At 46.7% G+C, this 72,089-nt stretch overlaps 1 protein-coding gene across 1 annotated transcript; it reads right to left on the reverse strand.

Moving 5' to 3' along the window:
• Positions 1-42,268: 42,268 nt before the first annotated feature.
• Positions 42,269-52,750, reverse strand: LOC311149721 (alpha-1,3-mannosyl-glycoprotein 4-beta-N-acetylglucosaminyltransferase C-like; the record flags this gene model as incomplete). Its single annotated transcript, XM_084186931.1, has 5 exons — positions 42,269-42,669; positions 42,844-43,344; positions 43,458-43,712; positions 51,992-52,112; positions 52,655-52,750. 5 exons carry the CDS (start codon positions 52,748-52,750, stop codon positions 42,269-42,271), a joined length of 1,374 nt encoding a protein of 457 aa, XP_084043057.1.
• Positions 52,751-72,089: the final 19,339 nt, after the last annotated feature.

Below are 72,089 nucleotides of genomic sequence, written 5' to 3' on the forward strand. Positions count from 1 at the left end.
ACTTCTTTCTCCCCTCTCTCTCTAGATAAAATCTTGCGACTTGTGACGGCCGGCCGCCCAACAACCTGCCCGCTTGACCCTATCCCCTCCTCTCTTCTCCAGACCATCTCCGGTGACCTTCTCCCTTACCTCACCTCGCTGATCAACTCATCCTTGACCGCTGGCTATGTCCCTTCCGTCTTCAAGAGAGTGAGAGTTGCACCCCTTCTCAAAAAAACAACACTCGATCCCTCTGATGTCAACAACTACAGACCAGTATCCCTTCTTTCTTTTCTCTCCAAAACTATTGAGCGTGCCGTCTTTAGCCAACTCTCTTGCTATCTCTCTCAGAATTACCTTCTTGATTCAAACCAGTCAGGTTTCAAGACTGGTCATTCAACTGAGACTGCTCTTTGTGTCACGGAGGCTCTCCGCACTGCTAAAGCTAACTCTCTCTCCTCTGCTCTTGTCCTTCTAGACCTGTCTGCTGCCTTTGATACTGTGAACCATCAGATCCTCCTCTCCACCCTCTCCGAGCTGGGCATCTCCGGCGTGGCTCACTCTTGGATCGCGTCCTACCTGACCGGTCGCTCCTACCAAGTGGCGTGGCGAGAAGCTGTCTCCGCACCACGTGCTCTCACCACTGGTGTCCCCCAGGGCTCAGTTCTAGGCCCTCTCCTATTCTCGCTATACACCAAGTCACTTGGCTCTGTCATATCCTCACATGGCCTCTCCTATCATTGCTACGCAGATGACACACAACTAATCTTCTCCTTTCCCCCTTCTGATAACCAGGTGGCGAATCGCATCTCTGCATGTCTGGCAGACATATCAGTATGGATGACGGATCACCACCTCAAGCTGAACCTCGGCAAGACGGAGCTGCTCTTCCTCCCGGGGAAGGACTGCCCATTCCATGATCTCGCCATCACGGTTGACAACTCCGTTGTGTCCTCCTCCCAGAGTGCGAAGAGCCTTGGCGTGACCCTGGACAACACCCTGTCGTTCTCTGCTAACATCAAGGCGGTGACCCGATCCTGTAGGTTCATGCTCTACAACATTCGGAGAGTACGACCCTGCCTTACACAGGAAGCGGCACAGGTCCTAATCCAGGCACTTGTCATCTCCCGTCTGGATTACTGCAACTTGCTGTTGGCTGGGCTCCCTGCCTGTGCCATTAAACCCCTACAACTCATCCAGAATGCCGCAGCCCGTCTGGTGTTCAACCTTCCCAAGTTCTCTCACGTCACCCCGCTCCTCCGCACACTACACTGGCTTCCAGTTGAAGCTCGCATCTGCTACAAGACCATGGTGCTTGCCTACGGAGCTGTGAGGGGAACGGCACCTCCGTACCTTCAGGCTCTGATCAGTCCCTACACCCAAACGAGGGCATTGCGTTCATCCACCTCTGGCCTGCTGGCTCCCCTACCTCTGCTGAAGCACAGTTCCCGCTCAGCCCAGTCAAAACTGTTCGCTGCTCTGGCACCCCAATGGTGGAACAAGCTCCCTCACGACGCCAGGACAGCGGAGTCACTCACCACCTTCCGGAGACATTTGAAACCCCACCTCTTTAAGGAACACCTGGGATAGGATAAAGTAATCCTTCTAACCCCACCCCACCAAAAAAAAAAAAAAAAAAATGGTTAAGTGGTTATATATATTAAAGTGGTTATCCCACTGGCTATAGGGTGAATGCACTAATTTGTAAGTCGCTCTGGATAAGAGCGTCATCTAAATGACGTAAATGTAAATGTAAAGCAGTCACCAGAGAGAAGACCTCTGCCAGAGAGAGAGCAGCAACTAGAGAGAACAGCCACCAGAGAGAAGACCTCTGCCAGAGAGAGAGCAGCAACTAGAGAGAACAGCCACCAGAGAGAAGACCTCTGCCAGAGAGAGAGCAGCCACATGAGAGAACAGCCACCAGAGAGAAGACCTCTGCCAGAGAGAGAGCAGCCACATGAGAGAACAGCCACCAGAGAGAAGACCTCTGCCAGAGAGAGAGCAGCCACTAGAGAGAACAGCCACTAGAGAGAACAGACATTTACATTTACATTTACGTCATTTAGCAGACGCTCTTATCCAGAGCGACTTACAAATTGGTGCATTCAACTTATGATAGCCAGTGGGATCACCACTTTACAATGTATTTATTTTGGGTGGGGGGGTGGGGGGGGTTAAGGGGGGGTAGAAGGATTACTTTATCCTATCCCAGGTATTCCTTAAAGAGGTGAGGTTTCAAGTGTCTCCGGAAGGTGGTGAGTGACTCCGCTGTCCTGGCGTCGTGAGGAGCTTGTTCCACCATTGGGGTGCCAGAGCAGCGAACAGTTTTGACTGGGCTGAGCGGGAACTGTGCTTCAGCAGAGGTAGGGGGGCCAGCAGGCCAGAGGTGGCCTGCCAGCAGGCCAGAGGTGGCCACTAGAGAGAACACCTCTGCCAGAGGTGTTCTGTGTGTGTGTGTGTGTGTGTGTGTGTGTGTGTGTGTGTGTGTGTGTGTGTGTGTGTGTAAGGGACGGTTGTGGTTGAGGAAAACAGTGAATGTATTTGCATAGATTTTATTTTAATAAATACAAATTTGACTTGAGGCAGACAGACAGACAGATACCAGATGATTTTCCCTGATGTCTTGAGATCCCTGAACGTAATGGGAACAAATCACACATTAATACATCAAACACTCCGCATGTTCACAATGTATACAATAGTATTAAAAGATGAGAAATTAAATAATATAAAAGTAGTATTAGAAACGTTATAATGTCAAAGTTGAAAAAGAGCTCCACCATGTGCCGGTTTAAATATATTGGTCCAACTGTTGTAGTGATGGGGTTGTAATTATAGTGAGATAAGGTCCACTATATACTGTAGGTCAGTAAATCAAATGTTTGACCTATTGCCTCACCGGTTACAATTGAGCTGAGTGCCGGGAAGAGGTGGTGGGAAAGGGGTCAGCAGCCACCTCCTCTGGGGGTACCCCTTGTCAACAACATTGCACTCAAACAGCATGTTGAGGCACCTCTCACTGAGCACTCTGGAGTCATGTGTAGATCCAACATCATCATCATCATCATCATCATCATCAGTACTTTCTGAAGGCACTGTATATTTATATTCCAGACTCTGACATTTCTCGTTCAGATATTTTTTTCCTTTTGTGCGTATTGTTTAGTATAGTTTTCTAGGTAGTATTACTGCTCTGTTGGAGTATTACTGCTCTGTTGGAGTATTACTGCACTGTGGGAGTATTACTGCACTGTTGGAGTATTACTGCACTGTTGGAGTATTACTGCACTGTTGGAGTATTACTGCACTGTTGGAGTATTACTGCACTGTGGGAGTATTACTGCACTATTGGAGTATTAATGCACTGTGGGAGTATTACTGCAATGTTGGAGTATTACTACACTGTTGGAGTATTACTGCACTGTTGGAGTATTACTGCACTGTGGGAGTATTACTGCACTGTGGGAGTATTACTGCACTGTTGGAGTATTACTGCACTGTGGAGTATTACTGCACTGTGGGAGTATTACTGCACTGTTGGAGTATTACTGCACTGTTGGAGTATTACTGCACTGTTGGAGTATTACTGCACTGTTGGAGTATTACTGCACTGTTGGAGTATTACTGCACTGTGGGAGTATTACTGCACTGTTGGAGTATTACTGCACTGTTGGAGTATTACTGCACTGTTGGAGTATTACTGCACTGTTGGAGTATTACTGCACTGTTGGAGTATTACTGCACTGTTGGAGTATTACTGTACTGTGGGAGTATTACTGCACTGTGGGAGTATTACTGCACTGTTGGAGTATTACTGCACTGTGGGAGTATTACTGCACTGTTGGAGTATTACTGCACTGTTGGAGTATTACTGCACTGTTGGAGTATTACTGCACTGTTGGAGTATTACTGCACTGTTGGAGTATTACTGCACTGTTGGAGTATTACTGCACTGTTGGAATATTACTGCACTGTGGGAGTATTACTGTACTGTTGGAGTATTACTGCACTGTGGGAGTATTACTGCAATGTTGGAGTATTACTGCACTGTTGGAGTATTACTGCACTGTTGGAGTATTACTGCACTGTTGGAGTATTACTGTACTGTTGGAGTATTACTGCACTGTGGGAGTATTACTGCACTGTTGGAGTATTACTGCACTGTTGGAGTATTACTGCACTGTTGGAGTATTACTGCACTGTTGGAGTATTACTTCACTGTTGGAGTATTACTTCACTGTGGGAGTATTACTGCACTGTTGGAGTATTACTGCACTGTTGGAGTATTACTGCACTGTTGGAGTATTACTGCACTGTTGGAGTATTACTGCACTGTTGGAGTATTACTGCACTGTTGGAGTATTACTGCACTGTGGGAGTATTACTGCACTGTTGGAGTATTACTGCACTGTTGGAGTATTACTGCACTGTGGGAGTATTACTGCACTGTGGGAGTATTACTGCGCTGTTGGAGTATTACTGCACTGTTGGAGTATTACTGCACTGTTGGAGTATTACTGCACTGTTGGAGTATTACTGCACTGTTGGAGTATTACTGCACTGTGGGAGTATTACTGCACTGTGGGAGTATTACTGCGCTGTTGGAGTATTACTGCACTGTTGGAGTATTACTGCACTGTTGGAGTATTACTGCACTGTTGGAGTAGTTTCAATAGCAGGGAAAAGGCTGGTTCAACTGCACCTCCAGCATACACACAAGGGGGACACTACCCTCAGGACACAGGACTAGTTTCAATAGCTGGGAAAAGGCTGGTTCAACTGCACCTCCAGCATACACACAAGGGGGACACTACCCTCAGGACACAGGACTAGTTTCAATAGCAGGGAAAAGGCTGGTTCAACTGCACCTCCAGCATACACACAAGAGGGATACTACCCTCAGGACACAGGACTAGTTTCAATAGCAGGGAATGTAGAGTTAAAAGGAGGAAAAGGAGGCCACAGGCTTCCACCCCAAAGAAAGGAAAGGAATCACACTTAGACATGGACGGCTATGGGGGACTGAGGGGCATAATAGCAGACCTAGGAAATGATAAGGGAACAAAGTGATGATGGGCGAAGTGAGTGGGACGATACAAGTAATGAGGGAAGTGAAGAACTAAGACAGTGTGCTGACTCTGACCAAGAGTCACAGCAAGGGGCTACGGGAGGCAAATCAAAAAGAGAATTGAGAAAGAAACACAATTAAAAAGCCTGATATATACAAAGCTCAGTGTCCAACCTTTGGAAAAAGGGGACATGGGTTCACTATGTGTCCCGGGGATCTCAGGACCTGGAAGGCCTGGTGACTAGACTGGCTAACCTGCACGAAGGAGCAGACTGGCTAACCTGCACGAAGGAGCAGACTGCCTAACCTGTATGAAGGAGCAGACTGGCTAACCTGCACGAAGGAGCAGACTGGCTAACCTGCACGAAGGAGCAGACTGGCTAACCTGCACGAAGGAGCAGACTGGCTAACCTGCACGAAGGAGCAAACTGGCTAACCTGCACGAAGGAGCAGACTGGCTAACCTGCACGAAGGAGCAGACTGGCTAACCTGCACGAAGGAGCAGACTGGCTAACCTGTATGAAGGAGCAGACTGCCTAACCTGTATGAAGGAGCAGACTGGCTAACCTGCACGAAGGAGCAGTCTGGCTAACCTGCACGAAGGAGCAGACTGGCTAACCTGCACGAAGGAGCAGACTGGCTAACCTGCACGAAGGAGCAAACTGGCTAACCTGCACGAAGGAGCAGGATTTAGATTTAAACAAACGATTAATGATTTGAGAGAGTACAGTGGAATTATCTTCATCAGGTTTTGTTTGTAATTACATGTTTTCTTGCTAATTAAGAGTGAATGTTAACAACATTGATACTTTTTCTTCCAGGACTGATGAAAGTACCCTATCGTATGTATGTTAAGGGAGATGTAGGAGACCACATCTCAAACAACTTTTCAACAGATGCTTGGGATCAAATATTACTGATTCTTTACGCTGAGAAATGGACTATATTTGCTACAGGAAAAAGCATTGAATTTAGTGGGGTTGGAGAATCCTTGCGAGAGTCAAAGACAGTGGATTTCTAAAAGGTGCAGTATGTATGGGCGACAGCACGAATGATGGTTACAAATAGTCAAACGTCGTATCACGCTGCATTTAAACAATCGCTGAAGGGGAGAATGAGCAGGAGAATCTGAGCATTGTCTGCACACTGGAGACTATGTGGTGGTAAAAGACTACAGAAGAAAGAGCTGGAAAGACCCTAGGTGGAGTGGCCCGTACCAGGTTGCTGACTACCTCGATGACGGTAAAAGTGGCAGAGACAGATACCTGGATCCATGTGTCCCACTGTAGGAGAGTTCAAACCACAGAAGGGGAAGAGGGCCCCGCCATTGGGTAGCATTGTTTTTTATTTTGTGTCTGTCTGTGTCTGTGTAGCAGTGACTCTTAGCTTCCCTGAAGAGGAGCAACGAAGGCGTAGAAGACGTTCCTGTCAAGCACCACTTCTACCAAGAGACATGAATCAGAACCAGCATCCAATCGAAGCTATCAACTGCCTTCTCTCTCATGCCTTTTCTCTAAGGAGTGTGACAGGAGTCCATGTGGAGTGGGCATGAAGAGAGATCTGTTCAAATACATCATCTCTCATGGTGCTGGTATACTGGTTGGCAAATGGACAAAACATAATGGGGGTAGAGGTGGTGGCGGCTCAGGTGAGACATTGAAATTGGGACATTGTCATGGACAATCCAAGTTGAACTATGAAGCTATCTGAAGAACATAATGAAGAGACGCCAGAAGATTGAGTGCCAGGGAAGGACAGGGTTGTGATTTGGGGTATCAGGTTGATTGTGGAGGTCTACACACTGCTACATTTATAGTAATTTAGACTAAGAATTCAATGAGATACTGATCTGTAGTTATTCTCCTTATGAGGAAGCTAATGGTAGAACTATAGATCATTAACTGTATGTTAATATAAATATAAATTCTGCCAGTGTCAATGGGTGCTAAAGTGAGGGTTTTAACTTGAAAGCCACTTTTGCTCTCTCTGTGTGTTCGTGCCGTGAAAGGAGGGGTTTCTTCTTTGTCTGAAAGCAATGGCTAGCTAGTATGCTAACTATTCTAGCTAACTAACTGGCTGAATAAGTTGACGACGGACTCGCTCAAGCTGTCGGGACTAACCCACAACGTTAGACACGGACACGAACGATCTGCTTGGCGTGTTGACACACTGGTGGTTTGTTGTGGCCGAGTATTGGTGCTAAACCGTGTTGTTGGAGTCCGGCATGCTAGCTGGCTGTGGCGTCTTATGACTAGGTGCCCTGGACGATTTTCACCAAAGAATACTGTACCTAGTTAGCTAGCTGAATAAACTAAGTTAGTCTATTCCTAGAAAACATTGAACCGCTGTAGTTTACAACAATTATAGTTTCTGAGGTGGAAGTTGGGAGAGTTATATTTGGGTATTGTGGTGAGGGAGGCACTGCTCTCTCCTTTCCCAGATGTTTAGTTCATTTCATTCCGATCTCCTTTGCATTATTGTAGCCATTTTCTGCAGCCTGTCAACTATGCCTCTGTCTATCCCTGTTCTCTCCTCTCCGCACAGGCTATACAAACGCCTCACACCGCGTGGCTGCTGCCTCTCTAACCTGGTGGTCCCTCTGGAACTGCCGTTCTGCTGCCAACAAGGCAGAGTTCATCTCAGCCTATGCTACCCTCCAGTCCCTCGACTTCTTGGCGCTGACGGAAACATGGATTACCACTGAAAACACTGCTACTCCTACTGCTCTCTCCTCGTCTGACCATGTGTTCTCGCATACCCCGAGAGCATCTGGTCAGCGGGGTGGTGGCACAGGAATCCTCATCTCTCCCAAGTGGACATTCTCAATTTTTCCCCTGACCCCTCTGTTTATCTCCTCATTTGAATTCCATGCTGTCACAGTCACTAGCCCATTTAAGCTTAACATCCTTGTCATTTATCGCCCTCCAGGTTCCCTTGGAGAGTTCATCAATGAGCTTGACGCCTTGATAAGTTCCTTTCCTGAGGATGGCTCACCCCTCACAGTTCTGGGGGACTTCAACCTCCCTACGTCTACCTTTGACTCATTTCTCTCTGCCTCCTTCTTTCCACTCCTCTCTTTTGACCTCACCCTCTCACCATCCCCCCTACTCACAAGGCAGGCAATACGCTTGACCTCATCTTTACTAGATGCTGTTCTTCTACTAATCTCACTGCAACTCCCCTCCATGTCTCCGACCACTACTTTGTATCCTTTTCTCTCTCGCTCTCCTCCAACACTACTCACTCTGCCCCTACTCAGATGGTAATGCGCCGTCGCAACCTTCGCTCTCTCTCCCGCTCCTCTCTCCTCTTCCATCCTATCATCTCTTCCCTCTGCTCAATCCTTCTCCCTCCAATCTCCTGATTCTGCCTCCTCAACCCTCCTCTCCTCCCTTTCTGCATCCTTTGACTCTCTATGTCCCCTATTCTCCCGGCCGGCTCGGTCCTCCCCTCCAGCTCCGTGGCTTGATGACTCATTGTGACCTCACAGAACAGGGCTCCGGGCAGCCGAGCGGAAATTGAGGAAAACTAGACTCCCTGCGGACCTGGCATCTTTTCACTCCCTCCTCTCTACATTTTCTTCATCTGTTTCTGCTGCTAAGGCCACTTTCTACCACTCTAAATTCCAAGCATCTGCCTCTAACCCTAGGAAGCTCTTTGCCACCTTCTCCTCCCTGCTGAACCTCCTCCCCGTTCAGATATTTTTTTCCTTTTGTGAGAAATTGTTTAGTATAGTTTTCTAGGTAGTATTACTGCTCTGTTGGAGTATTACTGCTCTGTTGGAGTATTACTGCTCTGTTGGAGTATTACTGCACTGTTGGAGTATTACTGCACTGTTGGAGTATTACTGCACTGTTGGAGTATTACTGCACTGTGGGAGTATTACTGCACTGTTGGAGTATTACTGCACTGTGGGAGTATTACTGCACTGTGGGAGTATTACTGCACTGTTGGAGTATTACTGCACTGTGGGAGTATTACTGCAATGTTGGAGTATTACTACACTGTTGGAGTATTACTGCACTGTTGGAGTATTACTGCACTGTTGGAGTATTACTGCAATGTGGGAGTATTACTGCACTGTTGGAGTATTACTGCACTGTTGGAGTATTACTGCACTGTTGGAGTATTACTGCACTCTTGGAGTATTACTGCACTATTGGAGTATTACTGCACTCTTGGAGTATTACTGCACTCTTGGAGTATTACTGTACTGTTGGAGTATTACTGCACTGTTGGAGTATTACTGCACTGTTGGAGTATTACTGCACTGTGGGAGTATTACTGCACTGTTGGAGTATTACTGCACTTTTGGAGTATTACTGCACTGTTGGAGTATTACTGCACTGTTGGAGTATTACTGCACTGTTGGAGTATTACTGCACTGTTGGAGTATTACTGTACTGTGGGAGTATTACTGCACTGTGGGAGTAGTACTGCACTGTTGGAGTATTACTGCACTGTTGGAGTATTACTGCACTGTGGGAGTATTACTGTACTGTTGGAGTATTACTGCACTGTGGGAGTATTACTGCACTGTTGGAGTATTACTGCACTGTTGGAGTATTACTGCACTGTCGGAGTATTACTGCACTGTTGGAGTATTACTGCACTGTGGGAGTATTACTGCACTGTGGGAGTATTACTGCACTGTTGGAGTATTACTGCACTGTTGGAGTATTACTGCACTCTTGGAGTATTACTGCACTCTTGGAGTATTACTGCACTGTTGGAGTATTACTGCACTGTGGGAGTATTACTGTACTGTTGGAGTATTACTGCACTGTTGGAGTATTACTGCACTGTGGGAGTATTACTACACTGTTGGAGTTTTACTGCACTGTTGGAGTATTACTGCACTGTTGGAGTATTACTGCACTGTTGGAGTATTACTGCTCTGTGGGAGTATTACTGCACTGTTGGAGTATTACTGCACTGTTGGAGTATTACTGCACTGTTGGAGTATTACTGCACTGTTGGAGTATTACTGTACCGTTGGAGTATTACTGTACTGTTGGAGTATTACTGTACTGTTGGAGTATTACTGTACTGTTGGAGTATTACTGCACTGTTGGAGTATTACTGCACTGTGGGAGTATTACTGCACTGTTGGAGTATTACTGCACTGTGGGAGTATTACTGTACTGTTGGAGTATTACTGTACTGTTGGAGTATTACTGCACTGTTGGAGTATTACTGCACTGTTGGAGTATTACTGCACTGTTGGAGTATTACTGCACTGTGGGAGTATTACTGCACTGTTGGAGTATTACTGCAATGTCCCTCGACTTCTTGGCGCTGACGGAAACATGGATTTACACTGAAAACACTGCTACTCCTACTGCTCTCTCCTCGTCTGACCATGTGTTCTCGCATACCCCGAGAGCATCTGGTCAGCGGGGTGGTGGCACAGGAATCCTCATCTCTCCCAAGTGGACATTCTCTATTTTTCCCCTGACCCCTCTGTTTATCTCCTCATTTGAATTCCATGCTGTCACAGTCACTAGCCCATTTAAGCTTAACATCCTTGTCATTTATCGCCCTCCAGGTTCCCTTGGAGAGTTCATCAATGAGCTTGACGCCTTGATAAGTTCCTTTCCTGAGGATGGCTCACCCCTCACAGTTCTGGGGGACTTCAACCTCCCTACGTCTACCTTTGACTCATTTCTCTCTGCCTCCTTCTTTCCACTCCTCTCTTTTGACCTCACCCTCTCACCATCCCCCCTACTCACAAGGCAGGCAATACGCTTGACCTCATCTTTACTAGATGCTGTTCTTCTACTAATCTCACTGCAACTCCCCTCCATGTCTCCGACCACTACTTTGTATCCTTTTCTCTCTCGCTCTCCTCCAACACTACTCACTCTGCCCCTACTCAGATGGTAATGCGCCGTCGCAACCTTCGCTCTCTCTCCCGCTCCTCTCTCCTCTTCCATCCTATCATCTCTTCCCTCTGCTCAATCCTTCTCCCTCCAATCTCCTGATTCTGCCTCCTCAACCCTCCTCTCCTCCCTTTCTGCATCCTTTGACTCTCTATGTCCCCTATTCTCCCGGCCGGCTCGGTCCTCCCCTCCAGCTCCGTGGCTTGATGACTCATTGTGACCTCACAGAACAGGGCTCCGGGCAGCCGAGCGGAAATTGAGGAAAACTAGACTCCCTGCGGACCTGGCATCTTTTCACTCCCTCCTCTCTACATTTTCTTCATCTGTTTCTGCTGCTAAGGCCACTTTCTACCACTCTAAATTCCAAGCATCTGCCTCTAACCCTAGGAAGATCTTTGCCACCTTCTCCTCCCTGCTGAACCTCCTCCCCCTCCCCCCTCCTCCCTCTCTGTGGATGACTTCGTCAACCATTTTGAAAAGGAAGGTTGACGACATCCGATCCTCGTTTGTTAAGTCAAATGACACTGCTGGTCCTGCTCACACTGCCCTACCCTATGCTTTGACTTCTTTCTCCCCTCTCTCTCTAGATAAAATCTTGCGACTTGTGACGGCCGGCCGCCCAACAACCTGCCCGCTTGACCCTATCCCCTCCTCTCTTCTCCAGACCATCTCCGGTGACCTTCTCCCTTACCTCACCTCGCTGATCAACTCATCCTTGACCGCTGGCTATGTCCCTTCCGTCTTCAAGAGAGTGAGAGTTGCACCCCTTCTCAAAAAAACAACACTCGATCCCTCTGATGTCAACAACTACAGACCAGTATCCCTTCTTTCTTTTCTCTCCAAAACTATTGAGCGTGCCGTCTTTAGCCAACTCTCTTGCTATCTCTCTCAGAATTACCTTCTTGATTCAAACCAGTCAGGTTTCAAGACTGGTCATTCAACTGAGACTGCTCTTTGTGTCACGGAGGCTCTCCGCACTGCTAAAGCTAACTCTCTCTCCTCTGCTCTTGTCCTTCTAGACCTGTCTGCTGCCTTTGATACTGTGAACCATCAGATCCTCCTCTCCACCCTCTCCGAGCTGGGCATCTCCGGCGTGGCTCACTCTTGGATCGCGTCCTACCTGACCGGTCGCTCCTACCAAGTGGCGTGGCGAGAAGCTGTCTCCGCACCACGTGCTCTCACCACTGGTGTCCCCCAGGGCTCAGTTCTAGGCCCTCTCCTATTCTCGCTATACACCAAGTCACTTGGCTCTGTCATATCCTCACATGGCCTCTCCTATCATTGCTACGCAGATGACACACAACTAATCTTCTCCTTTCCCCCTTCTGATAACCAGGTGGCGAATCGCATCTCTGCATGTCTGGCAGACATATCAGTATGGATGACGGATCACCACCTCAAGCTGAACCTCGGCAAGACGGAGCTGCTCTTCCTCCCGGGGAAGGACTGCCCATTCCATGATCTCGCCATCACGGTTGACAACTCCGTTGTGTCCTCCTCCCAGAGTGCGAAGAGCCTTGGCGTGACCCTGGACAACACCCTGTCGTTCTCTGCTAACATCAAGGCGGTGACCCGATCCTGTAGGTTCATGCTCTACAACATTCGGAGAGTACGACCCTGCCTTACACAGGAAGCGGCACAGGTCCTAATCCAGGCACTTGTCATCTCCCGTCTGGATTACTGCAACTTGCTGTTGGCTGGGCTCCCTGCCTGTGCCATTAAACCCCTACAACTCATCCAGAATGCCGCAGCCCGTCTGGTGTTCAACCTTCCCAAGTTCTCTCACGTCACCCCGCTCCTCCGCACACTACACTGGCTTCCAGTTGAAGCTCGCATCTGCTACAAGACCATGGTGCTTGCCTACGGAGCTGTGAGGGGAACGGCACCTCCGTACCTTCAGGCTCTGATCAGTCCCTACACCCAAACGAGGGCATTGCGTTCATCCACCTCTGGCCTGCTGGCTCCCCTACCTCTGCTGAAGCACAGTTCCCGCTCAGCCCAGTCAAAACTGTTCGCTGCTCTGGCACCCCAATGGTGGAACAAGCTCCCTCACGACGCCAGGACAGCGGAGTCACTCACCACCTTCCGGAGACATTTGAAACCCCACCTCTTTAAGGAACACCTGGGATAGGATAAAGTAATCCTTCTAACCCCACCCCACCAAAAAAAAAAAAAAAAAAATGGTTAAGTGGTTATATATATTAAAGTGGTTATCCCACTGGCTATAGGGTGAATGCACTAATTTGTAAGTCGCTCTGGATAAGAGCGTCATCTAAATGACGTAAATGTAAATGTAAAGCAGTCACCAGAGAGAAGACCTCTGCCAGAGAGAGAGCAGCAACTAGAGAGAACAGCCACCAGAGAGAAGACCTCTGCCAGAGAGAGAGCAGCAACTAGAGAGAACAGCCACCAGAGAGAAGACCTCTGCCAGAGAGAGAGCAGCCACATGAGAGAACAGCCACCAGAGAGAAGACCTCTGCCAGAGAGAGAGCAGCCACATGAGAGAACAGCCACCAGAGAGAAGACCTCTGCCAGAGAGAGAGCAGCCACTAGAGAGAACAGCCACTAGAGAGAACAGACATTTACATTTACATTTACGTCCTTTAGCAGACGCTCTTATCCAGAGCGACTTACAAATTGGTGCATTCAACTTATGATAGCCAGTGGGATCACCACTTTACAATGTATTTATTTTGGGTGGGGGGGTGGGGGGGGTTAAGGGGGGGTAGAAGGATTACTTTATCCTATCCCAGGTATTCCTTAAAGAGGTGAGGTTTCAAGTGTCTCCGGAAGGTGGTGAGTGACTCCGCTGTCCTGGCGTCGTGAGGAGCTTGTTCCACCATTGGGGTGCCAGAGCAGCGAACAGTTTTGACTGGGCTGAGCGGGAACTGTGCTTCAGCAGAGGTAGGGGGGCCAGCAGGCCAGAGGTGGCCTGCCAGCAGGCCAGAGGTGGCCACTAGAGAGAACACCTCTGCCAGAGGTGTTCTGTGTGTGTGTGTGTGTGTGTGTGTGTGTGTGTGTGTGTGTGTGTGTGTGTGTGTGTGTGTGTGTGTGTGTAAGGGACGGTTGTGGTTGAGGAAAACAGTGAATGTATTTGCATAGATTTTATTTTAATAAATACAAATTTGACTTGAGGCAGACAGACAGACAGATACCAGATGATTTTCCCTGATGTCTTGAGATCCCTGAACGTAATGGGAACAAATCACACATTAATACATCAAACACTCCGCATGTTCACAATGTATACAATAGTATTAAAAGATGAGAAATTAAATAATATAAAAGTAGTATTAGAAACGTTATAATGTCAAAGTTGAAAAAGAGCTCCACCATGTGCCGGTTTAAATATATTGGTCCAACTGTTGTAGTGATGGGGTTGTAATTATAGTGAGATAAGGTCCACTATATACTGTAGGTCAGTAAATCAAATGTTTGACCTATTGCCTCACCGGTTACAATTGAGCTGAGTGCCGGGAAGAGGTGGTGGGAAAGGGGTCAGCAGCCACCTCCTCTGGGGGTACCCCTTGTCAACAACATTGCACTCAAACAGCATGTTGAGGCACCTCTCACTGAGCACTCTGGAGTCATGTGTAGATCCAACATCATCATCATCATCATCAGTACTTTCTGAAGGCACTGTATATTTATATTCCAGACTCTGACATTTCTCGTTCAGATATTTTTTTCCTTTTGTGCGTATTGTTTAGTATAGTTTTCTAGGTAGTATTACTGCTCTGTTGGAGTATTACTGCTCTGTTGGAGTATTACTGCACTGTGGGAGTATTACTGCACTGTTGGAGTATTACTGCACTGTTGGAGTATTACTGCACTGTTGGAGTATTACTGCACTGTTGGAGTATTACTGCACTGTTGGAGTATTACTGCACTGTGGGAGTATTACTGCACTATTGGAGTATTAATGCACTGTGGGAGTATTACTGCAATGTTGGAGTATTACTACACTGTTGGAGTATTACTGCACTGTTGGAGTATTACTGCACTGTGGGAGTATTACTGCACTGTGGGAGTATTACTGCACTGTTGGAGTATTACTGCACTGTGGGAGTATTACTGCACTGTGGGAGTATTACTGCACTGTTGGAGTATTACTGCACTGTTGGAGTATTACTGCACTGTTGGAGTATTACTGCACTGTTGGAGTATTACTGCACTGTTGGAGTATTACTGCACTGTTGGAGTATTACTGCACTGTGGGAGTATTACTGCACTGTTGGAGTATTACTGCACTGTTGGAGTATTACTGCACTGTTGGAGTATTACTGCACTGTTGGAGTATTACTGCACTGTTGGAGTATTACTGCACTGTTGGAGTATTACTGCACTGTTGGAGTATTACTGTACTGTGGGAGTATTACTGCACTGTGGGAGTATTACTGCACTGTTGGAGTATTACTGCACTGTGGGAGTATTACTGCACTGTTGGAGTATTACTGCACTGTTGGAGTATTACTGCACTGTTGGAGTATTACTGCACTGTTGGAGTATTACTGCACTGTTGGAGTATTACTGCACTGTTGGAGTATTACTGTACTGTGGGAGTATTACTGTACTGTTGGAGTATTACTGCACTGTTGGAGTATTACTGCACTGTGGGAGTATTACTGCACTGTTGGAGTATTACTGCACTGTGGGAGTATTACTGCAATGTTGGAGTATTACTGCACTGTTGGAGTATTACTGCACTGTTGGAGTATTACTGCACTGTTGGAGTATTACTGCACTGTGGGAGTATTACTGTACTGTTGGAGTATTACTGCACTGTGGGAGTATTACTGCACTGTTGGAGTATTACTGCACTGTTGGAGTATTACTGCACTGTTGGAGTATTACTGCACTGTTGGAGTATTACTTCACTGTGGGAGTATTACTGCACTGTTGGAGTATTACTGCACTGTTGGAGTATTACTGCACTGTTGGAGTATTACTGCACTGTTGGAGTATTACTGCACTGTTGGAGTATTACTGCACTGTTGGAGTATTACTGCACTGTGGGAGTATTACTGCACTGTTGGAGTATTACTGCACTGTTGGAGTATTACTGCACTGTGGGAGTATTACTGCACTGTGGGAGTATTACTGCGCTGTTGGAGTATTACTGCACTGTTGGAGTATTACTGCACTGTTGGAGTATTACTGCACTGTTGGAGTAGTTTCAATAACAGGGAAAAGGCTGGTTCAACTGCACCTCCAGCATACACACAAGGGGGACACTACCCTCAGGACACAGGACTAGTTTCAATAGCTGGGAAAAGGCTGGTTCAACTGCACCTCCAGCATACACACAAGGGGGACACTACCCTCAGGACACAGGACTAGTTTCAATAGCAGGGAAAAGGCTGGTTCAACTGCACCTCCAGCATACACACAAGAGGGATACTACCCTCAGGACACAGGACTAGTTTCAATAGCAGGGAATGTAGAGTTAAAAGGAGGAAAAGGAGGCCACAGGCTTCCACCCCAAAGAAAGGAAAGGAATCACACTTAGACATGGACGGCTATGGGGGACTGAGGGGCATAATAGCAGACCTAGGAAATGATAAGGGAACAAAGTGATGATGGGCGAAGTGAGTGGGACGATACAAGTAATGAGGGAAGTGAAGAACTAAGACAGTGTGCTGACTCTGACCAAGAGTCACAGCAAGGGGCTACGGGAGGCAAATCAAAAAGAGAATTGAGAAAGAAACACAATTAAAAAGCCTGATATATACAAAGCTCAGTGTCCAACCTTTGGAAAAAGGGGACATGGGTTCACTATGTGTCCCGGGGATCTCAGGACCTGGAAGGCCTGGTGACTAGACTGGCTAACCTGCACGAAGGAGCAGACTGGCTAACCTGCACGAAGGAGCAGACTGCCTAACCTGTATGAAGGAGCAGACTGGCTAACCTGCACGAAGGAGCAGACTGGCTAACCTGCACGAAGGAGCAGACTGGCTAACCTGCACGAAGGAGCAGACTGGCTAACCTGCACGAAGGAGCAAACTGGCTAACCTGCACGAAGGAGCAGACTGGCTAACCTGCACGAAGGAGCAGACTGGCTAACCTGCACGAAGGAGCAGACTGGCTAACCTGTATGAAGGAGCAGACTGCCTAACCTGTATGAAGGAGCAGACTGGCTAACCTGCACGAAGGAGCAGACTGGCTAACCTGCACGAAGGAGCAGACTGGCTAACCTGCACGAAGGAGCAGACTGGCTAACCTGCACGAAGGAGCAAACTGGCTAACCTGCACGAAGGAGCAGGATTTAGATTTAAACAAACGATTAATGATTTGAGAGAGTACAGTGGAATTATCTTCATCAGGTTTTGTTTGTAATTACATGTTTTCTTGCTAATTAAGAGTGAATGTTAACAACATTGATACTTTTTCTTCCAGGACTGATGAAAGTACCCTATCGTATGTATGTTAAGGGAGATGTAGGAGACCACATCTCAAACAACTTTTCAACAGATGCTTGGGATCAAATATTACTGATTCTTTACGCTGAGAAATGGACTATATTTGCTACAGGAAAAAGCATTGAATTTAGTGGGGTTGGAGAATCCTTGCGAGAGTCAAAGACAGTGGATTTCTAAAAGGTGCAGTATGTATGGGCGACAGCACGAATGATGGTTACAAATAGTCAAACGTCGTATCACGCTGCATTTAAACAATCGCTGAAGGGGAGAATGAGCAGGAGAATCTGAGCATTGTCTGCACACTGGAGACTATGTGGTGGTAAAAGACTACAGAAGAAAGAGCTGGAAAGACCCTAGGTGGAGTGGCCCGTACCAGGTTGCTGACTACCTCGATGACGGTAAAAGTGGCAGAGACAGATACCTGGATCCATGTGTCCCACTGTAGGAGAGTTCAAACCACAGAAGGGGAAGAGGGCCCCGCCATTGGGTAGCATTGTTTTTTATTTTGTGTCTGTCTGTGTCTGTGTAGCAGTGACTCTTAGCTTCCCTGAAGAGGAGCAACGAAGGCGTAGAAGACGTTCCTGTCAAGCACCACTTCTACCAAGAGACATGAATCAGAACCAGCATCCAATCGAAGCTATCAACTGCCTTCTCTCTCATGCCTTTTCTCTAAGGAGTGTGACAGGAGTCCATGTGGAGTGGGCATGAAGAGAGATCTGTTCAAATACATCATCTCTCATGGTGCTGGTATACTGGTTGGCAAATGGACAAAACATAATGGGGGTAGAGGTGGTGGCGGCTCAGGTGAGACATTGAAATTGGGACATTGTCATGGACAATCCAAGTTGAACTATGAAGCTATCTGAAGAACATAATGAAGAGACGCCAGAAGATTGAGTGCCAGGGAAGGACAGGGTTGTGATTTGGGGTATCAGGTTGATTGTGGAGGTCTACACACTGCTACATTTATAGTAATTTAGACTAAGAATTCAATGAGATACTGATCTGTAGTTATTCTCCTTATGAGGAAGCTAATGGTAGAACTATAGATCATTAACTGTATGTTAATATAAATATAAATTCTGCCAGTGTCAATGGGTGCTAAAGTGAGGGTTTTAACTTGAAAGCCACTTTTGCTCTCTCTGTGTGTTCGTGCCGTGAAAGGAGGGGTTTCTTCTTTGTCTGAAAGCAATGGCTAGCTAGTATGCTAACTATTCTAGCTAACTAACTGGCTGAATAAGTTGACGACGGACTCGCTCAAGCTGTCGGGACTAACCCACAACGTTAGACACGGACACGAACGATCTGCTTGGCGTGTTGACACACTGGTGGTTTGTTGTGGCCGAGTATTGGTGCTAAACCGTGTTGTTGGAGTCCGGCATGCTAGCTGGCTGTGGCGTCTTATGACTAGGTGCCCTGGACGATTTTCACCAAAGAATACTGTACCTAGTTAGCTAGCTGAATAAACTAAGTTAGTCTATTCCTAGAAAACATTGAACCGCTGTAGTTTACAACAATTATAGTTTCTGAGGTGGAAGTTGGGAGAGTTATATTTGGGTATTGTGGTGAGGGAGGCACTGCTCTCTCCTTTCCCAGATGTTTAGTTCATTTCATTCCGATCTCCTTTGCATTATTGTAGCCATTTTCTGCAGCCTGTCAACTATGCCTCTGTCTATCCCTGTTCTCTCCTCTCCGCACAGGCTATACAAACGCCTCACACCGCGTGGCTGCTGCCTCTCTAACCTGGTGGTCCCTCTGGAACTGCCGTTCTGCTGCCAACAAGGCAGAGTTCATCTCAGCCTATGCTACCCTCCAGTCCCTCGACTTCTTGGCGCTGACGGAAACATGGATTACCACTGAAAACACTGCTACTCCTACTGCTCTCTCCTCGTCTGACCATGTGTTCTCGCATACCCCGAGAGCATCTGGTCAGCGGGGTGGTGGCACAGGAATCCTCATCTCTCCCAAGTGGACATTCTCAATTTTTCCCCTGACCCCTCTGTTTATCTCCTCATTTGAATTCCATGCTGTCACAGTCACTAGCCCATTTAAGCTTAACATCCTTGTCATTTATCGCCCTCCAGGTTCCCTTGGAGAGTTCATCAATGAGCTTGACGCCTTGATAAGTTCCTTTCCTGAGGATGGCTCACCCCTCACAGTTCTGGGGGACTTCAACCTCCCTACGTCTACCTTTGACTCATTTCTCTCTGCCTCCTTCTTTCCACTCCTCTCTTTTGACCTCACCCTCTCACCATCCCCCCTACTCACAAGGCAGGCAATACGCTTGACCTCATCTTTACTAGATGCTGTTCTTCTACTAATCTCACTGCAACTCCCCTCCATGTCTCCGACCACTACTTTGTATCCTTTTCTCTCTCGGTCTTCTCCAACACTACTCACTCTGCCCCTACTCAGATGGTAATGCGCCGTCGCAACCTTCGCTCTCTCTCCCGCTCCTCTCTCCTCTTCCATCCTATCATCTCTTCCCTCTGCTCAATCCTTCTCCCTCCAATCTCCTGATTCTGCCTCCTCAACCCTCCTCTCCTCCCTTTCTGCATCCTTTGACTCTCTATGTCCCCTATTCTCCCGGCCGGCTCGGTCCTCCCCTCCAGCTCCGTGGCTTGATGACTCATTGTGACCTCACAGAACAGGGCTCCGGGCAGCCGAGCGGAAATTGAGGAAAACTAGACTCCCTGCGGACCTGGCATCTTTTCACTCCCTCCTCTCTACATTTTCTTCATCTGTTTCTGCTGCTAAGGCCACTTTCTACCACTCTAAATTCCAAGCATCTGCCTCTAACCCTAGGAAGCTCTTTGCCACCTTCTCCTCCCTGCTGAACCTCCTCCCCGTTCAGATATTTTTTTCCTTTTGTGAGAAATTGTTTAGTATAGTTTTCTAGGTAGTATTACTGCTCTGTTGGAGTATTACTGCTCTGTTGGAGTATTACTGCTCTGTTGGAGTATTACTGCACTGTTGGAGTATTACTGCACTGTTGGAGTATTACTGCACTGTTGGAGTATTACTGCACTGTGGGAGTATTACTGCACTGTTGGAGTATTACTGCACTGTGGGAGTATTACTGCACTGTGGGAGTATTACTGCACTGTTGGAGTATTACTGCACTGTGGGAGTATTACTGCAATGTTGGAGTATTACTACACTGTTGGAGTATTACTGCACTGTTGGAGTATTACTGCACTGTGGGAGTATTACTGCAATGTGGGAGTATTACTGCACTGTTGGAGTATTACTGCACTGTTGGAGTATTACTGCACTGTTGGAGTATTACTGCACTCTTGGAGTATTACTGCACTCTTGGAGTATTACTGCACTCTTGGAGTATTACTGCACTCTTGGAGTATTACTGTACTGTTGGAGTATTACTGCACTGTTGGAATATTACTGCACTGTTGGAGTATTACTGCACTGTTGGAGTATTACTGCACTGTTGGAGTATTACTGCACTTTTGGAGTATTACTGCACTGTTGGAGTATTACTGCACTGTTGGAGTATTACTGCACTGTTGGAGTATTACTGCACTGTTGGAGTATTACTGTACTGTGGGAGTATTACTGCACTGTGGGAGTAGTACTGCACTGTTGGAGTATTACTGCACTGTTGGAGTATTACTGCACTGTGGGAGTATTACTGTACTGTTGGAGTATTACTGCACTGTGGGAGTATTACTGTACTGTTGGAGTATTACTGCACTGTGGGAGTATTACTGCACTGTTGGAGTATTACTGCACTGTTGGAGTATTACTGCACTGTGGGAGTATTACTGCACTGTCGGAGTATTACTGCACTGTCGGAGTATTACTGCACTGTTGGAGTATTACTGCACTGTGGGAGTATTACTGCACTGTGGGAGTATTACTGCACTGTTGGAGTATTACTGCACTGTTGGAGTATTACTGCACTCTTGGAGTATTACTGCACTCTTGGAGTATTACTGCACTGTTGGAGTATTACTGCACTGTGGGAGTATTACTGTACTGTTGGAGTATTACTGCACTGTTGGAGTATTACTGCACTGTGGGAGTATTACTACACTGTTGGAGTTTTACTGCACTGTTGGAGTATTACTGCACTGTTGGAGTATTACTGCACTGTTGGAGTATTACTGCTCTGTGGGAGTATTACTGCACTGTTGGAGTATTACTGCACTGTTGGAGTATTACTGCACTGTTGGAGTATTACTGTACCGTTGGAGTATTACTGTACCGTTGGAGTATTACTGTACTGTTGGAGTATTACTGTACTGTTGGAGTATTACTGCACTGTTGGAGTATTACTGCACTGTTGGAGTATTACTGCACTGTGGGAGTATTACTGCACTGTTGGAGTATTACTGCAATGTCCCTCGACTTCTTGGCGCTGACGGAAACATGGATTACCACTGAAAACACTGCTACTCCTACTGCTCTCTCCTCGTCTGACCATGTGTTCTCGCATACCCCGAGAGCATCTGGTCAGCGGGGTGGTGGCACAGGAATCCTCATCTCTCCCAAGTGGACATTCTCTATTTTTCCCCTGACCCCTCTGTTTATCTCCTCATTTGAATTCCATGCTGTCACAGTCACTAGCCCATTTAAGCTTAACATCCTTGTCATTTATCGCCCTCCAGGTTCCCTTGGAGAGTTCATCAATGAGCTTGACGCCTTGATAAGTTCCTTTCCTGAGGATGGCTCACCCCTCACAGTTCTGGGGGACTTCAACCTCCCTACGTCTACCTTTGACTCATTTCTCTCTGCCTCCTTCTTTCCACTCCTCTCTTTTGACCTCACCCTCTCACCATCCCCCCTACTCACAAGGCAGGCAATACGCTTGACCTCATCTTTACTAGATGCTGTTCTTCTACTAATCTCACTGCAACTCCCCTCCATGTCTCCGACCACTACTTTGTATCCTTTTCTCTCTCGCTCTCCTCCAACACTACTCACTCTGCCCCTACTCAGATGGTAATGCGCCGTCGCAACCTTCGCTCTCTCTCCCGCTCCTCTCTCCTCTTCCATCCTATCATCTCTTCCCTCTGCTCAATCCTTCTCCCTCCAATCTCCTGATTCTGCCTCCTCAACCCTCCTCTCCTCCCTTTCTGCATCCTTTGACTCTCTATGTCCCCTATTCTCCCGGCCGGCTCGGTCCTCCCCTCCAGCTCCGTGGCTTGATGACTCATTGTGACCTCACAGAACAGGGCTCCGGGCAGCCGAGCGGAAATTGAGGAAAACTAGACTCCCTGCGGACCTGGCATCTTTTCACTCCCTCCTCTCTACATTTTCTTCATCTGTTTCTGCTGCTAAGGCCACTTTCTACCACTCTAAATTCCAAGCATCTGCCTCTAACCCTAGGAAGATCTTTGCCACCTTCTCCTCCCTGCTGAACCTCCTCCCCCTCCCCCCTCCTCCCTCTCTGTGGATGACTTCGTCAACCATTTTGAAAAGGAAGGTTGACGACATCCGATCCTCGTTTGTTAAGTCAAATGACACTGCTGGTCCTGCTCACACTGCCCTACCCTATGCTTTGACTTCTTTCTCCCCTCTCTCTCTAGATAAAATCTTGCGACTTGTGACGGCCGGCCGCCCAACAACCTGCCCGCTTGACCCTATCCCCTCCTCTCTTCTCCAGACCATCTCCGGTGACCTTCTCCCTTACCTCACCTCGCTGATCAACTCATCCTTGACCGCTGGCTATGTCCCTTCCGTCTTCAAGAGAGTGAGAGTTGCACCCCTTCTCAAAAAAACAACACTCGATCCCTCTGATGTCAACAACTACAGACCAGTATCCCTTCTTTCTTTTCTCTCCAAAACTATTGAGCGTGCCGTCTTTAGCCAACTCTCTTGCTATCTCTCTCAGAATTACCTTCTTGATTCAAACCAGTCAGGTTTCAAGACTGGTCATTCAACTGAGACTGCTCTTTGTGTCACGGAGGCTCTCCGCACTGCTAAAGCTAACTCTCTCTCCTCTGCTCTTGTCCTTCTAGACCTGTCTGCTGCCTTTGATACTGTGAACCATCAGATCCTCCTCTCCACCCTCTCCGAGCTGGGCATCTCCGGCGTGGCTCACTCTTGGATCGCGTCCTACCTGACCGGTCGCTCCTACCAAGTGGCGTGGCGAGAAGCTGTCTCCGCACCACGTGCTCTCACCACTGGTGTCCCCCAGGGCTCAGTTCTAGGCCCTCTCCTATTCTCGCTATACACCAAGTCACTTGGCTCTGTCATATCCTCACATGGCCTCTCCTATCATTGCTACGCAGATGACACACAACTAATCTTCTCCTTTCCCCCTTCTGATAACCAGGTGGCGAATCGCATCTCTGCATGTCTGGCAGACATATCAGTATGGATGACGGATCACCACCTCAAGCTGAACCTCGGCAAGACGGAGCTGCTCTTCCTCCCGGGGAAGGACTGCCCATTCCATGATCTCGCCATCACGGTTGACAACTCCGTTGTGTCCTCCTCCCAGAGTGCGAAGAGCCTTGGCGTGACCCTGGACAACACCCTGTCGTTCTCTGCTAACATCAAGGCGGTGACCCGATCCTGTAGGTTCATGCTCTACAACATTCGGAGAGTACGACCCTGCCTTACACAGGAAGCGGCACAGGTCCTAATCCAGGCACTTGTCATCTCCCGTCTGGATTACTGCAACTTGCTGTTGGCTGGGCTCCCTGCCTGTGCCATTAAACCCCTACAACTCATCCAGAATGCCGCAGCCCGTCTGGTGTTCAACCTTCCCAAGTTCTCTCACGTCACCCCGCTCCTCCGCACACTACACTGGCTTCCAGTTGAAGCTCGCATCTGCTACAAGACCATGGTGCTTGCCTACGGAGCTGTGAGGGGAACGGCACCTCCGTACCTTCAGGCTCTGATCAGTCCCTACACCCAAACGAGGGCATTGCGTTCATCCAACTCTGGCCTGCTGGCTCCCCTACCTCTGCTGAAGCACAGTTCCCGCTCAGCCCAGTCAAAACTGTTCGCTGCTCTGGCACCCCAATGGTGGAACAAGCTCCCTCACGACGCCAGGACAGCGGAGTCACTCACCACCTTCCGGAGACATTTGAAACCCCACCTCTTTAAGGAACACCTGGGATAGGATAAAGTAATCCTTCTAACCCCACCCCTTACCCCACCCCACCAAAAAAAAAAAAAAAAAAATGGTTAAGTGGTTATATATATTAAAGTGGTTATCCCACTGGCTATAGGGTGAATGCACTAATTTGTAAGTCGCTCTGGATAAGAGCGTCATCTAAATGACGTAAATGTAAATGTAAAGCAGTCACCAGAGAGAAGACCTCTGCCAGAGAGAGAGCAGCAACTAGAGAGAACAGCCACCAGAGAGAAGACCTCTGCCAGAGAGAGAGCAGCCACATGAGAGAACAGCCACCAGAGAGAAGACCTCTGCCAGAGAGAGAGCAGCAACTAGAGAGAACAGCCACCAGAGAGAAGACCTCTGCCAGAGAGAGAGCAGCCACATGAGAGAACAGCCACCAGAGAGAAGACCTCTGCCAGAGAGAGAGCAGCCACATGAGAGAACAGCCACCAGAGAGAAGACCTCTGCCAGAGAGAGAGCAGCCACTAGAGAGAACAGCCACTAGAGAGAACAGACATTTACATTTACATTTACGTCATTTAGCAGACGCTCTTATCCAGAGCGACTTACAAATTGGTGCATTCAACTTATGATAGCCAGTGGGATCACCACTTTACAATGTATTTATTTTGGGTGGGGGGGTGGGGGGGGTTAAGGGGGGGTAGAAGGATTACTTTATCCTATCCCAGGTATTCCTTAAAGAGGTGAGGTTTCAAGTGTCTCCGGAAGGTGGTGAGTGACTCCGCTGTCCTGGCGTCGTGAGGAGCTTGTTCCACCATTGGGGTGCCAGAGCAGCGAACAGTTTTGACTGGGCTGAGCGGGAACTGTGCTTCAGCAGAGGTAGGGGGGCCAGCAGGCCAGAGGTGGCCTGCCAGCAGGCCAGAGGTGGCCACTAGAGAGAACACCTCTGCCAGAGGTGTTCTGTGTGTGTGTGTGTGTGTGTGTGTGTGTGTGTGTGTGTGTGTGTGTGTGTGTGTGTGTGTGTAAGGGACGGTTGTGGTTGAGGAAAACAGTGAATGTATTTGCATAGATTTTATTTTAATAAATACAAATTTGACTTGAGGCAGACAGACAGACAGATACCAGATGATTTTCCCTGATGTCTTGAGATCCCTGAACGTAATGGGAACAAATCACACATTAATACATCAAACACTCCGCATGTTCACAATGTATACAATAGTATTAAAAGATGAGAAATTAAATAATATAAAAGTAGTATTAGAAACGTTATAATGTCAAAGTTGAAAAAGAGCTCCACCATGTGCCGGTTTAAATATATTGGTCCAACTGTTGTAGTGATGGGGTTGTAATTATAGTGAGATAAGGTCCACTATATACTGTAGGTCAGTAAATCAAATGTTTGACCTATTGCCTCACCGGTTACAATTGAGCTGAGTGCCGGGAAGAGGTGGTGGGAAAGGGGTCAGCAGCCACCTCCTCTGGGGGTACCCCTTGTCAACAACATTGCACTCAAACAGCATGTTGAGGCACCTCTCACTGAGCACTCTGGAGTCATGTGTAGATCCAACATCATCATCATCATCATCATCATCATCATCATCAGTACTTTCTGAAGGCACTGTATATTTATATTCCAGACTCTGACATTTCTCGTTCAGATATTTTTTTCCTTTTGTGCGTATTGTTTAGTATAGTTTTCTAGGTAGTATTACTGCTCTGTTGGAGTATTACTGCTCTGTTGGAGTATTACTGCACTGTGGGAGTATTACTGCACTGTGGGAGTATTACTGCACTGTTGGAGTATTACTGCACTGTTGGAGTATTACTGCACTGTTGGAGTATTACTGCACTGTGGGAGTATTACTGCACTATTGGAGTATTAATGCACTGTGGGAGTATTACTGCAATGTTGGAGTATTTCTACACTGTTGGAGTATTACTGCACTGTTGGAGTATTACTGCACTGTGGGAGTATTACTGCACTGTGGGAGTATTACTGCACTGTTGGAGTATTACTGCACTGTGGGAGTATTACTGCACTGTGGGAGTATTACTGCACTGTTGGAGTATTACTGCACTGTTGGAGTATTACTGCACTGTTGGAGTATTACTGCACTGTTGGAGTATTACTGCACTGTTGGAGTATTACTGCACTGTTGGAGTATTACTGCACTGTTGGAGTATTACTGCACTGTTGGAGTATTACTGCACTGTTGGAGTATTACTGCACTGTTGGAGTATTACTGCACTGTTGGAGTATTACTGCACTGTTGGAGTATTACTACACTGTTGGAGTATTACTGCACTGTTGGAGTATTGCTGCACTGTGGGAGTATTACTGCACTGTGGGAGTATTACTGCACTGTTGGAGTATTACTGCACTGTTGGAGTATTACTGCACTGTTGGAGTATTACTGCACTGTTGGAGTATTACTGCACTGTTGGAGTATTACTGCACTGTTGGAGTATTACTGCACTGTGGGAGTATTACTGCACTGTTGGAGTATTACTGCACTGTTGGAGTATTACTGCACTGTTGGAGTATTACTGCACTGTTGGAGTATTACTGCACTGTTGGAGTATTACTGCACTGTTGGAGTATTACTGCACTGTTGGAGTATTACTGCACTGTTGGAGTATTACTGCACTGTGGGAGTATTACTGTACTGTTGGAGTATTACTGCACTGTTGGAGTATTACTGCACTGTGGGAGTATTACTGCACTGTTGGAGTATTACTGCACTGTGGGAGTATTACTGCAATGTTGGAGTATTACTGCACTGTTGGAGTATTACTGCACTGTTGGAGTATTACTGCACTGTGGGAGTATTACTGTACTGTTGGAGTATTACTGCACTGTGGGAGTATTACTGCACTGTTGGAGTATTACTGCACTGTTGGAGTATTACTGCACTGTTGGAGTATTACTTCACTGTGGGAGTATTACTGCACTGTTGGAGTATTACTTCACTGTTGGAGTATTACTGCACTGTTGGAGTATTACTGCACTGTTGGAGTATTACTGCACTGTTGGAGTATTACTGCACTGTGGGAGTATTACTGCACTGTTGGAGTATTACTGCACTGTTGGAGTATTACTGCACTGTGGGAGTATTACTGCACTGTGGGAGTATTACTGCGCTGTTGGAGTATTACTGCACTGTTGGAGTATTACTGCACTGTTGGAGTATTACTGCACTGTTGGAGTAGTTTCAATAGCAGGGAAAAGGCTGGTTCAACTGCACCTCCAGCATACACACAAGGGGGACACTACCCTCAGGACACAGGACTAGTTTCAATAGCTGGGAAAAGGCTGGTTCAACTGCACCTCCAGCATACACACAAGGGGGACACTACCCTCAGGACACAGGACTAGTTTCAATAGCAGGGAAAAGGCTGGTTCAACTGCACCTCCAGCATACACACAAGAGGGATAATACCCTCAGGACACAGGACTAGTTTCAATAGCAGGGAATGTAGAGTTAAAAGGAGGAAAAGGAGGCCACAGGCTTCCACCCCAAAGAAAGGAAAGGAATCACACTTAGACATGGACGGCTATGGGGGACTGAGGGGCATAATAGCAGACCTAGGAAATGATAAGGGAACAAAGTGATGATGGGCGAAGTGAGTGGGACGATACAAGTAATGAGGGAAGTGAAGAACTAAGACAGTGTGCTGACTCTGACCAAGAGTCACAGCAAGGGGCTACGGGAGGCAAATCAAAAAGAGAATTGAGAAAGAAACACAATTAAAAAGCCTGATATATACAAAGCTCAGTGTCCAACCTTTGGAAAAAGGGGACATGGGTTCACTATGTGTCCCGGGGATCTCAGGACCTGGAAGGCCTGGTGACTAGACTGGCTAACCTGCACGAAGGAGCAGACTGGCTAACCTGCACGAAGGAGCAGACTGCCTAACCTGTATGAAGGAGCAGACTGGCTAACCTGCACGAAGGAGCAGACTGGCTAACCTGCACGAAGGAGCAGACTGGCTAACCTGCACGAAGGAGCAGACTGGCTAACCTGCACGAAGGAGCAAACTGGCTAACCTGCACGAAGGAGCAGACTGGCTAACCTGCACGAAGGAGCAGACTGGCTAACCTGCACGAAGGAGCAGACTGGCTAACCTGTATGAAGGAGCAGACTGCCTAACCTGTATGAAGGAGCAGACTGGCTAACCTGCACGAAGGAGCAGACTGGCTAACCTGCACGAAGGAGCAGACTGGCTAACCTGCACGAAGGAGCAGACTGGCTAACCTGCACGAAGGAGCAAACTGGCTAACCTGCACGAAGGAGCAGGATTTAGATTTAAACAAACGATTAATGATTTGAGAGAGTACAGTGGAATTATCTTCATCAGGTTTTGTTTGTAATTACATGTTTTCTTGCTAATTAAGAGTGAATGTTAACAACATTGATACTTTTTCTTCCAGGACTGATGAAAGTACCCTATCGTATGTATGTTAAGGGAGATGTAGGAGACCACATCTCAAACAACTTTTCAACAGATGCTTGGGATCAAATATTACTGATTCTTTACGCTGAGAAATGGACTATATTTGCTACAGGAAAAAGCATTGAATTTAGTGGGGTTGGAGAATCCTTGCGAGAGTCAAAGACAGTGGATTTCTAAAAGGTGCAGTATGTATGGGCGACAGCACGAATGATGGTTACAAATAGTCAAACGTCGTATCACGCTGCATTTAAACAATCGCTGAAGGGGAGAATGAGCAGGAGAATCTGAGCATTGTCTGCACACTGGAGACTATGTGGTGGTAAAAGACTACAGAAGAAAGAGCTGGAAAGACCCTAGGTGGAGTGGCCCGTACCAGGTTGCTGACTACCTCGATGACGGTAAAAGTGGCAGAGACAGATACCTGGATCCATGTGTCCCACTGTAGGAGAGTTCAAACCACAGAAGGGGAAGAGGGCCCCGCCATTGGGTAGCATTGTTTTTTATTTTGTGTCTGTCTGTGTCTGTGTAGCAGTGACTCTTAGCTTCCCTGAAGAGGAGCAACGAAGGCGTAGAAGACGTTCCTGTCAAGCACCACTTCTACCAAGAGACATGAATCAGAACCAGCATCCAATCGAAGCTATCAACTGCCTTCTCTCTCATGCCTTTTCTCTAAGGAGTGTGACAGGAGTCCATGTGGAGTGGGCATGAAGAGAGATCTGTTCAAATACATCATCTCTCATGGTGCTGGTATACTGGTTGGCAAATGGACAAAACATAATGGGGGTAGAGGTGGTGGCGGCTCAGGTGAGACATTGAAATTGGGACATTGTCATGGACAATCCAAGTTGAACTATGAAGCTATCTGAAGAACATAATGAAGAGACGCCAGAAGATTGAGTGCCAGGGAAGGACAGGGTTGTGATTTGGGGTATCAGGTTGATTGTGGAGGTCTACACACTGCTACATTTATAGTAATTTAGACTAAGAATTCAATGAGATACTGATCTGTAGTTATTCTCCTTATGAGGAAGCTAATGGTAGAACTATAGATCATTAACTGTATGTTAATATAAATATAAATTCTGCCAGTGTCAATGGGTGCTAAAGTGAGGGTTTTAACTTGAAAGCCACTTTTGCTCTCTCTGTGTGTTCGTGCCGTGAAAGGAGGGGTTTCTTCTTTGTCTGAAAGCAATGGCTAGCTAGTATGCTAACTATTCTAGCTAACTAACTGGCTGAATAAGTTGACGACGGACTCGCTCAAGCTGTCGGGACTAACCCACAACGTTAGACACGGACACGAACGATCTGCTTGGCGTGTTGACACACTGGTGGTTTGTTGTGGCCGAGTATTGGTGCTAAACCGTGTTGTTGGAGTCCGGCATGCTAGCTGGCTGTGGCGTCTTATGACTAGGTGCCCTGGACGATTTTCACCAAAGAATACTGTACCTAGTTAGCTAGCTGAATAAACTAAGTTAGTCTATTCCTAGAAAACATTGAACCGCTGTAGTTTACAACAATTATAGTTTCTGAGGTGGAAGTTGGGAGAGTTATATTTGGGTATTGTGGTGAGGGAGGCACTGCTCTCTCCTTTCCCAGATGTTTAGTTCATTTCATTCCGATCTCCTTTGCATTATTGTAGCCATTTTCTGCAGCCTGTCAACTATGCCTCTGTCTATCCCTGTTCTCTCCTCTCCGCACAGGCTATACAAACGCCTCACACCGCGTGGCTGCTGCCTCTCTAACCTGGTGGTCCCTCTGGAACTGCCGTTCTGCTGCCAACAAGGCAGAGTTCATCTCAGCCTATGCTACCCTCCAGTCCCTCGACTTCTTGGCGCTGACGGAAACATGGATTACCACTGAAAACACTGCTACTCCTACTGCTCTCTCCTCGTCTGACCATGTGTTCTCGCATACCCCGAGAGCATCTGGTCAGCGGGGTGGTGGCACAGGAATCCTCATCTCTCCCAAGTGGACATTCTCAATTTTTCCCCTGACCCCTCTGTTTATCTCCTCATTTGAATTCCATGCTGTCACAGTCACTAGCCCATTTAAGCTTAACATCCTTGTCATTTATCGCCCTCCAGGTTCCCTTGGAGAGTTCATCAATGAGCTTGACGCCTTGATAAGTTCCTTTCCTGAGGATGGCTCACCCCTCACAGTTCTGGGGGACTTCAACCTCCCTACGTCTACCTTTGACTCATTTCTCTCTGCCTCCTTCTTTCCACTCCTCTCTTTTGACCTCACCCTCTCACCATCCCCCCTACTCACAAGGCAGGCAATACGCTTGACCTCATCTTTACTAGATGCTGTTCTTCTACTAATCTCACTGCAACTCCCCTCCATGTCTCCGACCACTACTTTGTATCCTTTTCTCTCTCGCTCTCCTCCAACACTACTCACTCTGCCCCTACTCAGATGGTAATGCGCCGTCGCAACCTTCGCTCTCTCTCCCGCTCCTCTCTCCTCTTCCATCCTATCATCTCTTCCCTCTGCTCAATCCTTCTCCCTCCAATCTCCTGATTCTGCCTCCTCAACCCTCCTCTCCTCCCTTTCTGCATCCTTTGACTCTCTATGTCCCCTATTCTCCCGGCCGGCTCGGTCCTCCCCTCCAGCTCCGTGGCTTGATGACTCATTGTGACCTCACAGAACAGGGCTCCGGGCAGCCGAGCGGAAATTGAGGAAAACTAGACTCCCTGCGGACCTGGCATCTTTTCACTCCCTCCTCTCTACATTTTCTTCATCTGTTTCTGCTGCTAAGGCCACTTTCTACCACTCTAAATTCCAAGCATCTGCCTCTAACCCTAGGAAGCTCTTTGCCACCTTCTCCTCCCTGCTGAACCTCCTCCCCGTTCAGATATTTTTTTCCTTTTGTGCGTATTGTTTAGTATAGTTTTCTAGGTAGTATTACTGCTCTGTTGGAGTATTACTGCTCTGTTGGAGTATTACTGCTCTGTTGGAGTATTACTGCACTGTTGGAGTATTACTGCACTGTTGGAGTATTACTGCACTGTTGGAGTATTACTGCACTGTGGGAGTATTACTGCACTGTTGGAGTATTACTGCACTGTGGGAGTATTACTGCACTGTTGGAGTATTACTGCACTGTGGGAGTATTACTGCAATGTTGGAGTATTACTACACTGTTGGAGTATTACTGCACTGTTGGAGTATTACTGCACTGTGGGAGTATTACTGCAATGTGGGAGTATTACTGCACTGTTGGAGTATTACTGCACTGTTGGAGTATTACTGCACTGTTGGAGTATTACTGCACTCTTGGAGTATTACTGCACTCTTGAAGTATTACTGCACTCTTGGAGTATTACTGCACTCTTGGAGTATTACTGCACTGTTGGAGTATTACTGCACTGTGGGAGTATTACTGCACTGTTGGAGTATTACTGCACTGTGGGAGTATTACTGCAATGTTGGAGTATTACTACACTGTTGGAGTATTACTGCACTGTTGGAGTATTACTGCACTGTGGGAGTATTACTGCAATGTGGGAGTATTACTGCACTGTTGGAGTATTACTGCACTGTTGGAGTATTACTGCACTCTTGGAGTATTACTGCACTCTTGGAGTATTACTGCACTCTTGGAGTATTACTGCACTCTTGGAGTATTACTGTACTGTTGGAGTATTACTGCACTGTTGGAGTATTACTGCACTGTTGGAGTATTACTGCACTGTGGGAGTATTACTGCACTGTTGGAGTATTACTGCACTGTTGGAGTATTACTGCACTGTTGGAGTATTACTGCACTGTTGGAGTATTACTGCACTGTTGGAGTATTACTGTACTGTGGGAGTATTACTGCACTGTGGGAGTAGTACTGCACTGTTGGAGTATTACTGCACTGTTGGAGTATTACTGCACTGTGGGAGTATTACTGTACTGTTGGAGTATTACTGCACTGTGGGAGTATTACTGCACTGTTGGAGTATTACTGCACTGTGGGAATATTACTGCACTGTTGGAGTATTACTGCACTGTCGGAGTATTACTGCACTGTTGGAGTATTACTGCACTGTGGGAGTATTACTGCACTGTGGGAGTATTACTGCACTGTTGGAGTATTACTGCACTGTTGGAGTATTACTGCACTCTTGGAGTATTACTGCACTCTTGGAGTATTACTGCACTGTTGGAGTATTACTGCACTGTGGGAGTATTACTGTACTGTTGGAGTATTACTGCACTGTTGGAGTATTACTGCACTGTGGGAGTATTACTACACTGTTGGAGTTTTACTGCACTGTTGGAGTATTACTGCACTGTTGGAGTATTACTGCACTGTTGGAGTATTACTGCTCTGTGGGAGTATTACTGCACTGTTGGAGTATTACTGCACTGTTGGAGTATTACTGCACTGTTGGAGTATTACTGCACTGTTGGATTATTACTGTACCGTTGGAGTATTACTGTACTGTTGGAGTATTACTGTACTGTTGGAGTATTACTGTACTGTTGGAGTATTACTGCACTGTTGGAGTATTACTGCACTGTTGGAGTATTACTGCACTGTGGGAGTATTACTGCACTGTTGGAGTATTACTGCAATGTCCCTCGACTTCTTGGAGCTGACGGAAACATGGATTACCACTGAAAACACTGCTACTCCTACTGCTCTCTCCTCGTCTGACCATGTGTTCTCGCATACCCCGAGAGCATCTGGTCAGCGGGGTGGTGGCACAGGAATCCTCATCTCTCCCAAGTGGACATTCTCAATTTTTCCCCTGACCCCTCTGTTTATCTCCTCATTTGAATTCCATGCTGTCACAGTCACTAGCCCATTTAAGCTTAACATCCTTGTCATTTATCGCCCTCCAGGTTCCCTTGGAGAGTTCATCAATGAGCTTGACGCCTTGATAAGTTCCTTTCCTGAGGATGGCTCACCCCTCACAGTTCTGGGGGACTTCAACCTCCCTACGTCTACCTTTGACTCATTTCTCTCTGCCTCCTTCTTTCCACTCCTCTCTTTTGACCTCACCCTCTCACCATCCCCCCTACTCACAAGGCAGGCAATACGCTTGACCTCATCTTTACTAGATGCTGTTCTTCTACTAATCTCACTGCAACTCCCCTCCATGTCTCCGACCACTACTTTGTATCCTTTTCTCTCTCGCTCTCCTCCAACACTACTCACTCTGCCCCTACTCAGATGGTAATGCGCCGTCGCAACCTTCGCTCTCTCTCCCGCTCCTCTCTCCTCTTCCATCCTATCATCTCTTCCCTCTGCTCAATCCTTCTCCCTCCAATCTCCTGATTCTGCCTCCTCAACCCTCCTCTCCTCCCTTTCTGCATCCTTTGACTCTCTATGTCCCCTATTCTCCCGGCCGGCTCGGTCCTCCCCTCCAGCTCCGTGGCTTGATGACTCATTGTGACCTCACAGAACAGGGCTCCGGGCAGCCGAGCGGAAATTGAGGAAAACTAGACTCCCTGCGGACCTGGCATCTTTTCACTCCCTCCTCTCTACATTTTCTTCATCTGTTTCTGCTGCTAAGGCCACTTTCTACCACTCTAAATTCCAAGCATCTGCCTCTAACCCTAGGAAGCTCTTTGCCACCTTCTCCTCCCTGCTGAACCTCCTCCCCGTTCAGATATTTTTTTCCTTTTGTGCGTATTGTTTAGTATAGTTTTCTAGGTAGTATTACTGCTCTGTTGGAGTATTACTGCTCTGTTGGAGTATTACTGCTCTGTTGGAGTATTACTGCACTGTCGGAGTATTACTGCACTGTTGGAGTATTACTGCACTGTTGGAGTATTACTGCACTGTGGGAGTATTACTGCACTGTTGGAGTATTACTGCACTGTGGGAGTATTACTGCACTGTTGGAGTATTACTGCACTGTGGGAGTATTACTGCAATGTTGGAGTATTACTACACTGTTGGAGTATTACTGCACTGTTGGAGTATTACTGCACTGTGGGAGTATTACTGCAATGTGGGAGTATTACTGCACTGTTGGAGTATTACTGCACTGTTGGAGTATTACTGCACTGTTGGAGTATTACTGCACTCTTGGAGTATTACTGCACTCTTGAAGTATTACTGCACTCTTGGAGTATTACTGCACTCTTGGAGTATTACTGCACTGTTGGAGTATTACTGCACTGTGGGAGTATTACTGCACTGTTGGAGTATTACTGCACTGTGGGAGTATTACTGCAATGTTGGAGTATTACTACACTGTTGGAGTATTACTGCACTGTTGGAGTATTACTGCACTGTTGGAGTATTACTGCACTGTGGGAGTATTACTGCACTGTTGGAGTATTACTGCAATGTCCCTCGACTTCTTGGAGCTGACGGAAACATGGATTACCACTGAAAACACTGCTACTCCTACTGCTCTCTCCTCGTCTGACCATGTGTTCTCGCATACCCCGAGAGCATCTGGTCAGCGGGGTGGTGGCACAGGAATCCTCATCTCTCCCAAGTGGACATTCTCAATTTTTCCCCTGACCCCTCTGTTTATCTCCTCATTTGAATTCCATGCTGTCACAGTCACTAGCCCATTTAAGCTTAACATCCTTGTCATTTATCGCCCTCCAGGTTCCCTTGGAGAGTTCATCAATGAGCTTGACGCCTTGATAAGTTCCTTTCCTGAGGATGGCTCACCCCTCACAGTTCTGGGGGACTTCAACCTCCCTACGTCTACCTTTGACTCATTTCTCTCTGCCTCCTTCTTTCCACTCCTCTCTTTTGACCTCACCCTCTCACCATCCCCCCTACTCACAAGGCAGGCAATACGCTTGACCTCATCTTTACTAGATGCTGTTCTTCTACTAATCTCACTGCAACTCCCCTCCATGTCTCCGACCACTACTTTGTATCCTTTTCTCTCTCGCTCTCCTCCAACACTACTCACTCTGCCCCTACTCAGATGGTAATGCGCCGTCGCAACCTTCGCTCTCTCTCCCGCTCCTCTCTCCTCTTCCATCCTATCATCTCTTCCCTCTGCTCAATCCTTCTCCCTCCAATCTCCTGATTCTGCCTCCTCAACCCTCCTCTCCTCCCTTTCTGCATCCTTTGACTCTCTATGTCCCCTATTCTCCCGGCCGGCTCGGTCCTCCCCTCCAGCTCCGTGGCTTGATGACTCATTGTGACCTCACAGAACAGGGCTCCGGGCAGCCGAGCGGAAATTGAGGAAAACTAGACTCCCTGCGGACCTGGCATCTTTTCACTCCCTCCTCTCTACATTTTCTTCATCTGTTTCTGCTGCTAAGGCCACTTTCTACCACTCTAAATTCCAAGCATCTGCCTCTAACCCTAGGAAGATCTTTGCCACCTTCTCCTCCCTGCTGAACCTCCTCCCCTCCCCCCTCCTCCCTCTCTGTGGATGACTTCGTCAACCATTTTGAAAAGGAAGGTTGACGACATCCGATCCTCGTTTGTTAAGTCAAATGACACTGCTGGTCCTGCTCACACTGCCCTACCCTATGCTTTGACTTCTTTCTCCCCTCTCTCTCTAGATAAAATCTTGCGACTTGTGACGGCCGGCCGCCCAACAACCTGCCCGCTTGACCCTATCCCCTCCTCTCTTCTCCAGACCATCTCCGGTGACCTTCTCCCTTACCTCACCTCGCTGATCAACTCATCCTTGACCGCTGGCTATGTCCCTTCCGTCTTCAAGAGAGTGAGAGTTGCACCCCTTCTCAAAAAAACAACACTCGATCCCTCTGATGTCAACAACTACAGACCAGTATCCCTTCTTTCTTTTCTCTCCAAAACTATTGAGCGTGCCGTCTTTAGCCAACTCTCTTGCTATCTCTCTCAGAATTACCTTCTTGATTCAAACCAGTCAGGTTTCAAGACTGGTCATTCAACTGAGACTGCTCTTTGTGTCACGGAGGCTCTCCGCACTGCTAAAGCTAACTCTCTCTCCTCTGCTCTTGTCCTTCTAGACCTGTCTGCTGCCTTTGATACTGTGAACCATCAGATCCTCCTCTCCACCCTCTCCGAGCTGGGCATCTCCGGCGTGGCTCACTCTTGGATCGCGTCCTACCTGACCGGTCGCTCCTACCAAGTGGCGTGGCGAGAAGCTGTCTCCGCACCACGTGCTCTCACCACTGGTGTCCCCCAGGGCTCAGTTCTAGGCCCTCTCCTATTCTCGCTATACACCAAGTCACTTGGCTCTGTCATATCCTCACATGGCCTCTCCTATCATTGCTACGCAGACGACACACAACTAATCTTCTCCTTTCCCCCTTCTGATAACCAGGTGGCGAATCGCATCTCTGCATGTCTGGCAGACATATCAGTATGGATGACGGATCACCACCTCAAGCTGAACCTCGGCAAGACGGAGCTGCTCTTCCTCCCGGGGAAGGACTGCCCATTCCATGATCTCGCCATCACGGTTGACAACTCCGTTGTGTCCTCCTCCCAGAGTGCGAAGAGCCTTGGCGTGACCCTGGACAACACCCTGTCGTTCTCTGCTAACATCAAGGCGGTGACCCGATCCTGTAGGTTCATGCTCTACAACATTCGGAGAGTACGACCCTGCCTTACACAGGAAGCGGCACAGGTCCTAATCCAGGCACTTGTCATCTCCCGTCTGGATTACTGCAACTTGCTGTTGGCTGGGCTCCCTGCCTGTGCCATTAAACCCCTACAACTCATCCAGAATGCCGCAGCCCGTCTGGTGTTCAACCTTCCCAAGTTCTCTCACGTCACCCCGCTCCTCCGCACACTACACTGGCTTCCAGTTGAAGCTCGCATCTGCTACAAGACCATGGTGCTTGCCTACGGAGCTGTGAGGGGAACGGCACATCCGTACCTTCAGGCTCTGATCAGTCCCTACACCCAAACGAGGGCATTGCGTTCATCCACCTCTGGCCTGCTGGCTCCCCTACCTCTGCTGAAGCACAGTTCCCGCTCAGCCCAGTCAAAACTGTTCGCTGCTCTGGCACCCCAATGGTGGAACAAGCTCCCTCACGACGCCAGGACAGCGGAGTCACTCACCACCTTCCGGAGACATTTGAAACCCCACCTCTTTAAGGAACACCTGGGATAGGATAAAGTAATCCTTCTAACCCCACCCCTTACCCCACCCCACCAAAAAAAAAAAAAAAAAATGGTTAAGTGGTTATATATATTAAAGTGGTTATCCCACTGGCTATAGGGTGAATGCACTAATTTGTAAGTCGCTCTGGATAAGAGCGTCATCTAAATGACGTAAATGTAAATGTAAAGCAGTCACCAGAGAGAAGACCTCTGCCAGAGAGAGAGCAGCAACTAGAGAGAACAGCCACCAGAGAGAAGACCTCTGCCAGAGAGAGAGCAGCCACATGAGAGAACAGCCACCAGAGAGAAGACCTCTGCCAGAGAGAGAGCAGCCACTAGAGAGAACAGCCACTAGAGAGAACAGACATTTACATTTACATTTACGTCATTTAGCAGACGCTCTTATCCAGAGCGACTTACAAATGGGTGCATTCAACTTATGATAGCCAGTGGGATCACCACTTTACAATGTATTTATTTTGGGTGGGGGGGTGGGGGGGGTTAAGGGGGGGTAGAAGGATTACTTTATCCTATCCCAGGTATTCCTTAAAGAGGTGAGGTTTCAAGTGTCTCTGGAAGGTGGTGAGTGACTCCGCTGTCCTGGCGTCGTGAGGAGCTTGTTCCACCATTGGGGTGCCAGAGCAGCGAACAGTTTTGACTGGGCTGAGCGGGAACTGTGCTTCAGCAGAGGAAGGGGGGCCAGCAGGCCAGAGGTGGCCTGCCAGCAGGCCAGAGGTGGCCACTAGAGAGAACACCTCTGCCAGAGGTGTTCTGTGTGTGTGTGTGTGTGTGTGTGTGTGTGTGTAAGGGACGGTTGTGGTTGAGGAAAACAGTGAATGTATTTGCATAGATTTTATTTTAATAAATACAAATTTGACTTGAGGCAGACAGACAGACAGATACCAGATGATTTTCCCTGATGTCTTGAGATCCCTGAACGTAATGGGAACAAATCACACATTAATACATCAAACACTCCGCATGTTCACAATGTATACAATAGTATTAAAAGATGAGAAATTAAATAATATAAAAGTAGTATTAGAAACGTTATAATGTCAAAGTTGAAAAAGAGCTCCACCATGTGCCGGTTTAAATATATTGGTCCAACTGTTGTAGTGATGGGGTTGTAATTATAGTGAGATAAGGTCCACTATATACTGTAGGTCAGTAAATCAAATGTTTGACCTATTGCCTCACCGGTTACAATTGAGCTGAGTGCCGGGAAGAGGTGGTGGGAAAGGGGTCAGCAGCCACCTCCTCTGGGGGTACCCCTTGTCAACAACATTGCACTCAAACAGCATGTTGAGGCACCTCTCACTGAGCACTCTGGAGTCATGTGTAGATCCAACATCATCATCATCATCATCATCATCATCATCATCATCAGTACTTTCTGAAGGCACTGTATATTTATATTCCAGACTCTGACATTTCTCGTTCAGATATTTTTTTCCTTTTGTGCGTATTGTTTAGTATAGTTTTCTAGGTAGTATTACTGCTCTGTTGGAGTATTACTGCTCTGTTGGAGTATTACTGCTCTGTTGGAGTATTACTGCACTGTTGGAGTATTACTGCACTGTTGGAGTATTACTGCACTGTTGGAGTATTACTGCACTGTTGGAGTATTACTGCACTGTTGGAGTATTACTGCACTGTGGGAGTATTACTGCACTGTTGGAGTATTACTGCACTGTGGGAGTATTACTGCAATGTTGGAGTATTACTACACTGTTGGAGTATTACTGCACTGTTGGAGTATTACTGCACTGTGGGAGTATTACTGCACTGTGGGAGTATTACTGCACTCTTGGAGTATTACTGCACTCTTGGAGTATTACTGCACTCTTGGAGTATTACTGCACTCTTGGAGTATTACTGCACTCTTGGAGTATTACTGCACTCTTGGAGTATTACTGCACTCTTGGAGTATTACTGCACTCTTGGAGTATTACTGTACTGTTGGAGTATTACTGCACTGTTGGAGTATTACTGCACTGTTGGAGTATTACTGCACTGTTGGAGTATTACTGCACTGTTGGAGTATTACTGCACTGTTGGAGTATTACTGCACTGTTGGAGTATTACTGTACTGTTGGAGTATTACTGCACTGTTGGAGTATTACTGCACTGTTGGAGTATTACTGCACTGTTGGAGTATTACTGCACTGTGGGAGTATTACTGCACTGTTGGAGTATTACTGCACTGTTGGAGTATTACTGCACTGTGGGAGTATTACTGTACTGTTGGAGTATTACTGCACTGTGGGAGTATTACTGCACTGTTGGAGTATTACTGCACTGTTGGAGTATTACTGCACTGTGGGAGTATTACTGCACCGTTGGAGTATTACTGCACCGTTGGAGTATTACTGCACCGTTGGAGTATTACTGCACTGTTGGAGTATTACTGCTCTGTGGGAGTATTACTGCACTGTTGGAGTATTACTGCACTGTTGGAGTATTACTGCACTGTTGGAGTATTACTGCACTGTTGGAGTATTACTGTACCGTTGGAGTATTACTGTACTGTTGGAGTATTACTGTACTGTTGGAGTATTACTGCACTGTTGGAGTATTACTGCACTGTTGGAGTATTACTGCACTGTTGGAGTATTACTGCACTGTGGGAGTATTACTGCACTGTGGGAGTATTACTGCACTGTTGGAGTATTACTGCACTGTTGGAGTATTACTGTACTGTTGGAGTATTACTGCACTGTTGGAGTATTACTGCACTGTTGGAGTTTTACTGCACTGTTGGAGTATTACTGCACTGTTGGAGTATTACTGCACCGTTGGAGTATTACTGCACCGTTGGAGTATTACTGCACTGTTGGAGTATTACTGCACTGTTGGAGTATTACTGCACTGTTGGAGTATTACTGCACTGTGGGAGTATTACTGCACTGTTGGAGTATTACTGTACTGTTGGAGTATTACTGTACTGTGGGAGTATTACTGTACTGTTGGAGTATTACTGCACTGTGGGAGTATTACTGCACTGTTGGAGTATTACTGTACTGTTGGAGTATTACTGCACTGTTGGAGTATTACTGTACTGTTGGAGTATTACTGCACTGTTGGAGTATTACTGCACTGTTGGAGTATTACTGCACTGTGGGAGTATTACTGCACTGTTGGAGTATTACTGCACTGTTGGAGTATTACTGCACTGTGGGAGTATTACTGCACTGTTGGAGTATTACTGCACTGTTGGAGTATTACTGTACTGTTGGAGTATTACTGCACTGTGGGAGTATTACTGCACTGTTGGAGTATTACTGCGCTGTTGGAGTATTACTGCGCTGTTGGAGTATTACTTCACTGTCGGAGATAGAAACACAAGCATTAGATATTACTTCACTGTCGGAGCTAGAAACACAAGCATTAGATATTATTTCACTGTCGGAGCTAGAAACACAAGCATTAGATATTACTTCACTGTCGGAGCTAGAAACACAAGCATTAGATATTACTTCACTGTTGGAGCTAGAAACACAAGCATTAGATATTACCAATATCTTAACCATTAGACCAAGACGAAATTCCCTGTTCCCAAGGTGACAGTGATTTTGAAGTTGCAGACGGGGCTGGACGCGTTCACCTCAGCTACATTCAGTGTGTGTCTGTTCATTGTGTGTGTGTGTGTGTGTGTGTGTGTGTGTGTGTGTGTGTATTCAGTGTGTGTGTGTGTGTCTGTTCAGAGTGTGTGTGTGTGTGTGTGTGTGTGTGTGTGTGTCTGTTCAGAGTGTGTGTGTGTGTGTGTGTGTATATTCAGTGTGTGTGTGTGTGTCTGTTCAGAGTGTGTGTGTGTGTGTGTGTGTGTATTCAGTGTGTGTGTGTGTGTCTGTTCAGAGTGTGTGTGTGTGTGTGTGTGTGTCTGTTCAGAGTGTGTGTGTGTGTGTGTGTGTATATTCAGTGTGTGTGTGTGTGTCTGTTCAGAGTGTGTGTGTGTGTGTGTCTGTTCAGAGTGTGTGTGTGTGTGTGTGTGTGTATATTCAGTGTGTGTGTGTGTGTCTGTTCAGAGTGTGTGTGTGTGTGTGTGTTCAGAGTGTGTGTGTGTGTATATTCAGTGTGTGTGTGTGTCTGTTCAGAGTGTGTGTGTGTGTGTGTGTGTGTGTGTGTGTGTGTGTTCAGTGTGTGTGTGTGTCTGTTCAGAGTGTGTGTGTGTGTGTGTGTGTTCAGTGTGTGTGTGTGTGTGTCTGTTCAGTGTGTGTGTGTGTCTGTTCAGAGTGTGTGTGTGTGTTCAGTGTGTGTGTGTGTCTGTTCAGAGTGCGTGTGTGTGTGTGTTCAGTGTGTGTGTGTGTGTGTCTGTTCAGTGTGTGTGTGTGTCTGTTCAGAGTGTGTGTGTGTGTGTGTGTGTGTGTGTGTGTGTGTGTGTGTTCAGTGTATTCATTCCACCTCTGTAGTAATCCTGATCTTCCTGATGATAACCCAGTCATTCTGATTGGCTGTAACTCTTATCTTCAGACAGGAAGAGGCGTGGCCAGATCTCTTCTTGTGTATGTCCGTCATGTTCATCTTCCCTCCCTGCAGATCCCCCACGCTATAGAACTCCTGGCACGTTATCCCCAACCCAGTCTTCTCAGTTACCGGGTGGAGACCCAGCTCCACGGTCGCAGATGCCAACTGGTCACGACCCTCTGCTGACCCTGTCACCACGATAATGCCGGTAACCACAGCAGGCTGTTTGAAGGCGACGGTTAGGTGGTTCCCTGAAAAGGGACTCCGCCCCCAGAAGAATGTTCCAGTACCGGGAGACCAGGCCATGGCCGCCACATGGTCCTCATAGGCTAGACACACAGACACAGAGATACATGTTAGATATCAAATCAAATCAAATGTTATTTGTCACAGGCACCAAATACAACCTTCCAGTGAAATGCTCTTTATATAGCCAGACCAGAGCCGCCACAGGGTCCTTATGGGGCCTTTCCACACTGCATTGTGTGTGTGTGTGTTTCTACCTGGTATGTCACTATAGACATCAGCAGGAGGGTTGGTGTAGAGGTCCGCCTCAAAGTCTTCGTCCTTCAGCTTGTTGAATGTCCCCAGGAACGAGGAGTATGAGCCCATGTGTTGAAACAGTGAGGGCGTGAAGCGGATCGCCTCACCCTGTGTCAAAAGCACCCGGAAGTGACTGAACAGGAAGTCGCAGGGCATTTCCTGGTAGAACAGGAAGAGGAAGCGTGAGAGGAGGGGGAGGTGTTCTGAGTGGTACAGCTTCCCGATGTAGCCCAGCGCTGAGAACTCCAACGTGGCCCAGGGTACTCCGCCCACCACTTCCTGTTGCTGGACACGCCCCCTGATGGCAGACAGGAAGTTCTGCGAGCAGGAGACGTCGTCCTCCAGCTGCAGGTAGAGCAGGCTCCGCCCAGCGCAGAACTGAAGCAGGAAGCTATAGTCAACGTTCTGTTTGGAGCGAAACGTCACACGGTCTGCGTTGTCATTATAGTTCCTTTTCAGGCCTAAAACATAGAAACAACTAGTTAACCATCTCACCAACTAACCGACTGTCCAGCTAACCGACTGACCAGCTAACCAACTGACCTGTTACTAGTGGGTAGTACTGCTATTGTACCTGTTAATGGTGGGTAGTACTGCTTGGGGGCATGTACCACCAATAGCTGCTCTGCCTCCAGCTGGGAGGGGAAGGTAGCTGTAATCTCCCCCAGCGTGGTCTCTCTCCATTGGGCATCGAAGTCTGCCAGCAGTACCACCACCACCATGGAGCTCAGCTCTGCCGGGGAGGAGCGGGAGAAGATGGAGGACAAGGTGGAGATCAGATAGGTGCCTTTAGGACGACTCACGGAGCACAGCCCAATGGTCAGGTACTCTGGAGAGAGAGAGAGAGAGAACAGCCTGATGGTTAGGTACTCTGGAGAGAGAGAGAGAGAACAGCCTGATGGTTAGGTACTCTGGAGAGAGAGAGAGAGAACAGCCTGATGGTTAGGTATTCTGGAGAGAGAGAGAACAGCCTGATGGTTAGGTACTCTGGAGACAGAGAGAACAGCCTGATGGTTAGGTACTCTGGAGAGAGAGAGAGAACAGCCTGATGGTTAGGTATTCTGGAGAGAGAGAGAGAACAGCCTGATGGTCAGGTACTCTGGAGAGAGAGAGAACAGCCTGATGGTTAGGTACTCTGGAGAGAGAGAGAGAGAACAGCCTGATGGTTAGGTACTCTGGAGACAGAGAGAACAGCCTGATGGTTAGGTACTCTGGAGAGAGAGAGAGAACAGCCTGATGGTTAGGTATTCTGGAGAGAGAGAGAGAACAGCCTGATGGTCAGGTACTCTGGAGAGAGAGAGAACAGCCTGATGGTTAGGTATTCTGGAGAGAGAGAGAGAGAACAGCCTGATGGTTAGGTACTCTGGAGAGAGAGAGAACAGCCTGATGGTTAGGTACTCTGGAGAGAGAGAGAGAGAACAGCCTGATGGTTAGGTACTCTGGAGAGAGAGAGAGAACAGCCTGATGGTTAGGTACTCTGGAGAGAGAGAGAGAACAGCCTGATGGTCAGGTACTCTGGAGAGAGAGAGAACAGCCTGATGGTTAGGTATTCTGGAGAGAGAGAGAACAGCCTGATGGTTAGGTACTCTGGAGAGAGAGAGAACAGCCTGATGGTTAGGTACTCTGGAGAGAGAGAGAGAGAACAGCCTGATGGTTAGGTACTCTGGAGAGAGAGAGAACAGCCTGATGGTTAGGTACTCTGGAGAGAGAGAGAGAGAACAGCCTGATGGTTAGGTACTCTGGAGAGAGAGAGAGAACAGCCTGATGGTTAGGTACTCTGGAGAGAGAGAGAACAGCCTGATGGTTAGGTACTCTGGAGAGAGAGAGAGAGAACAGCCTGATGGTTAGGTATTCTGGAGAGAGAGAGAGAGAACAGCCTGATGGTTAGGTATTCTGGAGACAGAGAGAGGAGACAGCATTCCCTCCCCCATATGCCCCCCTAGGCACAACTACGACAACATAACCAACAAAAACAGGTCACAACTCCTACAGCTCTGTCGCACTCTGGGTATGTACATAGTCAATGGTAGGCTTCGAGGGGACTCCTATGGTAGGTACACCTATAGCTCATCTCTTGGCAGTAGTACTGTAGACTACTTTATCACTGACCTCAACCCAGAGTCTCTCAGAGCGTTCACAATCAGCCCACTGACACCCCTATCAGATCACAGCAAAATCACAGTCTACTTGAACAGAGCAATACTGAATCATGAGGCATCAAAGCCAAAGGAACTGAATAATATTAAGACATGCTATAGATGGAAGGAAAGTAGTGTCGAAACCTACCAAAAAAACAATTAGGCAACAACAAATTCAATCCCTTTTAGACAACTTCCTGGACAAAACGTTCCACTGTAATAGTGAAGGTGTAAACTTGGCAGTAGAAAACCTAAACAGTATATTTGACCTCTCAGCTTCCCTATCAAATCTAAAAATCTCTAACAGAATACCGAAAAGTAACAACAGTGACAAATGGTTTGATGAAGAATGCAAAAACCTAAGAAAGAAATTGAGAAACCTATCCAACCAAAAACACAGACACCCAAAAAACCTGAGCCTACGCCTTCACTATGGTGAATCACTAAAACAATACAGAAATACACTACGGAAAAAGAAGGAACAGCACGTCAGAAATCAGCTCAAAGTAATTGAAGAATCCATAGACTAACCACTTCTGGGAAAATTGGAAAACACTAAACAAACAACAAAGAGCTATCTATCCAAAATAGAGATGTATGGATAAACCACTTCTCCAATCTTTTTGGCCCTATAACAAAGAACAAACAGCAAAAACATATACATGATCAAATACAAATCTTAGAATCAACTATTAAAGACTACCAGAACCCACTGGATTCTCCAATTACATTGAATGAACTACAGGACAAAATACAAACCCTCCAACCCAAAAAGGCCTGTGGTGTTGATGGTATCCTCAATGAAATGATCAAATATACAGACCACAAATTCCGATTGGCTATACTTAAACTCTTTAACATCATCCTTAGCTCTGGCATCTTCCCCAATATTTGGAACCAAGGATGGATCACCCCAATCCACAAAAGTTGGGGTTCGGGGAAAAACATACGACATTATAAAATCCATGTACACAAACAACAAGTGTGAGGTTAAAATTGGCAAAAAACACACTCATTTCTTTCCACAGGACCGTGGGGTGAGACAGGGATGCAGTTTAAGCCCCACCCTCTTCAACATATATATATATCAACGAATTGGTGAGGGCACTAGAACAGTCTGCAGCACCCGGCCTCTGAAGTGAAATGTCTACTGTTTGCTGATGATCTGGTGCTTCGGTCACCAACCAAGGAGGGCCTACAGCAGCACCTAGATCTTCTGCACAGATTCTGTCAGACCTGGGCCCTGACAGTAAATCTCAGTAAGACAAAAATAATGGTGTTCCAAAAAAGGTCCAGTTGCCAGGACCACAAATACAAATTCCATCTAGACACCGTTGCCCTAGAGCACACAAAAAACTATACATACCTCGGCCTAAACATCAGCGCCACAGGTAACTTCCACAAAGCTGTGAACGATCTGAGAGACAAGGCAAGAAGGGCCTTCTACGCCATCAAAAGGAACATAAAATTCGACATACCAATTAGGATCTGGCTAAAAATACTTGAATCAGTTATAGAACCCATTGCCCTTTATGGTTGTGAGGTCTGGGGTCCGCTCACCAACCAAGAATTCACAAAACTGGGACAAACACCAAATTGAGACTCTGCATGCAGAATTCTGCAAAAATGTCCTTAGTGTACAACGTAAAACACTAAATAATGCATGCAGAGCAGAATTAGGCTGATACCCGCTAATGATCAAAATCCAGAAAAGAGACGTTAAATTCCCAAACCTTCCATAACAAAGCCATCACCTACAGAGAGATGAACTTGGAGAAGAGTCCCCTAAGCAAGCTGGTCCTGGAGCTCTGTTCACAAACACAAACAGACCCCACAGAGCCCCAGGACAACAACACAATTAGACCCAACCAAATCATGAGAAAACAAAAAATAGAATTACTTGACAAATTGGAAAGAGTTAACAAAAAAACAGCACAAACTAGAATGCTATTTGTCCCTAAACAGAGAGTACACAGTGGAAGAATACCTGACCACTGTGACTGACCCAAAATTAAGGAACGCTTTGACTATGTACAGACTCGGTGAGCATAGCCTTGCTATTGAGAAAGGCCGCTGTAGGCAGACCTGGCTCTCAAGAGAAGACATGCTATGTGCACACTGCCCACAAAATGAGGTGGAAACTGAGCTGCACTTCCTAACCTCCTGCCAAGAGACACATATGTCCCTCAGATTACAGAGATCCACAAAGAATTCAAAAACAAACCCAATTTTGATAAACTCCCTTATCTACTGTGTGAAAAACCACAGTGTGCCATCACAGCAGCAAGATTGGTGACCTGTTGCCTCAAGAAAATGGCAACCAGTGAAGAACAAACACCATTGTAAATACAACCCATATTTATGTTTATTTATTTTCCCATTTGTACTTTAACTATTTGCACATCGTTACAACACTGTATATAGACATAATATGAAATTTGAAATGTCTTTATTATTTTGAAACTTCTGAGTGTAATGTTTACTGTTAATATTTATTGTTTATTTCAATTGCTTTGGCAAAGTTAACATACGTTTCCCATGCCAATAAAGCCCTTAAATTGAATTGAGAGAACAGCCTGATAGTCAGCTCTGAGAGAGAGAGAAGCCTGACAGTCAGGTACGAGAGAGAGAAAGAGAGAGAGAGGAGAGGAGAGAGAGAGAGCGAGAGAGACGGGACAGTAGTTATAGTCATGTTGTACCTCGTTTCCCTCCTCCAGGGAACAGTAGTTATAGTCATGTTGTACCCCGTTTCCCTCCTCCAGGGAACAGTAGTTATAGTCATGTTGTACCTCGTTTCCCTCCTCCAGGGAACAGTAGTTATAGTCATGTTGTACCTCGTTTCCCTCCTCCAGGGAACAGTAGTTATAGTCATGTTGTACCTCGTTTCCCTCCTCCAGGGAACAGTAGTTATAGTCATGTTGTACCTCGTTTCCCTCCTCCAGGGAACAGTAGTTATAGTCATGTTGTACCTCGTTTCCCTCCTCCAGGGAACAGTAGTTATAGTCATGTTGTACCTCGTTTCCCTCCTCCAGGGAACAGTAGTTATAGTCATGTTGTACCCCGTTTCCCTCCTCCAGGGAACAGTAGTTATAGTCATGTTGTACCTCGTTTCCCTCCTCCAGGGAACAGTAGTTATAGTCATGTTGTACCCCGTTTCCCTCCTCCAGGGAACAGTAGTTATAGTCATGTTGTACCCCGTTTCCCTCCTCCAGGGAACAGTAGTTATAGTCATGTTGTACCCCGTTTCCCTCCTCCAGGGAACAGTAGTTATAGTCATGTTGTACCCCGTTTCCCTCCTCCAGGGAACAGTAGTTATAGTCATGTTGTACCCCGTTTCCCTCCTCCAGGGAACAGTAGTTATAGTCATGTTGTACCCCGTTTCCCTCCTCCAGGGAACAGTAGTTATAGTCATGTTGTACCTCGTTTCCCTCCTCCAGGGAACAGTAGTTATAGTCATGTTGTACCCCGTTTCCCTCCTCCAGGGAACAGTAGTTATAGTCATGTTGTACCCCGTTTCCCTCCTCCAGGGAACAGTAGTTATAGTCATGTTGTACCCCGTTTCCCTCCTCCAGGGAACAGTAGTTATAGTCATGTTGTACCCCGTTTCCCTCCTCCAGGGAACAGTAGTTATAGTCATGTTGTACCCCGTTTCCCTCCTCCAGGGAACAGTAGTTATAGTCATGTTGTACCTCGTTTCCCTCCTCCAGAGAACAGTAGTTATAGTCATGTTGTACCCCGTTTCCCTCCTCCAGGGAACAGTAGTTATAGTCATGTTGTACCTCGTTTCCCTCCTCCAGGGAACAGTAGTTATAGTCATGTTGTACCCCGTTTCCCTCCTCCAGGGAACAGTAGTTATAGTCATGTTGTACCCCGTTTCCCTCCTCCAGGGAACAGTAGTTATAGTCATAACGTTACATTAGTGTGTGTTAGAGGAGCGATATCAAACATCAAATATATGGAAATTGCATGTTTGACTCCGTTCCATTGATTCCATTCCAATGAGCCCGTCCTCCTATAGCTCCTCCCACCAGCCTCCACTGGTGTGTGTGTACTACTTAGTGCAGCCTGAGGTTGTCTGAAGAGATGGTACAGAGATGACTGTCTGGTAGAGTTGACTGGTAGACTGTTCAAAAATCACTTTAAATATACACTAACTCTGTTCAGTAGGAGGTGTGTGTGTGTGTGTGTGTGTGTGTGTGTGTCTGTGTGTTTACTCTGTTCAGTAGGAGGTGTGTGTGTGTGTTGAGACTTCTAGCTCACTCAGGAAAAGAAAAAAGAGAAAAAAAACAATAATATATATATATATATAAAAGAGAAGCAAATGGGTCTGATGTGTTCAATCAAAGTTTCTTAGATGCTCGGATATGTTACGTTATGTGCGCATGCGCAGCTTCACTAGAGACTTAAATTATGGCACCTGGTAATCATTTCACGGCAGACAATCATCAGGAGCACACAGCCCGTTGGTATGTAACTGCGAACTACTCACAGTCTAGCATTAATGTTTAAGTCACTTATATGTTTGAGCACTGAACGTTTACCTCACTGTGTCGGTGTTAGTTGGCCGAGAGTAACCTGTAGCTCAGCGACCCAGATGCTGTATAGCATTAGGCTATCATTATCAGCCATTTGCGTTGTGCTGATTGTTCGGAGCACTCTGCTGGTTTCTGGTGGCGGTGGTGATAGCGGTGGTTTGGTTCGGTGATCCATGGTGGAGCGCCGCGTTGTGTTGCGTTTGTGCGTATGTGGGTCCTTTGTACGAGGCATGTGGTGGCATGGGTTCTGTGTCCTGTGGCAGCGTCCGTGGCAACGGCGGAGTCGCTGTGCGCATGCTCCTCTGGCGCTAGGCATTCTGGGTGATGTAGTCAATGTTGTTTTAAGCCAGATTTACCACATTTTTGATGGTGTTGTAGGCTTATTTGATTTTCATTATTTACATTATTATTATATTATATTATTTGAATAATATTTACATTATATATTTGAATAATATATTGTCATTATTTGTTTGTTGTAATTCAGGTTTATGACCTATGGTCATTTGATTTAAAATAAAATTAAGGACAAAACACGAGTCATGACATTGTGTGCTTCCTGGTGAGCCTTTTTGGAGGGCTAAATAACGGAAAATCCGAACAGTGTGTGTGTGTGTTTACTCTGTTTAGTTGGAGGGGTGTGTGTGTGTGTGTGTGTGTGTGTGTGTGTGTTTACTCTGTTTAGTTGGGTGTGTGTGTGTGTGTGTATTTACTCTGTTTAGTTGGAGGTGTGTGTGTGTGTGTGTGTTTAGTTGGGTGTGTGTGTGTATTTACTCTGTTTAGTTGGAGGTGTGTGTGTGTCTGTGTGTGTATTTACTCTGTTTAGTTGGAGGTGTGTGTGTGTGTGTGTATTTACTCTGTTTAGTTGGTGTGTGTGTGTGTGTATTTACTCTGTTTAGTTGGAGGTGTGTGTGTGTGTGTGTGTGTGTGTGTGTGTATTTACTCTGTTTAGTTGGAGGTGTGTGTGTGTGTGTGTGTGTATTTACTCTGTTTAGTTGGAGGTGTGTGTGTGTGTGTGTGTGTGTGTATTTACTCTGTTTAGTTGGAGGTGTGTGTGTGTGTGTGTGTGTGTGTATTTACTCTGTTTAGTTGGAGGTGTGTGTGTGTGTGTGTGTGTGTGTATTTACTCTGTTTAGTTGGAGGTGTGTGTGTGTGTGTATTTACTCTGTTTAGTTGGAGGTGTGTGTGTGTGTGTGTGTGTGTGTGTGTGTATTTACTCTGTTTAGTTGGAGGTGTGTGTGTGTGTGTGTGTGTATTTACTCTGTTTAGTTGGAGGTGTGTGTGTGTGTATTTACTCTGTTTAGTTGGAGGTGTGTGTGTGTGTATTTACTCTGTTTAGTTGGAGGTGTGTGTGTGTGTGTGTGTGTATTTACTCTGTTTAGTTGGAGGTGTGTGTGTGTGTGTGTGTATTTACTCTGTTTAGTTGGAGGTGTGTGTGTGTGTATTTACTCTGTTTAGTTGGAGGTGTGTGTGTGTGTGTATTTACTCTGTTTAGTTGGAGGTGTGTGTGTGTGTGTATTTACTCTGTTTAGTTGGAGGTGTGTGTGTGTGTGTGTGTGTGTATTTACTCTGTTTAGTTGGAGGTGTGTGTGTGTGTGTATTTACTCTGTTTAGTTGGAGGTGTGTGTGTGTGTATTTACTCTGTTTAGTTGGAGGTGTGTGTGTGTGTGTATTTACTCTGTTTAGTTGGAGGTGTGTGTGTGTGTGTGTATTTACTCTGTTTAGTTGGGTGTGTGTGTGTGTGTGTATTTACTCTGTTTAGTTGGAGGTGTGTGTGTGTGTGTATTTACTCTGTTTAGTTGGAGGTGTGTGTGTGTGTGTGTGTGTGTTTACTCTGTTTAGTTGGAGGTGTGTGTGTGTGTGTGTGTGTATTTACTCTGTTTAGTTGGAGGTGTGTGTGTGTGTGTGTGTGTGTATTTACTCTGTTTAGTTGGAGGTGTGTGTATTTACTCTGTTTAGTTGGAGGTGTGTGTGTGTGTGTGTGTGTGTATTTACTCTGTTTAGTTGGAGGTGTGTGTGTGTGTGTGTGTGTGTGTGTGTGTATTTACTCTGTTTAGTTGGAGGTGTGTGTGTGTGTATTTACTCTGTTTAGTTGGAGGTGTGTGTGTGTGTATTTACTCTGTTTAGTTGGAGGTGTGTGTGTGTGTGTGTGTGTGTGTGTGTGTGTGTGTATTTACTCTGTTTAGTTGGAGGTGTGTGTGTGTGTGTGTGTATTTACTCTGTTTAGTTGGAGGTGTGTGTGTGTGTGTGTGTGTATTTACTCTGTTTAGTTGGAGGTGTGTGTGTGTGTATTTACTCTGTTTAGTTGGAGGTGTGTGTGTGTGTGTATTTACTCTGTTTAGTTGGAGGTGTGTGTGTGTGTGTGTGTGTGTGTGTGTGTGTGTGTGTATTTACTCTGTTTAGTTGGAGGTGTGTGTGTGTGTGTGTGTATTTACTCTGTTTAGTTGGAGGTGTTCCTGCCAGTAGTTGATAGGAGACGTTCAGTGGCAGGTACCCTCCCTTGTCTACCCACAATGCACTGCTGGAGACAGTCCGGCCCTGCCACACCTGCTCCCCCTGAAACACACACACACACGAGAGTTTCTGAGTTAAATGTGAAAGAGACATAATGCACGGAGCAGCCAGAATAGCAACACAATTCCTTTCTGTAGTGGGTGTTAGCTAAGACCATGTGTGACAGGGCAGTCAGGTTCAGCAGCATTCAGCCTGGTTTCCCTGTAGGTCTTGGCTTTGAGCCATCACTAAGTCAACTCAGCTTGCCCTGCCATAAACTAGTTGTATTATTATATATACAGAACCTTGAGTTAAGGTCTCTGTATTAACTGTGCTATACAAACACAGTTTTTTTTATAATACTATTATCCCCCAGCCCTAGTCTGAACACAGACACAAACACGCCCAGCAGCAGACACTGATTCAATCCATTTCAACCTGACCCTCAATGTTTACAGTGTCTTTGCAAATGACTGCCACTGCAAACATGTGAGTGTGAGAGTGTGTGTGTGAGTGTGAGAGTGTGTGTGTGAGAGAGTGTGTGAGAGTGTGTGTGTGTTAGGTGTGTGTGTGTGTGTGTGTGTTAGGTGTGTGTGTGTACTCACGGTGCTCCTGAACTCCAGCGGGAGCATGAGGTAAAGGATGGTGAGGAGGAGGAACACTGCTGCCATGGTGACACTCCGCTTACAGGACCACCGCATCGCCCCTACCACACAGGCTCCTTTGTTACTCAGTCAGCACATCAGTCAATTATTCAGTAGGTGTTTACAGACAGGTAGGAGAGAGACAGGTAGGCGAGAGAAAGACTGGCAGTCGACAGAAAGGCAGTAAGGAGACAGGCAGTAAAGAGACAGGGAGTAAAGAGACAGGGAGTAAAGAGACAGGCAGTAAGAACACAGGCAGTAAAGAGACAGGCAGTAAGGAGACAGGCAGTAAGGAGACAGGCAGTAAGGAGACAGGCAGTAAGGAGACAGGCAGTAAGGAGACAGGCAGTAAGGAGACAGGCAGTAAGAACACAGGCAGTAAGAACACAGGCAGTAAAGTGACAGGTAGTAAGGAGACAGGCAGTAGACAGAAAGGCAGTAAAGAGACAGGCAGTAGACAGAAAGGCAGTAAGGAGACAGGCAGTAAGAGACAGGCAGTAAAGAGACAGGCAGTAGACAGAAAGGCAGTAAGGAGACAGGCAGTAAAGAGACAGGCAGTAGACAGAAAGGCAGGCAGTAAGGTGACAGGCAGTAAAGAGACAGGCAGTAAAGAGACAGGCAGTAAAGAGACAGGCAGTAAAGAGACAGGCAGTAAAGAGACAGGCAGTAGACAGAAAGGCAGGCAGTAAAGAGACAGGCAGTAAAGAGGCAGGCAGTAGACAGAAAGGCAGTAGACAGAAAGGCAGTAAAGAGACAGGCAGTAAAGAGACAGGCAGTAGACAGACAGGCAGTAAAGAGACAGGCAGTTGACAGAAAGGCAGTAAGGAGACAGGCAGTAAAGAGACAGGCAGTAGACAGAAAGGCAGGCAGTAAAGAGACAGGCAGTAAAGAGACAGGCAGTAGACAGAAAGGCAGGCAGTAAAGAGACAGGCAGTAAAGAGACAGGCAGTAGACAGAAAGGCAGTAAAGAGACAGGCAGTAAAGAGACAGGCAGTAAAGAGACAGGCAGTAGACAGAAAGGCAGGCAGTAAAGAGACAGGCAGTAACGAGACAGGCATTAGACAGAAAGGCAGGCAGTAAAGAGACAGGCAGTAACGAGACAGGCATTAGACAGAAAGGCATTAAGGAGACAGGCAGTAAAGAGACAGGCAGTAGACAGAAAGGCAGTAGACAGAAAGGCAGTAAAGAGTCAGGCAGTAAAGAGACAGGCAGTAAAGAGACAGGCAGGCAGTAAAGAGACAGGCAGTAAGGAGACAGGCAGTAAAGAGACAGGCAGTAGACAGAAAGGCAGTAAGGAGACAGGCAGTAAAGAGACAGGCAGTAGACAGAAAGGCAGGCAGTAAGGTGACAGGCAGTAAGGTGACAGGCAGTAAGGAGACAGGCAGTAAGGAGACAGGCAGTAAGGAGACAGGCAGTAAGGAGACAGGCAGTAAGGAGACAGGCAGTAAGAACACAGGCAGTAAGAACACAGGCAGTAAAGTGACAGGTAGTAAGGAGACAGGCAGTAGACAGAAAGGCAGTAAAGAGACAGGCAGTAGACAGAAAGGCAGTAAGGAGACAGGCAGTAAGAGACAGGCAGTAAAGAGACAGGCAGTAGACAGAAAGGCAGTAAGGAGACAGGCAGTAAAGAGACAGGCAGTAGACAGAAAGGCAGGCAGTAAGGTGACAGGCAGTAAAGAGACAGGCAGTAAAGAGACAGGCAGTAAAGAGACAGGCAGTAAAGAGACAGGCAGTAAAGAGACAGGCAGTAAAGAGACAGGCAGTAGACAGAAAGGCAGGCAGTAAAGAGACAGGCAGTAAAGAGGCAGGCAGTAGACAGAAAGGCAGTAGACAGAAAGGCAGTAAAGAGACAGGCAGTAAAGAGACAGGCAGTAGACAGACAGGCAGTAAAGAGACAGGCAGTTGACAGAAAGGCAGTAAGGAGACAGGCAGTAAAGAGACAGGCAGTAGACAGAAAGGCAGGCAGTAAAGAGACAGGCAGTAGACAGAAAGGCAGGCAGTAAAGAGACAGGCAGTAAAGAGACAGGCAGTAGACAGAAAGGCAGTAGACAGAAAGGCAGTAAAGAGACAGGCAGTAAAGAGACAGGCAGTAGACAGACAGGCAGTAAAGAGACAGGCAGTAGACAGAAAGGCAGTAAGGAGACAGGCAGTAAGGAGACAGGCAGTAAAGAGACAGGCAGTAGACAGAAAGGCAGGCAGTAAAGAGACAGGCAGTAACGAGACAGGCATTAGACAGAAAGGCATTAAGGAGACAGGCAGTAAAGAGACAGGCAGTAGACAGAAAGGCAGGCAGTAAAGAGACAGGCAGTAAAGAGACAGGCAGTAGACAGAAAGGCAGTAGACAGAAAGGCAGTAAAGAGACAGGCAGTAAAGAGACAGGCAGTAGACAGACAGGCAGTAAAGAGACAGGCAGTAGACAGAAAGGCAGTAAGGAGACAGGCAGTAAGAGACAGGCAGTAAAGAGACAGGCAGTAGACAGAAAGGCAGTAAGGAGACAGGCAGTAAAGAGACAGGCAGTAGACAGAAAGGCAGGCAGTAAGGTGACAGGCAGTAAAGAGACAGGCAGTAAAGAGACAGGCAGTAAAGAGACAGGCAGTAAAGAGACAGGCAGTAAAGAGACAGGCAGTAGACAGAAAGGCAGGCAGTAAAGAGACAGGCAGTAAAGAGGCAGGCAGTAGACAGAAAGGCAGTAGACAGAAAGGCAGTAAAGAGACAGGCAGTAAAGAGACAGGCAGTAGACAGACAGGCAGTAAAGAGACAGGCAGTTGACAGAAAGGCAGTAAGGAGACAGGCAGTAAAGAGACAGGCAGTAGACAGAAAGGCAGGCAGTAAAGAGACAGGCAGTAGACAGAAAGGCAGGCAGTAAAGAGACAGGCAGTAAAGAGACAGGCAGTAGACAGAAAGGCAGTAGACAGAAAGGCAGTAAAGAGACAGGCAGTAAAGAGACAGGCAGTAGACAGACAGGCAGTAAAGAGACAGGCAGTAGACAGAAAGGCAGTAAGGAGACAGGCAGTAAGGAGACAGGCAGTAAAGAGACAGGCAGTAGACAGAAAGGCAGGCAGTAAAGAGACAGGCAGTAACGAGACAGGCATTAGACAGAAAGGCATTAAGGAGACAGGCAGTAAAGAGACAGGCAGTAGACAGAAAGGCAGTAGACAGAAAGGCAGTAAAGAGTCAGGCAGTAAAGAGACAGGCAGTAAAGAGACAGGCAGGCAGTAAAGAGACAGGCAGTAAGGAGACAGGCAGTAAAGAGACAGGCAGTAGACAGAAAGGCAGTAAGGAGACAGGCAGTAAAGAGACAGGCAGTAGACAGAAAGGCAGGCAGTAAGGTGACAGGCAGTAAGGTGACAGGCAGTAAAGAGACAGGCAGTAAAGAGACAGGCAGTAAAGAGACAGGCAGTAAAGAGACAGGCAGTAGACAGAAAGGCAGGCAGTAAAGAGACAGGCAGTAAAGAGACAGGCAGTAGACAGACAGGCAGTAAAGAGACAGGCAGTTGACAAAAAGGCAGTAAGGAGACAGGCAGTAAGGAGACAGGCAGTAAAGAGACAGGCAGTAGACAGAAAGGCAGGCAGTAAAGAGACAGGCAGTAAAGAGACAGGCAGTAGACAGAAAGGCAGTAAAGAGACAGGCAGTAAAGAGACAGGCAGTAAAGAGACAGGCAGTAGACAGACAGGCAGTAGACAGACAGGCAGTAGACAGAAAGGCAGTAAGGAGACAGGCAGTAAGGAGACAGGCAGTAGACAGAAAGGCAGGCAGTAAAGAGACAGGCAGTAACGAGACAGGCATTAGACAGAAAGGCATTAAGGAGACAGGCAGTAAAGAGACAGGCAGTAGACAGACAGGCAGTAGACAGAAAGGCAGTAGACAGAAAGGCAGTAAAGAGTCAGGCAGTAAAGAGACAGGCAGTAAAGAGACAGGCAGGCAGTAAAGAGACAGGCAGTAAGGAGACAGGCAGTAAAGAGACAGGCAGTAGACAGAAAGGCAGGCAGTAAAGAGACAGGCAGTAAAGAGAAAGGCAGTAGACAGACAGGCAGTAAAGAGACAGGCAGTAAGGAGACAGGCAGTAAGGAGACAGGCAGTAAGGAGACAGGCAGTAAGGAGACAGGCAGTAAAGAGACAGGCAGTAAGGAGACAGGCAGTAGACAGAAAAGAGACAGGCAGTAGACAGAAAGGCAGTAAGGAGACAGGCAGTAAGGAGCCAGGCAGTAGACCGAAAGGCAGTAAGGAAACAGGCAGTAAAGAGACAGGCAGTAGACAGAAAGGCAGTAAGGAGACAGGCAGTAAAGAGACAGGCAGTAAAGAGACAGGCAGTAAAGAGACAGGCAGTAAAGAGACAGGCAGTAAAGAGACAGGCAGTAGACAGAAAGGCAGGCAGTAAAGAGACAGGCAGTAAAGAGACAGGCAGTAAAGAGACAGGCAGTAAAGAGACAGGCAGTAGACAGAAAGGCAGTAAAGAGACAGGCAGTAAAGAGAAATGCAGTAAAGAGAAAGGCAGTAGACATAAAAGCAGTAAAGAGACAGGCAGTAAGGAAACAGGCAGTAGACAGAAAGGCAGTAAGGAGACAGGCAGTAAAGAAACAGGCAGTAAAGAGACAGGCAGTAAAGAGACAGGCAGTAAAGAGACAGGCAGTAGACAGAAAGGCAGTAAAGAGACAGGCAGTAAAGAGACATGCAGTAAAGAGAAAGGCAGTAGACATAAAAGCAGTAAAGAGACAGGCAGTAAAGAAACAGGCAGTAGTCAGAAAGGCAGTAAGGAGACAGGCAGTAAAGAAACAGGCAGTAAAGAGACAGGCAGTAAGGAGACAGGCAGTAAAGAGACAGGCAGTAAAGAGACAGGCCGTAGACAGAAAGGCAGTAGAGAGACAGGCAGTAAAGAGACAGGCAGTGCTTTGTTTGTGGAAGAATGTGAGATAGCTATATTGTCAACATTGAGTTGTGCTGGTTAATGGTCCGTCCATACAGCTGACATTAACGTTACAGCCTTGTTTGCTTGTAGCTAGCTAATGTTTCTGGCTAACATTAGCTAACTGGCAATAGCAGCCAATGAATTACGCTATCTTATTTGTTCTGATTACACACAAGTGTCACATGTCAAGGCCAACAGTTTACAAAGATGACTTCAGCCATGTGAAAAACGTACCATAGCAAACTATAGCTAGCTTCCTTTGCTTGTAGCTTACCTCTCATCTGACTGGTGTTAGCTAGCTACTAGCGCTGTTGCTGTGCAACCCAAGTGCTTTGGTCCGGTTTTAGAACTCTGAGATTCGGCTGAAAAGTTGTTAACCATTATCACAACTACTACAAAAAAGGTAGCACATCGTTGGTTCTTAAAATGGACAGAAATTAGCACTTGAGAGCGATAGATTATCCATTTTATAAAGACTGTTGCCCCTACAAACGTATTCAGTCTGAAAGGTGGCAAGTCTAATGGTTACTTTTTGGACGCTGTAGCCTCGTTTTAATCAAACGCCTAGAATTTGAGCTAAGTTTGGGGGGGGGGGAATTGTCCTGCGACCCTAATGCTAACAACCCTGTCAAAATCCGGTATAGTGGTTCTCGGTAACGGCCAGACGGATCATTTTTTTTTATTTATTTTTTGACGAGAGGTGGGAGTGTGTTGTGTACCTCCAATCAAGTTGATGTGCACATTTCCATCGACATTGGTGTCACATTGGCTTAGATATGATCATAGGGAGATTTAACATTGGGCTTCAATTAATGCATATACTATTGTGGGGAAGATATAGCCTAGCCTAGCGACATGCATGATTACAAACAGGCCTAAAACATATAGCCTAGCCTAGCGACATGCATGATCACAAACAGGCCTATAAGCCTAAAATATATAGCCTAGCCTAGCGACATGCATATAGCCTAGCCCAGAGACATGTATTATTGCCTATAAGCCTATAAAATATACCGCAGAAACATGTATTTATTTATTAATTCTTGTCCATTTATTTAAACTCGACCGATAACCCCGTCGCCTGAATACCTACACTGTCAAGCCCTGGCCTTGAGAGCCCGGTTTTCTCTAGTTGGTTTGGTGAGGGTGTGAATATCTATGGATAGATTCTATGTGTAGATCTAGAATGAGTAGATCTATGTTGGCCTGGTGTGGTTCCCAATCAGAGGCAGCGGTCGATCGTTGTCTCTGATTGGGGATCATCCTTAGGCAGCCATTTTGCCTACCTATGTTGTGGGATCTTGTTTCTGTGTGTTTGGCTTGTTTGATGTTTAGCCTTTAGAACTTCACGTTACTTTGTCGGTGTTTATATAATAAACAAACATGTACGCATACCACGCTGCACTTTGGTCCAATCCTGTACTCAACGAACGTGACATACAGTGCCTTCTGAAAGTATTCACACCCCTTGACCTTTTCCACATTTTGTAGTTACAAAGTGGGATTAAAATGGATTTAATTGTCAATGTTGTTGATCCATCCTCAGTTTTCTCCTATCACAGCCATTAAACTCTGTAGTGTTGGTGAAATCCCTGAGCCTTCCTCTCTGGACACTGAGTTAGGAAGGATGCCAGTATATGTACAGTGGGGAGAACAAGTATTTGATACACTGCCGATTTTGCAGGTTTTCCTACTTACAAAGCATGTAGAGGTCTGTAGTTTTTATCATAGGTACACTTCAACTGTGAGAGACGGAATCTAAAACAAAAATCCAGAAAATCACATTGTATGATTTTTAAGTAATTAATTTGCATTTTATTGCATGACATAAGTATTTGATCACCTACCAACTAGTAAGAATTCCGGCTCTCACAGACCTGTTAGTTTTTCTTTAAGAAGCCCTCCTGTTCTCCACTCATTACCTGTATTAACTGCACCTGTTTGAACTCGTTACCTGTATAAAAAGACACCTGTCCACACACTCAATCAAACAGACTCCAACCTCTCCACAATGGCCAAGACCAGAGAGCTGTGTAAGGACATCAGGGATAAAATTGTAGACCTGCACAAGGCTGGGATGGGCTACAGGACAATAGGCAAGCAGCTTGGTGAGAAGGCAACAACGGTTGGCGCAATTATTAGAAAATGGAAGAAGTTCAAGATGATGGTCAATCACCCTCGGTCTGGGGCTCCATGCAAGATCTCACCTCGTGGGGCATCAATGATCATGAGGAAGGTGTGGGATCAGCCCATAACTACACGGCAGGACCTGGTCAATGACCTGAAGAGATCTGGGACCACAGTCTCAAAGAAAACCATTAGTAACAGACTACGCCATCATGGATTAAAATCCTGCAGCGCACGCAATGTCCCCCTGCTCAAGCCAGCGCATGTCCAGGCCCGTCTGAAGTTTGCCAATGACCATCTGGATGATCCAGAGGAGGAATGGGAGAAGGTCATGTGGTCTGATGAGACAAAAATATAGCTTTTTGGTCTAAACTCCACTCGCCGTGTTTGGAGGAAGAAGAAGGATGAGTACAACCCCAAGAACACCATCCCAACCGTGAAGCATGGAGGTGGAAACATCATTCTTTGGGGATGCTTTTATGCAAAGGGGACAGGACGACTGCACCGTATTGAGGGGAGGATGGATGGGGCCATGTATCGCGAGATCTTGGCCAACAACCTCCTCCCTCAGTAAGAGCATTGAAGATGGGTTGTGGCTGGGTCTTCCAGCATGACAACAACCCGAAACACACAGCCAGGGCAACTAAGGAGTGCCTCCGTAAGATGCATCTCAAGGTCCTGGAGTGGCCTAGCCAGTCTCCAGACCTGAGCCCAATAGAAAATATTTGGAGGGAGCTGAAAGTCTGTATTGCCCAGCGACAGCCCTGAAACCTGAAGGATCTGGAGAAGGTCTGTATGGAGGAGTGGGCCAAAATCCCTGCTGCAGTGTGTGCAAACCTGGTCAAGACCTACAGGAAACGTATGATCTCTGTAATTGCAAACAAAGGTTTCTGTACCAAATATTAAGTTCTGCTTTTCTGATGTATCAAATACTTATGTCATGCAATAAAATGCAAATTAATTACTTAAAAATCATACAATGTGATTTTCTGGATTTTTGTTTTAGATTCCGTCTATCACAGTTGAAGTGTACCTATGATAAAAATTACAGACCTCTACATGCTTTGTAAGTAGGAAAACCTGCAAAATCGGCAGTGGATCAAATACTTGTTCTCCCCACTGTATAGTGACTGGGTGTATTGATACACCATCCAAAGTGTAATTAATAACTTCACCATGCTCAAAGGGATATTCAATGTCTGCTTTTTTATTTTTACCCATCTACCAATAGGTGCCCTTCTTTGCGAGGCATTGGAAAACCTCCCTGGTCTTTGTGGTTGAATCTGTGTTTGAAATTCACTGCTCGACTGAGGGACCTTACAGATAATTGTATGTGTGGGGTACAGAGATGGGGTAGTCATTCAAAAATCATGTTAAACACTATTATTGCACACAGAGTCCATGCAACTTATTATGTGACTTGTTAAGCACATTTTTACTCCTGAACTAACAGCATTTAGGCTTGCCATAACAAAGGGGTTGAACACTTATTGACACAAGACATTTCAGCTTTTCATTTTGAATTAAATTTGTAAACATTTATAAAACATAATTCCACTTTTGACATGGGGTGTGTAAATCAGTGACACAAAATCTAAATTTAATCCATTGTAAAAAATTAAGGTTGTAACACAACAAAATGTGGAAAAAGTAAATGGGTGAGAATACCTTCTGAAGGCAACCTGGAAACAGGTCTGGGGCCAGTGAGTGACACACCTGATTCCAACAGTCCAGACACACGCTCAGATCTTTACAAATACATGGAGAAATATCCAACATCTCTGGAAGCACCTTAACATGATATAAGGAATACCTGGGATAGGATAAAAGTAATCCTTCTACCCTCCCCCTACCCCACCCCCCAAAAAATAAAATAAAAATAATATATATATATATATATATATATATATATATATATATATATATATATATATATATATATAGTAAAGTGGTTGTCCCACTGGCTATCATAAGGTGAATGCACCAATTTGTAAGTCGCTCTGGATAAGAGCGTCTGCTAAATGACGTAAATGTAAATATAACAACCCCCAGCCCCATATCTGAGCATGGAATGTGTATCTGGGACACACATGTAAAACATCTACTGACTAGGCTAGATACGCTCAGCTTTTACTGCGTTCAGACCTGTGAATAAACAGTAGGCCTATAGGTTAGTGGTTTGGCAGTATTCTCCCCAGCCTGGTCCTTCTGTGAATAAACAGTAGGCCTATAGGTTAGTGGTTTGGCAGTATTCTCCCCAGCCTGGTCCTTCTGTGAATAAACAGTAGGCCTATAGGTTAGTGGTTTGGCAGTATTCTCCCCAGCCTGGTCCTTCTGTGAATAAACAGTAGGCCTATAGGTTAGTGGTTTGGCAGTATTCTCCCCAGCCTGGTCCTTCTGTGAATAAACAGTAGGCCTATAGGTTAGTGGTTTGGCAGTATTCTCCCCAGCCTGGTCCTTCTGGTGTTTTAATAGTCTAGCTAGCCTGCACATAAACCGGAGCCTAGACTAGTGTGTAATGTGTGAGTATTATGGGTAAGCTAAGCGTGAGACAGGACGAACTACTTGACAGATGAATAAACTCTATTGATCGGATTGCAACTCACCTGTTGCCTGTGTGACTTGACGTCTTTACTGAACGGAGCTCTGCTGTCACTTCAGACGACCACACCCACACTCACCTGTTAATACACACAGTTGGGAATGGATTCTTTGGAGTTTTTTTAACGTTCGTTTCGTTTTTAATTTGCGTTTTATCACCTGCGTCAATCTGCTCTCTCGTTAGAAGGCGGTATGAGAGCGCGTGCTGCTGTTAGTCAGTCGGTCCCTTCGCCTTCGGTTCATATCTCCCGGTACTTCCTGGTGTTTGTGTGTGGGCGGTTAGTGCTATCTGGTATCCTTGGGACGTCCATACCCTAAACCCTACCCTTACTATTTGAAATATGTAACTTTTTTGGGCCACTCGACCAAATTCACATAGAAATGTGAGTTATAGATCAATCATTCTCGTTGAACGCAAGTCTAAGAAGCGGTAGATCTGTTCTATGTGCTCTATTTCTGTTACCTGTCTTTCACTTTTGGTTTTGTACACCAGCTTCAAAGAGCTGAAAAGACAAGCGGTTGAGGTACAATGATTTTCTACACTATCATTGTTTGTTTTGTCACTTAAACTGAAATTAGGAGGACTATTAGAATTTTAGCAACTAGGAAATGGCGGAGCATTTCTACATAGTGCATTTACCCAGTCCCATATTATTATTATTATTATTATTATTATTATTACATTTCAACTTCAATGGGGTAGAGACATCCCAAGGATACCTGATAGCAAGAACAGTGTGTGTCTCCCAAGTCATTTCTTTTCAGGCAGACCAGTTTAGAGATAGAAGCCTGTATGGGTGAGTGCAGGCAGACCAGTTTAGAGATAGAAGCCTGTATGGGTGAGTGGGTAGGGGGCCAGTTTAGAGATAGAAGCCTGTATGGGTGAGTGGGTAGGGGGCCAGTTTAGAGATAGAAGCCTGTATGGGTGAGTGGGTAGGGGGCCAGTTTAGAGATAGAAGCCTGTATGGGTGAGTGGGTAGGGGGCCAGTTTAGAGATAGAAGCCTGTATGGGTGAGTGGGTAGGGGGCCAGTTTAGAGATAGAAGCCTGTATGGGTGAGTGGGTAGGGGGCCAGTTTAGAGATAGAAGCCTGTATGGGTGAGTGGGTAGGGGGCCAGTTTAGAGATAGAAGCCTGTATGGGTGAGTGCATGTGTGGCACAGGAGGCTGGTGGCTCCCTAATTGGGGAGGAAGGGCTCGTGGTAATGACTGGAGCGGAATCAGTGGAATGGTATCAAATACATCAAACACATGGTTTCCAGGTGTTTGATGCCATTCCATTTGCTCCGTGCCAGACATTATTAGGAGCCGTCCTCTCATCAGCATCCTCCACTGTGGTCCTCTGTAGCTCAGCTGGTAGAGCACGGCGCTTGTAACGCCAAGGTAGTGGGTTCGATCCCCGGGACCACCCATACACAAAAATGTATGCACGCATGACTGTAAGTCGCTTTGGATAAAAGCGTCTGCTAAATGGCATATTACATTACATTACATATTACATATTACATATTACACTGATGTGTGCTAAGGTGCAGAGAATCAGAGCTGGTGGTCAATCTAGTTCACGTCTTCAGCAGTTTGCTGGAGCCTGTTGTTATCAGACCTCATGCTCCGATACCGTCTGCCTGGCGCTAAGGGAATGAACAGCTCGTGGCTAGAGTGTGTGTGGTCCTTGATTATGCAGCGGGCCTTCCTCAGGCACCGTTTAGAGTACATCTCCTGGATGGGTGAGAGCACGGTCCCAGAGATGTCCTAGATGGGTGGGAGCACGGTCCCAGTGATGTCCTGGATGGGTGGGAGCACGGTCCCAGTGATGTCCTGGATGGGTGGGAGCACGGTCCCAGTGATGTCCTGGATGGGTGGGAGCACGGTCCCAGTGATGTCCTGGATGGGTGGGAGCACGGTCCCAGTGATGTCCTGGATGGGTGGGAGCACGGTCCCAGTGATGTCCTGGATGGGTGGGAGCACGGTCCCAGTGATGTCCTGGATGGGTGGGAGCACGGTCCCAGTGATGTCCTGGATGGGTGGGAGCACGGTCCCAGTGATGTCCTGGATGGGTGGGAGCACGGTCCCAGAGATGTCCTAGATGGGTGAGAGCACGGTCCCAGAGATGTCCTAGATGGGTGGGAGCACGGTCCCAGAGATGTCCTAGATGGGTGGGAGCACGGTCCCAGTGATGTCCTGGATGGTTGAGAATACGGTCCCAGTGATGTCCTGGATGGGTGGGAGCACGGTCCCAGTGATGTCCTGGATGGGTGGGAGCACGGTCCCAGTAATGTCCTGGATGGGTGGGAGCACGGTCCCAGTGATGTCCTGGATGGGTGAGAGCACGGTCCCAGTGATGTCCTGGATGGGTGGGAGCACGGTCCCAGTGATGTCCTGGATGGGTGGGAGCACGGTCCCAGTGATGTCCTGGATGGGTGGGAGCACGGTCCCAGTGATGTCCTGGATGGGTGGGAGCACGGTCCCAGTGATGTCCTGGATGGGTGGGAGCACGGTCCCAGTGATGTCCTGGATGGGTGGGAGCACGGTCCCAGTGATGTCCTGGATGGGTGGGAGCACGGTCCCAGTGATGTAAACTGCCGTTTTCACCACCTACTGAAGGGCCTTGCGGTTGTGGATGGAGCAATTCCCGTACCAGGCCGTGATGCCACCAGTCAGGACGCTCTCGATGGTGCAGCGGTAGTATTTGGAGAGGACACGGGGTGGCATGCCACATTTCTTCAGCCGCCTTAGGAAGTATCTGAGGCCCGCACCCGACCCTAATCTGCTAATATACAGTAGAACATGTGCTGTAGGTCTAAGCTACTGTCAGAGACGGCTACAGTCAGATCCCCATTAGTTCCTGCCAAGGCAGCAGCTACTCTTCCTGGGGTTTATTATGGATCCCCATTAGTTCCTGCCAAGGCAGCAGCTACTCTTCCTGGGGTTTATTATGGATCCCCATTAGTTCCTTCCAAGGCAGCAGCTACTCTTCCTGGGGTTTATTATGGATCCCCATTAGTTCCTGCCAAGGCAGCAGCTACTCTTCCTGGGGTTTATTATGGATCCCCATTAGTTCCTGCCAAGGCAGCAGCTACTCTTCCTGGGGTTTATTATGGATCCCCATTAGTTCCTTCCAAGGCAGCAGCTACTCTTCCTGGGGTTTATTATGGATCCCCATTAGTTCCTGCCAAGGCAGCAGCTACTCTTCCTGGGGTTTATTATGGATCCCCATTAGTTCCTGCCAAGGCAGCAGCTACTCTTCCTGGGGTTTATTATGGATCCCCATTAGTTCCTGCCAAGGCAGCAGCTACTCTTCCTGGGTTTTATTATGGATCCCCATTAGTTCCTGCCAAGGCAGCAGCTACTCTTCCTGGGGTTTATTATGGATCCCCATTAGTTCCTGCCAAGGCAGCAGCTACTCTTCCTGGGTTTATTATGGATCCCCTTAGTTCCTGCCAAGGCACCGCAGAGCTAGGTCTTCCTGGGTTGTGCTATGGATCCCCGATTAGGTCGCTGCCAAGGCAGCCTCTTCCTGGGGTTTATTATGGATCCCCATTAGTTCCTTCCAAGGCAGCAGCTACTCTTCCTGGGGTTTATTATGGATCCCCATTAGTTCCTGCCAAGGCAGCAGCTACTCTTCCTGGGGTTTATTATGGATCCCCATTAGTTCCTGCCAAGGCAGCAGCTACTCTTCCTGGGGTTTATTATGGATCCCCATTAGTTCCTGCCAAGGCAGCAGCTACTCTTCCTGGGGTTTATTATGGATCCCCATTAGTTCCTGCCAAGGCAGCAGCTACTCTTCCTGGGGTTTATTATGGATCCCCATTAGTTCCTTCCAAGGCAGCAGCTACTCCTCCTGGGGTTTATTATGGATCCCCATTAGTTCCTTCCAAGGCAGCAGCTACTCTTCCTGGGGTTTATTATGGATCCCCATTAGTTCCTGCCAAGGCAGCAGCTACTCTTCCTGGGATCCAAACAAATCGAATCAAACTTTATTTGTCACATGCGCCGAATACAACAGGTGTAGACCTTACCGTAAAATGCTTACTTACAAGCCCTTAACCAACAATGCAGTTCAAGAAAGAGTTAAGAAAATATTTACTAAATAAACTAAAGTAAAAAATAATAAAAGGTAACACAATACAATAACAATAACGAGGCTATATACAGGGGGTACCGGTACCGAGTCAATGGGCTGGGGTACAGGTTAGTCAAGGTAATTTGTACATGTAGGTAGGGGTAAAGTGACTATACATAGATAATACAGTGGGGGAAAAAAGTATTTAGTCAGCCACCAATTGTGCAAGTTCTCCGACTTAAAAAGATGAGAGAGGCCTGTAATTTTCATAATAGGTACACGTCAACTATGACAGACAAAACGAGAAATAAAAATCCAGAAAATCACATTGTAGGATTTTTAATGAATTTATTTGCAAATTATGGTGGAACATTAGTATTTGGTCAATAACAAAAGTTTCTCAATACTTTGTTATATACCCTTTGTTGGCAACGACACAGGTCAAACATTTTCTGTAAGTCTTCACAAGGTTTTCACACACTGTTGCTGGTATCTTGGCCCATTCCTCCATGCAGATCTCCTCTAGAGCAGTGATGTTTTGGGGCTGTCGCTGGGCAACACGGACTTTCAACTCCCTCCAAAGATTTTCTATGGGGTTGAGATCTGGAGACTGGCTAGGCCACTCCAGGACCTTGAAATGCTTCTTACGAAGCCACTCCTTTGTTGCCCGGGCGGTGTGTTTGGGATCATTGTCATGCTGAAAGACCCAGACACATTTAATCTTCAATGCCCTTGCTGATGGAAGGAGGTTTTCACTCAAAATCTCACGATACATGGCCCCATTCATTCTTTCCTTTACACGGATCAGTCGTCCTGGTCCCTTTGCAGAAAAACAGCCACAAAGCATGATGTTTCCACCCCCATGCTCCACAGTAGGTATGGTGTTCTTTGGATGCAACTCAGCATTCTTTGTCCTCCAAACACGACGAGTTGAGTTTTTACCAAAAAGTTCTATTTTGGTTTCATCTGACCAAATGACATTCTCCCAATCCTTTTCTGGATCATCCAAATGCACTCTAGCAAACTTCAGACGGGCCTGGACATGTACTGGCTTAAGCAGGGGGACACGTCTGGCACTGCAGGATTTGAGTCCCTGGCGGCGTAGTGTGTTACTGATGGTAGGCTTTGTTGCTTTGGTCCCAACTCTCTGCAGGTCATTCACTAGGTACCCCCGTGTGGTTCTGGGATTTTTGCTCACCGTTCTTGTGATCATTTTGACCCCACGGGGTGAGATCTTGCATGGAGCCCCAGATCGAGGGAGATTATCAGTGGTCTTGTATGTCTTCCATTTCCTAATAATTGCTCCCACAGTTGATTTCTTCAAACCAAGCTGCTTACCTATTGCAGATTCAGTCTTCCCAGCCTGGTGCAGGTCTACAATTTTGTTTCTGGTGTCCTTTGACAGCTCTTTGGTCTTGGCCATAGTGGAGTTTGGAGTGTGACTGTTTGAGGTTGTGGACAGGTGTCTTTTATACTGATAACAAGTTCAAACAGGTGCCATTAATACAGGTAACGAGTGGAGGACAGAGGAGCCTCTTAAAGAAGAAGTTACAGGTCTGTGAGAGCCAGAAATCTTGCTTGTTTGTAGGTGACCAAATATTTATTTTCCACCATAATTTGCAAATAAATTCATTAAAAATCCTACAATGTGATTTTCTGGAGAAAAAAATTCTCAATTTGTCTGTCATAGTTGACGTGTACCTATGATGAAAATGACAGGCCTCTCTCATCTTTTTAAGTGGGAGAACTTGCACAATTGGTGGCTGACTAAATACTTTTTTCCCCCACTGTATGTAGCTTAAGAAACAAGGTTCATGAAATTAATAACTTGCTAGTAACAGATGACATTGATATTCTGACTCTCTCTGAAACTCACTTAGATAATACCTTTGATGATACAGTGGTAGCCATACAAGGTTATAACATTTACAGAAAATACAGAAATGCCAATGGGGGCGGTGTTGCTGTTTATATTCAGAACCACATTCCTGTAAAGCTTAGAGAGGATCTCATGTTAAATACTGTTGAAGTAATATGGCTACAGGTTCATCTGCCTCACCTAAAGCCCATTCTGGTGGGAAGCTGCTATAGACCACCAAGTGCTAACAGTCAGTATCTGGATAACATGGGTGAAATGCTTGATAATATATGTGATATCAACAGAGAGGTATATTTTCTGGGTGATTGAAATATTGACTGGCTTTCATCAAGCTGCCCACTAAAGAAAAAGCTTCAAACTGTAACCAGTGCCTGCAACCTGTTTCAGGTTATCAGTCAACCTACTAGGGTAGTTACAAACAGCACAGAAATAAAATCATCAACATGTATTGATCACATCTTTACTAATGCTGCAGAAATGTGCTTGAAAGCAGTATCCAAATCCATTGGATGTAGTGATCACAATATAGTAGCCATATCTAGGAAAACCAAAGTTCCAAAGGCTGGGCCTAATATAGTGTATAAGAGGTCATACAATACGTTTTGTAGTGATTCCTATGTTGTTGATGTAAATAATATTTGTTGGTCCGTGGTGTGCAATGAGGACCAACCAGACGCTGCACTTGACACATTTATGAAATTGCTTATCCCAGTTACTAATAAGCATGCACCCATTAAGAAAATGACTGTAAAAACGGTTAAATCCCAGTGGATTGATGAGGAATTGAAAAATGGTATGGTTGAGAGGGATGAGGCAAAAGAGATGGCAAATAGGTCTGGCTGATTGGTCAATTGGCAATCGTCACGTCTACTCCTGCTCCTCCCCTCCGGCGTGCGATGGAATACTAACCACCGGTCCTGGGATTCATCATTACGCGCACCTGCAGATCATTATGATTCACACCTGGACTCCATTACCTTCCTCATTACCTCCCCTTTATATGTCCCTCCCTAACGTTTAGTCGGTATTGTTCCTGTGTTTATGCTATATCATGTTTGTTGTTTTAATAAACGTTGCACCTGCTTCTCGACTCACAGCTTCACTGTTACAGAATACCGACTCAAAACCATGGAAGCAGCAGGAAATGTGAATATCTCTCAGACGGTCCATGACGGACCACCTCTGGCGCCGGAGAAGATGGCTGCCGTTTTACAGACCTCTAACCAATTGTACTATTATGTGTGTTTTTCCGCGTTATTTGTAATTTATTCTGTACATAATGTTTCTGCCATCGTCTCTTATAACCAAAAAGAGCTTCTGGATATCAGGACAGCGATTACTCACCTCGTATTGGACAAAGATTTTTTCTTCAACGAGGCGGCCGCGAAGGATATCCTACAGACACCCGACAAGGCCCAAATCCCCGTCATTCGCATGAGGAAGAGACGGAGATATCGTGGACGTAGGTCGGGGTGCCTTGTAAGGATCCGACGGCGAGCGAGTAAACTGCCTCTTCCATCAATCCAATTAGCCAATCTTGAAAAATTGGATCACCTAAGATTACGGTTATCCTACCAACGGGACATTAAAAACTGTAATATCTTATGTTTCACCAAGTCGTGGCTGAACGACGACATGGACAACATACAGCTAGCGGGCTATACGCTACATCGGCAGGATAGAACGGCTGACTCCGGTAAGACAAGGGGTGGCGGTCTGTGTATATTTGTAAACAACAGCTGGTGCACAAAATCAAATACTAAGGAAGTCTCGAGGTTTTGCTCGCCTGAGGTAGAGTATCTTATGATAAGCTGTAGACCACACTATTCACCAAGAGAGTTTTCATCTATATTTTTCATAGCTGTCTATTTACCACCACAAACCAATGCTGGCATTAAGATTGCACTGAATGAGCTGTATAAGGCCATAAGTCAACAGGAAAACGCTCATCCAGAGGCAGCGCTCCTAGTGGCCGGGGACTTTCATGCAGGGAAACTTAAATCCGTTCTACCTAATTTCTACCAGCATGTTAAATGTGCAACCAGAGGGAAAAAAACTCCAGACCACCTTTACTCCACACACAGAGACGCATACAAAGCTCTCCCTCGCCCTCCATTTGGCAAATCTGACCATAACTCTATCCTCCTGATTCCTGCTTATAAGCAAAAACTAAAGCAGGAAGCACCAGTGACTCGGTTAATAAAAAAGTGGTCAGATGACGCAGATGCTAAGCTACAGGACTGTTTTGCTAGCACAGACTGGAACATGTTCCGGGATTCTTCAGATAGCATTGAGGAGTACACCACATCAGTCACTGGCTTCATCAATAAGTGCATCGATGATGTCGTCCCCACAGTGACCGTACGTACATACCCCAACCAGAAGCCATGGATTACAGGAAACATCTGCACTGAGCTAAAGGGTAGAGCTGCCGCTTTCAAGGAGCAGGACTCTAACCCGGATGATTATATGAAATCCCGCTATGCCCTCCGACGAACCATCAAACAGGCAAAGAGTCAATACAGGACTAAGATTGAATCGTACTACACCGGCTCTGATGCTCGTCGGATGTGGCAGGGCTTGAAAACTATTACAGACTACAAAGGGAAGCACAGCCGCGAGCTGCCCAGTGACACAAGACGTCCCTGATGAGCTAAACCACTTCTATGCTCGCTTCGAGGCAAGCAACACTGAAGCATGCATGAGAGCACCAGCTGTTCCGGATGACTATGTGATCACGCTCTCCGTAGCCGATGTGAGTAAGACTTTTAAGCAGGTCAACATTCACAAGGCCGCAGGGCCAGACGGATTACCAGGACGTGTACTCCGAGCATGTGCTGACCAACTGGCAAGTGTCTTCACTGACATTTTCAACATGTCCCTGACTGAGTCTGTAATACCAACATGTTTCAAGTAGACCACCATAGTCCCCGTGCCCAAGGACTCTAAGATAACCTGCTACAGCTCAGCATTCAACACCATAGTGCCCTCAAAGCTCATCACTAAGCTAAGGATCCTGGGACTAAACACCTCCCTCTGCAACTGGATCCTGGACTTCCTGACGGGCCGCCCCCAGGTGGTAAGGGTAGGTAACAACACATCTGCCACACTGATCCTCAACACGGGGGCCCCTCAGGGGTGCGTGCTCAGTCCCCTCCTGTACTCCCTGTTCACCCATGACTGCATGGCCAGGCACGACTCCAACACCATCATTAAGTTTGCCGACGACACAACACTGGTAGGCCTGATCACCGACAACGATGAGACAGCCTATAGGGAGGAGGTCAGAGACCTGGCCGTGTGGTGCCAGGATAACAACCTCTCCCTCAACGTGACCAAGACAAAGGAGATGATTGTGGACTACAGGAAAAAAAAAGAGGACTGAGCACGCCCCCATTCTCATCGACGGGGCTGTAGTGGAACAGGTTGAGAGCTTCAAGTTCCTTGGTGTCCACATCACCAACGAACTATCATGGTCCAAACACACCAAGACAGTCGTGAAGAGGGCACGAAAAAGCCTATTCCCCCTCAGGAGACTGAAAAGATTTGGCATGGGTCCTCAGATCCTCAAAAAATTCTACAGCTGCACCATCAAGAGCATCCTGACTGGTTGCATCACCGCCTGGTATGGAAACTGCTTGGCCTCCGACCGCAAGGCACTACAGAGGGTAGTGCGTACGGCCCAGTACATCACTGGGGCCAAGCTTCCTGCCATCCAGTACATCACTGGGGCCAAGCTTCCTGCCATCCAGGACCTCTATACCAGGCGGTATCAGAGGAAGGCCCTCAAAATTGTAAAAGACTCCAGCACGGCAAGCGGT

This window comes from Coregonus lavaretus (assembly GCF_964263955.1).
Source record: "Coregonus lavaretus genome assembly, chromosome: 22".
Lineage (NCBI taxonomy): Eukaryota > Metazoa > Chordata > Actinopteri > Salmoniformes > Salmonidae > Coregonus > Coregonus lavaretus.